This window comes from Cyprinus carpio, chromosome B1 (genome assembly GCF_018340385.1).
Source record: "Cyprinus carpio isolate SPL01 chromosome B1, ASM1834038v1, whole genome shotgun sequence".
Taxonomy (NCBI): Eukaryota; Metazoa; Chordata; class Actinopteri; order Cypriniformes; family Cyprinidae; genus Cyprinus; species Cyprinus carpio.
In genome coordinates, this window is record NC_056597.1 from 19,721,374 (window position 1) to 19,782,321 (window position 60,948).

The 60,948-nt window shown below is 36.6% G+C and overlaps 3 protein-coding genes and 1 pseudogene across 3 annotated transcripts; all 4 read left to right on the forward strand.

Moving 5' to 3' along the window:
- The first annotated feature begins 6,613 nt into the window (after positions 1-6,613).
- On the forward strand, positions 6,614-9,717 carry LOC109102297 (interferon-induced protein 44-like). Its single transcript, XM_019115640.2, has 7 exons — positions 6,614-6,764; positions 6,889-6,922; positions 7,586-7,799; positions 7,944-8,090; positions 8,180-8,351; positions 8,704-8,804; positions 8,930-9,717. The coding sequence occupies exons 1-7, from the start codon at positions 6,704-6,706 to the stop codon at positions 9,098-9,100; spliced, it is 900 nt and encodes a 299-aa protein (XP_018971185.2). The 5' UTR covers positions 6,614-6,703; the 3' UTR covers positions 9,101-9,717.
- An 18,145-nt stretch (positions 9,718-27,862) lies between these two features.
- On the forward strand, positions 27,863-30,350 carry LOC109082183 (annotated as a pseudogene).
- A 7,949-nt stretch (positions 30,351-38,299) lies between these two features.
- LOC109082175 (interferon-induced protein 44-like) lies at positions 38,300-41,319 on the forward strand. The gene is made up of 7 exons (XM_019097093.2): positions 38,300-38,460; positions 38,850-38,883; positions 39,782-39,986; positions 40,092-40,238; positions 40,333-40,504; positions 40,802-40,902; positions 41,008-41,319. The coding sequence occupies exons 1-7, from the start codon at positions 38,397-38,399 to the stop codon at positions 41,176-41,178; spliced, it is 894 nt and encodes a 297-aa protein (XP_018952638.1). The 5' UTR covers positions 38,300-38,396; the 3' UTR covers positions 41,179-41,319.
- Positions 41,320-48,212: 6,893 nt separating this feature from the next.
- Positions 48,213-58,105, forward strand: LOC122135892. The gene is made up of 3 exons (XM_042716957.1): positions 48,213-48,357; positions 48,463-50,561; positions 54,421-58,105. Exons 2-3 carry the CDS (start codon positions 49,938-49,940, stop codon positions 55,318-55,320), a joined length of 1,524 nt encoding a protein of 507 aa, XP_042572891.1. The 5' UTR covers positions 48,213-48,357; positions 48,463-49,937; the 3' UTR covers positions 55,321-58,105.
- Positions 58,106-60,948: the final 2,843 nt, after the last annotated feature.

Here is a 60,948-nt window from a genome sequence, read left to right on the forward strand (position 1 = left end):
CAACACTTCGCTGTGCAACCGGCTGTTGGACTTTCTGACTGGAAGACCTCAGGGAGCACAGGTCGGTAACAACACATCCAGCAGCATCACTCTGAACACTGGGGCCCCCCAAGGATATGTGCTGAGCCCCCTCCTCTTCACTCTGCTGACCCACGACCGTGCACACCGTCACACAACTCCCAACCTCTTCATTAAGTTTGTGGATGACACGACTGTAGTGGGTCTCATTAGCAACAGAGATGAGACAAACTACAGGAGCGAGGTGAGCCGCCGCTGGCCGGTGTGGTGCAGTGACAACAATCTCTCTCTGAACGTGGAGAAGAAGACAAAGGAGATTGTTGTTGACTTCAGGAGAGCGCACACTCAGGCATGTTCCTCTGACCATCAACGGTGCGACTGTGGAGAGAGTGAGCAGCACCAAGTTTCTGGGTGTGCACATCACAGAGGACCTCTCCTGGACCGACAACACCGCAGCACTGGCCAAGAAATCACAGCAGCGTCTCTACTTCCTCCGCAAACTGAGGCGAGCCAGAGCCCCACCCCCCATCATGTACACCTTCTACAGAGGCACAATCGAGAGCATTCTGACTAGCTGCATCACTGTGTGGTATAGCGCCTGCAACGCGTCCTGCCGGAAGACTCTGCAACGCATAGTGAGAGCAGCTGAGAAGATCATGGGTGTCTCTCTCCCCTCCCTCCAGGACATTTATGGAACCCGTCTCACTCGCAAAGCCCTCTGCATTGCAGGTGATCCCACTCACCCGTCACACAACTTCTTCAGTCTGCTGCCATCAGGGAGGAGACTGCGGAGTCTCCAGGCCAGGACCAGCAGACTGAAGGACAGCTTCATCCATCAGGCTGTCAGGAAGCTGAACTCGCTCCCGAAATTGCCCCCCGTCCCTCTTCTGCCCAGGCACCACTGAACTATGAACACCCCCCCCCCAGGTCCTTCCACTAACATACGATGTCATGCACCAGTCACTTTGTGCAGCATTGGTCTGCTCACCACCTCATTCACCATGGAACTGACGTCATTCTACCTCCTCATCAGTCAGTTTAAATAAAATAACTGCTCTTGAGCCCTTTGTCAATTTAATCAGACTGAATAAGCTGCATTTTGATGCACTAAAAATCTTTTTATCTGCACTGTTTGTTCACTGGTTTGCACTCTGCCATGTGCCTGCGCTGCTTTTATTTAACCATATTTTTATTTAATTTTTTTCTATTATGTCTTTTTTTTACATTCCCTTATTGTATAGTTTTAGCTTATATTTATATTTGATCTAGATTTTAAGCTCTACTGTTAGTGTTATCTGTATGCACAGGGGGTCTGAGAGTAACGCAATTTCGATTCTCTGTATGTATGTACTGTACATGTGGAAGAATTGACAATAAAGCAGACTTGACTTGACTGGAATAAAAACATGGACGTAGTGTCCGTGACGTCACACCCGTAGACTCCTGAAGAGCGTTTTTTGAAGCTCAAAATGTGCAGAGCGGGCCATCGCCATCTTGGCAGCACGTCACCGCGTGACTCTCCCGGAAAATCGAAAATGGGCAAAAAGGCGGGAGCTGGTTGCTGAAGCCACGCCCACCTAGCTCGACAGCGGTGACATCAGCGGCAATCCACCTGTCACTCAAGTGACCACGCCCTTAATTATGTAGAAATTTAAGGCTTAATATAATTTAAATGGATGAGTTATAAAAAATTCACCCCCCTCACAGTTGTCATGAAGGGAAAATTAACTATATAGACCACAATCATTTTTTGCACCAGGCTGCAAACATGTTTTTTTTTTTGTTTGTTTTATTTTTCTGCTGTAAAGTTGGGCATTTTAACATGGGGAGTCTATGGGACTGACTCCCTTCTGCAGCCAGGCTCAAGCGGCCAGTCGATGAATTGCAGTTTCAGTCACTTCCTTGTTGGCTTCACGAGAGAGAGCGGGAGGTTGCCGCTCGATTAATACCCGCCAGCAAACGTCAGAATGATTGATGAATTTGACCTTTGACTTAATTATTATGTCCATATGTGACCTTTGACATTATAATAATTTCCATACACGAACCCCGGTGCGCGTGAAACTGATCCGTCATCCTTGGAGCTCCAGGGGCTGAAATGTGTTGCTTGTTCAGTGCCCAAGTGATGAATGAGATCCCTGAAGAATGTGTTTGTAGATTTTATGGAATGGTCCCATATCCGGACTCATCTGCGGACGCGTCTGTGTGGACCGCGGTATCAGGTTGCATTCTTTGATTCTCTCTCTCTCTCTCTATGGGAGCTGTGATAAAAACAAGGACATGTTGATGAAGAATAAATAGAATAAACAATTTTAACAGATCGTGTATGGAAGCAGATTAGTCTCAAATATAATTCACGCAAAAAACACGATTCACACATGCATGAAACCTAATTCACGTACACACAAAAAAAATTCACGTGCGTGAAAAAAAAATATATTCACAAAAAGCAATTCACATGCGCAAAATAAAATTATATATTCATAAAATACATTTCACAAATGCAAAACTATTCGTAGATATACAACTGTGCTTAAAAACCTTTGAATGTTTAAAATATGTACGAGTGTCTGAATGTACAAATCGTCATTTACTACGAATCCACTCGGATTTGTGTGTGTGTGTTTTTGAGACTTTCCTGGCAGAGCTCTCTTCCCACGTGGGTCTGTCGTACTCTTTAGCCAATCAGATGCGAGCTTACACTTGGACAGCTACTGTATATGATGTTGAATATAGATAGCAACTCCTCCTCCATCTGTATTCCTATCATTCCTAAAAATGCTATATCCATCAATCATTAAAGTTGCATCATCGAGTGTAGAGTCTACATGAGTTTCAGATACTGGCAATATGTGCAAATTGTTTGGTTGCAGTATTTCTGTTAAATCACTCACTTTATTTCTAAGACTGCATATATTAATTAGGGCTGTCAAATGATTAATCACGATTAATCACATCCAAAAGTTTTGTTTACATAATATATTTATTATGTATATATAAATACACACACATGCATGTATATATTTAAGAAGAATATGTTATGTTTATATATTAAATATATTTATATATAATATAAAATATAAGAATATAAATATAGAAATTTATATACATGTAAATATTTTCTAAATATATAATTTATGTGTGTCTATTTATATATACATAATAAATATACCCTGTACACATACATATATTATGTAAACAAAACTTTTATTTTGGATGTGATTAATCGTGATTAATCATTTGACAGCCCTAATATTAATATGGGCAACTTTGATACCTTTCTTTGGTAGTTTATGTAACATGTTAGAAATCATATTTCTTTGGCTTCATACTATTAGATTCTATATTGGAGCAAAACAACCCACCTATATACAATAACCCACATATACACATTCATACACATAAATTCAGACAAACAATTTTGCATTGCCACCAGTTGTCAAGGTTGCAATAAGTGAGCTGAACTCCACTTGACTTCCATAACATAATTCTAAGCTTAATTAATACATACTATGTATAATTTCTTACTATGAATTGTAGAATGTTTTATCTGACACTTAATACTAACAAATTAGGCAAAACATTAACATTCTTTAATAAAAATGCACAGCTGTATTTTAGTTCCACTGTCTTTATATTTAAATCAATTGGTTTCCTCGAATTCCTGAATTTAACCTTTCATTATAGATACATCAATAAAATATGTAATGCAATGGAATCAGTAATTATATCCTCAAGTTTGTGTCCATAAATAAATTCCCAGCTCCTCAAGTTGTATATATATACCACATCAGGCAGTTCACAATTCAGTTCGATTCATCATACCTGCATCTGATGCACTCGTTTCTGGTGCGAAGTTCAATCATTAGTCTACTTAGCTTCCAGACAGTTTCGGTCCAATCATTCGATTGTAGTAGATTTCTCCCGACTTCTGATCTTGGAAATATTTTAGGTCTCCATTAAATGTTATAATCAGTGTCGCCGGATAAATCAAACCATGTTTTACTCCTGCTTGATGTAGTTTCATTCTCAGATCTTTAAACTGCGCTCTTGGACACTTCTGCTGTTAAATCCGGAAAGATTTTAACCTTCATCCCTTTGAAATGTAGAACTTTTTCTTGCTTTGCTATTTGTAAAATAGCCTCTTTCGCCGCATACCTCTGCATCCTGACGATCATCGGTCTCGAACCATGTTTTGTAACTGGCCCCACTCTGTGCGCAATTTCCACTTCAAGTTTATAAGACAATTTATCTTTAAAATATCTCATTGAAGAGGGACTCCATAAATTCGGTGGGTTTTCCTTTTTCCATATCCTTGTCGAGGCCGAATACTCGTAGGTTAAATCTTCGGCTATATAACTCTCCAGCTTTTCATTTTTGTCTCTCGGTTCTTTGTTTTCTTTCTGGAGAGCTTTACAAACACGCTCCGCTTCATCCATTCTGTCGTGCATACCGGACAAGCCCGACTCCACGTCAACGAGTTTTTCATTACAATCCTTCAGTTTTAGTACATCAAACTGAGGTTGTAGTTTATTCATTACTTCATTTATTTCTTCTTTTATTATTGCACGGATCAAGACAGCTAATTCAGCTTTATTCACCCGCGCAGCGTCGCTTTCCATTTCACTCCCAGCTGGAACAGTTAAGGTAACCTGAGGGTCGGAGATAACCTCCTGTGCTTTTTTCCTCGGCATCCAGTAATCCTTTTCCTCGTCTTTACTTGACTGAATTTCCTTTATATCAATAGTTTTTAATCACGAGGAATTTTAATCGTTTTAGGAGTTCAGCGCCCTTGGTGTGTACACGCGCTCACTCTCTGCAACCGGACATGACGAGAGTCGGTGGGAACGGCGAGATGAGTCCAGATATGGGACCGTTCCATAAAATCTACAAACACATTCTTCAGGGATCTCATTCATTACTTGGGCACTGAACAAACAACACATTTCAGCCCTTTATAAATAATGGCACTGCTTAAGAAATTGCCTTTTACTAACAACCCCAGCATACCAGTCAACTCAGTTATACACAGAACATCAGTGGAACACTGGACACAGAAATTTGAACATTGGCTGAAGGAAACAGTGCGGACTGCTTCATTTATCCCTTATCAACACTAGTTGTTGGGCTGAGTGAGCATTGACATGTCATTGGGGTTATGAAGTTGCGTCCTCTTTCAAAGGTTCCGTTGTATAAACAGTTAGTTTATATGGGTATGTCAGTGCTAATTTATTTATAGTGTGCCACAAATATATTTAGTTATACGAAAGTACATATGTATAATTGTACTCAAGTATAAAGGTCAATATGTTATTTTTTAATTTTGTGAGCCCATCTGGATTTTAATGAACTGCATGGGACAGGAATGTGTTAGTCAAGACAAATTTTGGCTTTCCATCAAAATCCCTTTCAGTTTCTATTTACAGTAAATGCAGCCTCATCTTGTAAACTTATGAACAGCTTCTGTTTACAGAAAATGTACTCTGATCTTCTAAATTTGATAAGCAGTTTGTGTTTCTGATTCAGCTAAATGCAGCTTTTGTGGTTCACCTACATAATTCTAGAGTGTAATTTTTTTTAGGGTAAATGTATATTGGTAAATATTGGTAAAAGTTTTCAAACCTTCACATTTTTTCACATTTTGTTAGGTTACAACCTTTATGCTAAATAAAACAAAAAACAAAAACAAAACAAACAAACAAAAACAGATTTAACTTTACAAATTTATTAAAATTGAACTAAAAAAGAAATTACAAAGAAACAGTAGGTAACATAATGAATATTACTTACTGGATTTTCTGCTGTTATTGTATAGGTCTAACAGCAGAAAATCACACAATTAATTTTAGTACGATGTGTTAATGTTTAATATTTATGTTCAATTGCAGTTAATGTGTGTGTGTGTGTGTGTGTGTGTGTGTGTGTGTGTGTGTGTGTGTGTGTGTGTGTGTGTAGTACAAAACTAAAATGTAAAGTTCTATTAACTTAAAGGGACTGTACATCCAAAAAACTCAATCTCAATTGCTCCAAAGCTGTATGAATTTCTTATGTCATGCTGTGGGGGTGTTTTTAAAGCAGGGACTGAACACAACAAAATACAGACATATCCTGTTCAGGGAATGTAGGACTTCAAACTGGGATTAAGGTTTACTTTAAGTGAACAGACCCACAGCAAACAGACAATGAGTAGCTTTTGGAAGACTCTATTTGCTTTGGTTTTAACTTTGTTATTATAAGATATAGAGCATATAATCAAGAGGCAAAAAAAAAATTAGATCAAAAAACAAAAAAAAAAAAACATACACTGAATGAAAAAAAAAAAAAAAAAAAAGGGCACTGTATGTCATTTAAAACAAATTTTCGCACCTAATGGAGACATCAAAGCAATGGGGGAAAAAAATGTCTGCACCAATGTGCATTTGGGAGTGTATACTATGCATGCCAATATGTAACCTACATAAGGCTGGACTTGAATTAACCAGAAAATGTTACATAAGGCTTAAAAGGTGATTTTTAATTATGCATGCAAACGTTACATAAGGCTTGCAAAAATGAAAGTGAAATTGAAACAGATGCATATATATATAACGGTTCTGCTGTGGGTCTGATTTTAGTAGCTTCAGCTGAGACAAATCAGCTGTGTTCCAGGATAGAGCTGATATAGATATACTGAAGAGAAAAAAAAATGGGATCATCAGAGTCAACACCGGTGCAATGGCTATCATCACCACCACCACCAAATCCAGGTGAGAATATCTTTCTACCATGTTTTTTTTTTTAAATATCTATACACACATATATATTCAGAGAGACATGCTATTCTATAACTGTTGTAAACTGCTATATATGACCTACATATTTTTTCCAAAGAACTGGTTAAACCATGGAGGACATTTGACTGGGGGTAAGTTACATATACTGTATAAGAATAATAATTATAAAGAAAATAGACAATAAAATAAAATAAAAAATACCACATGGTAATGAAAATATAGAAGAAAAAAATCCAATAATGAACGTGCAAGAATTATTAATTATTATAAGAATTATGAATGTGCAAACAAGCTATTTACAGATGTACAATCCTGAGATGTGTTATGTATTGTTCAGGTGCATAGCCTGAGGGGGAAAATAATTGTTCTCATGTGGATTATTTAGATATAAGTTAGGTATGTGCAGGATGATGATGCATCAGCCAATGTGTTATTAGGAAATAAACAGAAATATTTACCGATTTAGCTGTTATCACAAAATATAAAATATTAAAGAAGAGGTAAGTTTTTTTTTTTTTCCAAGTGTAGATTTTTACTGTAGTGAAGTTCCAAAATTTGTGTATGCCTACACGATGCATATAACAATTGTGGAATATGAACATTTAAACAAATAAAATCTAAATATGGTCTTATGACCTAAAAAGAAGTCCAGAATTGTATTGTTACTTCTTATGGGAAATTAGTGTTATATAAGTTCATTAAAGTAAGCAAAGTATGGTGATATTCTATTCCAGACATAGCCAATATGACTCAATTGTGCCACATAACAAAACACCTGTGTTTTCTTTTAACAGACAGAAAGAAGACCTAAAAAAAAAGCTGGAAAACTTCTGTCCGAGTCATCCAGATGTAAACCATGTCAAGATCCTGGTAGCTGGAGAAATTGGAGCAGGAAAGTCCAGCTTTATTAATTCAGTTGATAGTGCCTTTCTGGGACGGATCTCCTCTAGAGCACTAGTTAATACAGCTGATGGTGACATAGTTTCTAGTCGTAGTTTCACTAAAAATGTATGTATTTGCCACCTATAGCTGCATGTCTTTTACAAAAGACCCAGAAATGTTGACCCACACTTGGGCGTTGTAAGCGTTTTGGCTAATCGTATGAGGATTTCTTCAAAACTGTTCACAAAAATGTTTGGTCATGATTTGCAGCTCAAAGGATTCTCCATCAGAAGTGAAAAAAAAAAAATGCCCTTCATTTTCAAGGACATCATGGGCTTGGAACCTGAAGTATTGAAGGGGTCGCAAATAGAAGACATCATCAATGCTGTGTATGGCCACGTGAAGGACGGCTATAAAGTAATAAACCTATTCATTAATTGATCAAATAACAGATTTGTATGTGTGTAATATGTTTTTAACACATTTTGCTGAATTTCCAAACTTAGTTCAACGAAGAGCAGGCACTCACTTATAAGGATCAGCAATACAACTGTGATCCCAACCTCTCCGACCAGTCTTTCTGCCTGGTTTACGTTATAGCTGCGGATACAGTCCAATACACAGATGATCGTCTTTTTGACAAGCTGAAGATCATCCGCCAGAGAATCAGTGAAAAGGGTAAAACTGCCCCCCTAAATGATTTTCACTCACAAACTCACATACATTACATTACATTAGAGAGAGGAGTCAGTATAATGATAGTGGGTTGGGTTTGTGTGACATGTTTTGTCATTGTGTAAGTGGACAACATCACATACAAGTTGCAAGAAAAGAACAAGTTGCATTTTAATGGCAAGTACAAACAGGACATGATGTAACTCTCAAGCTTGATTATTTACATTGCCCATGGCCCAGTATGTGGATCATTTATGTAGCCTAGACATATACACCTTTCAACAAATGCTGCCACACATTTGCTCAATTTTGAGAAAAATATTTAACTTTTACATTGCCTCTACATTTCCTGTAGGGATTCCTCAAGTGATTGTCATGACTAAAGTGGATGAAGCATGTCCGCTGGTCCAAAATGATCTGAGGAAGATGTACACTAGCAAGAAAATCAAGAAGAAGGTGTGTTATATCATTCAAAGACATACATGTGACACTTGCTGTGACTTTTTAATAATAGCCCATTAATGATCTGATTAATAGCCATGTCTATTTTTCTGATTTTCTAACATTCTGTTTCTGTCCAGATGGATTTGTGCAGTGCTAAATTGGGTGTGCCACTGACAAACATACTCCCTGTGAAGAACTACCACAATGAGATCAACACAGATGATGACATTGACGTTCTGTTACTAAAGGCACTTGAACAGATTGTTCAGCTTGCTGATGATCGGTTGGAGGATACTGATAGCTACTGACAAAAATAAAGTAATTTCTGCATTTCCCAGTGTAGCTTTCTAATAAACCTTTGCTCACCATGAATATTGTAGGCTGTGTGACAAATTGCTTATGTTTCTCTAATGTAAGATGCTTTGGATAAAAGCACCTGTTAAATGCATAAATGTAAACTTAAATTCCAGATTCAGTATTTTGCTGTTAGTATCGTAGTCTTTGGCTTTGACCAGCATGTGCATCTTATTTCAGCAGATAAACTTTACTGTTACAAAATTAGTCTTTGAATGAACCTCTATTCCAGTGGCTACTGTGATTTCCCAGGTATATATGGCACAGACTAGTAGCCTACACTGTAAAAAATTTACCGTAAAATTTTAGAGTAACTTACTGGCAACAATTAGGCAGTAAGTTACTGTGAATACTTTTTACAGTAAGGGTACTGTACTTCCATTTACAGTATTTTATGTATACACTGTGAAATAAAAAACAATTAAATACTGTGATTTTAGTTGTATTTACAGTTACTTACTGGCTAATTGTTGTCAGTAAGTTACTGACTACGTTTTACAGTAAGGGTACTGTACTTCCATTTACAGTATTTTGTGTATTCACTGTAAAATAAAAAACAATTAAACACTGATTTTAGTTGTATTTACAGTATTGATTGTTTTACTGAAGAAGAAAAAAAATAAATGCTGTGATTTCAATTGCATTTATATACAAAAAGCAGTTAAGCACTGTTTTTTTTAATGTATTGTATGCAATACAGTACTATAAACAGTAGATAACAGTTGTAAGGTCCAGGCACTCGGTCCAAGGAAGGTATCCGGTGCTGGCTGAAGGTTGCCTGCGTGTTCGGTCTTTTCAGCGCGCAAAGTTATTCAATTTAAATCCAATTCTAATCTGACTCCATTTTAATATTTAATCTGACTCCATTTTAATATTTAATCTGACTCCATTTTAGTATGACCTCGAATTTAGGTTGAAAGGCAAATTGGTTGATTGTCTGTCTCTAATTATTATTATTATTATTCTGACATTGGATTATTCTAGTTAACTCCCTACTTTATATTTACTCGTTCATTAGGAATCTATGTTGCTCAGGGTGCCCCATGACGGCCGTTCTTCTACGTGTGCCCCACAATCACAAACTCGCCAGTCTAAACAGTAGTCAGAGGTTATGACTAATACTATTTAATAGGTTACCCATACTTACCATATTTGAAATAGTATTTTCATTTAGTCCCCCTCAGTTACCCATGTACAATTTAGTTAAAGCTCACCACAATAATCAGAGGTTATGCTAGCACTATCTGTCTAGCCCCCCCCGACAGTCATATAACTACGTACAACTTAATTAAAGCTGAGACAATAATCAGCGGTTATGCTAGTACTCTTTGTCTAGCCCTGATAGTTAAAATTAACTATGTACAACCTAAATAAAGCTCAAACAATAATCAGCGGTTACTGCAACTGAGTACAACTTAACTAAAGTCAAGCGGTTAGTCAGAAATCTAAAACCTCACCTGATGTGCCCTATGCTCCATCTAGCCTGAGTTTTAGTATGCACTTAACCCTGGATGCAGATTTGCGGAAATATAGCCTTTACTTAATCTACTTGAGGAAACAATTTCAGAGTAACTCAAGTAAATCAAATGTAACAATTTATTATCAGTCAGGTAAGTATTATGCCAATTGCCAATTCAGAGATATCAAATCAATACATCAAATTCTCAAAGGTGAATCTAAGAGTAAAAGATGCATACCCGACTTTTAGAAAAATACATAAGTATGAAGTGTGTGGACACACTTCATGCTAAGGGCTCATTCTGGCTACAGAAGGCCCTGATCCTTTTGCTGCAATCGTTTAAAATACCTCAGACCAAGACAAACATCCCCCGAGATGGAGACAGGATCTAACAATTGAAATTTGCATTAACTCAGGTCCCAAGCCTGGGTGGTTTTACAACTCAATGGGAACAGGAGGTAATTTACATGGAGGACCCTGTGAAGGGGCACTCCCATTACAGTAGGCAAAATATCTATCTCTTAACTCTTAGGATCTGTATTATCTTTTAATCTACTTTTGTAAGATTGAGACCATTGTACCAGTTGCACTAAGACATTTCAAATAATACCAGACATGACTGTTAGTTCACTTGCATTGATATTTTCATGTAATCATTTTGAGCAGATTGAGTAGAAGGAAGCATGGGTGAAGGGATTTAAAATGAAACAAATGGCCAGAAGGGAAGGAGGACTCCTGCACCTCCACTCTGTGGGGTGTCTCGAAGATGCCCGTGTATGTTTGTATTGTCTGTTTCTCAGGAGATCAAAGTATCTCAGGTTCTTTCATCCTTACACAGTTAATCACTATAAATTCAGTTTCTCACAGTACAATTTAAATACGGTATCACTGTGATTTAATATTAGTCCTCATTAAAGGAATTGCCCATATTCTAAAACATTGCAATCAACTGCAGACAATAAGAAAATTGTTAACAGTTATTTATTTAAAAATATTTGGTGAACAGGAATGACAAAACAGGTACAACATAAAGGGATAATGGACATTGGACAACATGCCATTATACCATCCAAAGTTAACGCACATTCTATGTTTGTAATTTCTAATGGCGTGAAGTCTATTATTTGCTTATTCTACTGTTGCTAAATTTAATTTAGGACTGAAGAAAACTTTACAAAACGAGGCTATTTCATTACAAGTTTTGTAAAGTTACAGAGCAAACTGTTACTAGTTCATTCACTAGTTCCGCATGACTGGTTGCTATGACTGAACAATAATGCAAATTGATACAATACAGTCAAAAAAAATTAACTACTTTGAAGCTGTGCAAATAACTGATTATTACCACATTCTAAAGAGCAATAAATAACACTATGGCAATATTGAAATAAAATAAAACACTGAACATTAAAAAAGAAAATATTTAACATTTGCATGAACATTTAAAACAGAAAGGAAAATAAACTTCCCCTGCCACTTGACAAAGGTCTATGGCCTCTTGCATGCCCTGACCTAGAATCCTAGTTGGAGCCCTGAAATTAAAGAAGAAAACACATTAGATCGGCTGAATGGTTTCGAAAACGGTAAAACTAAACTGTTTAAGTCTGGGGGAGTTGTAAAATGAGCCTATTTCCAAAAAAAGTGGAGTGTTCTTTTAACAAATACAACTTATGTAAATAATGTAGGCTACTAGTAAATGGTGAAATTAACATTTAGAAAGATTAATAAATGCTGTAGAAGTGCAGTTTATTAATAGTTAATGTTAACTAATGTAGTTATCTAGAGTTTAATAAATGGAACCATATTGTAAAGTGTTACCAATTTGTTATACACCGATTCAGACGACTCGTGAGTTCAGTGTTGGACAGATCAGTTGTTTTTCCCATTCATTAAATGTGAGTCATTAGTTCGAGAATCGGACTGTCATTAGTGGACTATGGCACGCATATTATTATCTATTATTATATTTTTATGAATGAAGGCTTGTATCACTGATATTAGTAATATAGCTACTGATGTCTTAATGAAAATGTTTTAGAATCAATATCAGTTTTGTAAAAATGAGAATCGACCCTAATAAATAAGGTAACAGTTTATGTTTTACTTATATGATTTAGTCAAGTGCAATCAACAAGTCTCTCTCTCTCTCGTCAGTTAACGTTGATAAGCTACATTGTCTTGTTTGACTTTCTTTGCCATTTACATCTGACTGAACTACAAACTTTCCAATGACGTCTGGTTAAACGGATGTGCTTGACCAGCTTACACTCTGTCCCGCTGCATGCTCAATTCACGGCACGTTTTTCTCTTATCAGCTCGAGCACCAAAGCAATGGTGTGTTACTATATTTCGTTTAATATTCCACTAGTAACATAGATTTACTTCATAGACTGCCTTTTTTATCCCCATTATACCCTCTGTTGTCAGTGTTTCTTTTTCTAAACACAAACACTGTTTACAAGCCTGGTATCAGAGTAAAAAAAATCTTTTTTACGAGTACGAGTACATTGAGCTCAGTATCGGCCCGATATCGATACCAGTATCGATGCATCCCTAATAATTATTATTATTATCAAATTATGATAAATTATATTATACCCACATATACCTATATTATTAATTATATTATAATTATTATTAAAGCTATTATCAGAACCTCACCTGTATCTAGTCAGTTAGCAAATAGATCTCTGTGAAGTCCCTGATGAAGGAGATTACATGGGGGTTCATGTATGAAGTCTTCCGCTTCACCACTCTCCCAGTCGTCTTGCTCATCTGCTCCTTGGCAGTGCACTTGTTGGAGTCAGGCAGGGGCGGACTGGCCATCGGGAGCACCGGGACATTTCCCGGTGGCCTGATGGTCATTCTGGCCTGCCGGCTGCCGCTGTGCAGTCGATCAGGCTGACGTGCAATAGGCTGGTATGCAACTGCGAATTAATTGACAGACTTATGAATCTACGAATCATCAAGCGATCGCTGAGTGAAAATGTCACCACCACATGACCCAACATCAGCGAAGCACTAATTGGCTATATCCAGAGGCAGGCTTCATCTTAGAAAACCATGCAAAAAATGGAGCGTAAAAGCAAAGGAGGAGCAAAGAGGGAACGTATAAAAAGGAGAAAAGCCCTGGCCACAGACGCAGCAAGTTGATGCAAAATCCCAGCCATGTTCGCCAGTAAGGGAGCAGGTCAGTCAGCATTACATTTACATTATATTTACTAGGGGTAGGACGGTTCACTGAAAAAATCGAACTGTTCGGTTCTCCACACACGGTTCGGAACGCGCTGGGACCACTGTTCAACTTAAATCTGACAAAGCATCTGTAATATGGTTTACTATAAATAACACGTAAAACAAACAGGGTTCAGTTAATATATGTTTCTGTTGATGGATGAACATTCTGGCTTCTCAGACATTACAACAACAGCGATTGTTCAATACGAATATGAACACTGGATCAGTGCATTCTTTTAAAGTGACAGTCTTTATATTAATCAAACAGCAACAACAAAGAAATCACTCACTGCTCTTGATTGAAAAGCTTTTGTAACTTTAATAAAGCATAATCTTTAATTTATAGTCCAAAATGCAATGCTGTTTTACATTTGATTACTTTATTCAATTTCTGTGTCTAAAAACTATGCTATACCTACCTATGAAAGTCAGTTTATTTAAATATCTTTACTCTATTGTATTTATCTGTGCTGTTGCTTGTAGTTAGAATATTCTTAATAATATGATAAAATATATATTTTTATATAGTATTTCCATAAACATAGCACTTACAACGGTACCGAAACAGTGGCTCTAAAATCGTGAAACAAACCGAACCGTGAAAAAGTTGAACAGTTCCACCCCTTATATTTATGTAATCATTTGGCAGATGGACGCTTTCATCCAAAGTGACTTACAATCGATTAAAACTATTCTAAAAAATATTACAAATATATATAATGATAGAAGTTTTAAAAGAGCATCTTAATGACAAACTAGCACACTGTTTTACATATGGGGATACAGTATTTTTTTTTGTGCCAAATTTTACCAGAAATTTAGATTTTTCCATTTCTAGCCTACAATATGTAGCCTATGGTAGTCTACAATGTTTATTTATTTATTTTGAAGGTGTCAAAGGAAGCAACAGCGCTCCTGCTGTTGAACAAGAGGGTGGACAGTTCAGCTTTTGAGTCAGAGCAGGAACCTTCTGGTAAAGTTTAAGCTATAAGCAAAACTAAACATGCTGACTATACTCTTAGAACAATATGTGCTTTTATGATTTATAAGATCATCAGTAGGAGGACTGTAATCATGGGGACATACAATTGATGGCTGCACAATTAATATAGATTATTGAAAGTGCTTATTTCATATTGCAGAGAAACTAGATGTGCAGAGTAAGAGAGAGAGAGAGGGATTCAGGGAAAGATGATATAGATGGTGTATTCCTAGTGAGTTTTTGAGGGTTTATTTATTTATCCATTCATATTATTTATGGTAGTCTACCTGTTACATCAACTAACAGGGTTAGCCTACAAGTTTAGCAGTCTGGTGGACACATGAATTGGGTGGTGGTGACTGCAGCAACAGAGGTGGCCTGGGCTGGAGTCAAATTCCCGGCCTGATTTACTGTCCCAGTCCGCCACTGGAGTCAGGATTAATCCTGACTAAAAACCTATGAACATGAGTATAGGAGTTAGGGGATGGGACAATATGTACACATTAATGAATAACTGTAAGTCCAGTGAGCAATGTAGAATCATACATAAAGGCCAGCTGACAGAGGAATTTCACATCTCAACAGGAGTAAGTCAAGGTTGTCTACTTTCTCGATTACCATTCCTCTTCGAAGGTCGACTAGATCACGAAGGTCGACTAGATCACGTCTTCATTGCAAGCCACTGACAACAGGCACAATGGGATCCAATGGACCCCATTTACACAACTGGACGACCTAGACTTTGCAGATTATATCACATTACTGTCCCAAAAACACCAACAAATGCAAGAGAAATTGAGAGAGGTAGAACAGAAGTCAGCTGAGACAGGTCTCCACATTAGCACAATGACCAAAGTGCAAACAGAAAGACACTGGCCAGCTTGATGGTTAACCACAAGAAAAGGCAAGGTAAGAGCTGCATTTGGCATGATGGGGCCCAAATGAAGAGCACGTAACATCACACTCAAGACCAAACTACGACTATTCGACTCGAGCATTAATACTATACTCCTTTAAAAATCTGAGATGTAGAAAACAACAAAGAACCTCCTGAACAAGCTACAATTCTTCAACCACTGCCTAAGACATATTCTTAACATCAGATGGCATGAAAAAATGACGAATTAAGAGCTTATTTTCTCCCAAAAGGTTTTATGTAAAAAGGAATATAGTGTGCACATGCCCAACAGTCCTCCTAAAGCATTCAAGTTGTGTATTTAGATACTCAGATACTTTACATAATAGGGCTGGGCGATAAAACATTAACAATATGTATCGCCATAGACGTAATCAATATCAATAAAAAATGCATTCGATAAAACGTTCGATATTTTATTTTTTTCCTTCATAGGAAGTAGACATGTGCCGATATCGCGGTAATGAATATGGGCGATATTGTTATCGTGGGCACTTCTAAATACCGAGAATAATTATATATTACAAATTATTCAGAATTTGGAATGCATTTTAAGAATACTTTTCTCATCAACTGGTCAAAATGCACAACACCACTGTATGCTGCTTTAAAGACGAGTGAGCCGCTCTGATGTAAACAAGCACGCATGAGAAGTACATGGGGGAGCACGAGACACGCTGAATGAAAGCACATTCACTCTCTGACAGTAGATGGCGCTAAACTGCAGAAAATGCAGCCCTTACTCTGGAAACCCCATAAATAAAGCAGCTGCTACTTTCTAAACATTTAAATAATATAAAATAATATTTATATATTTCCATAATTTTTTTCCATTTTAATCTGGACTACAACATGCCCTAGATTTTGTTTGAAAGTGTTTTGATTCTTTATTGTTCATTAACACTTTACATTAGGGCTTCTTTAGTTAACAAACTGCCAATGAAAAATTCTTCTGAACATTTATTAATCTTAGTTATTCCAATATTTAATAACACATTAAAATCAAAAGTTGCAACTTTGTTATTTAATGAGCTAACATGAGCTAAGAGTTCTATTTTTTAACAAAGATTAGTAATTTCTTTAGTAAATGTAGCTATTGCTTATTGTGAATGTTAATGCATTAACTAAGGTTAACTAATGAGGTCTTATTGTAAAGTGATACCTATGGGTCTTTAAAGTTCTTTTGCACTTTAATTGGTGTAAAACTTTTAACTTTAAATATATTTTTGTATTGCTTTATTATATTTAAATGTTCATTTATTTTTGTTATAAGAAAAAAGTTATTTAACCTGTTATACTGTATTATGACCACTTTTTTGAAACTTAATTTAAATACCGTAATAATACCGCATACCGTGACAAAACATTATCAATTAATCGCAACAGGAAAATTCGATACCGGCATATCCCTAATTGGAAGAAACCAGAGGTTGCAAAGCAAGTATGGTTGCATGAACAAAGGCACTCACTCTCTGGTATCCTAGCAACATAGGGAGTAACATGCTACCAGCCAATCATGTAACAGTTTAGTTGCACCATATCGTTGTCTCGTGATGGATTCTTCAGTAACAGAACCGGCGTGGAGTGATAAGTGGAAAGCCTTATTTGTTCGATGAGTGATGTAGAGTAGATGACTGACTGCTGCGCAAATAGGGGTGTCAAAATTTATCGTTTCTACGATGCATAGGACGAGGACGATTCGGTATCGGTTCAGTAATAGACCATAACCGATTATAATGTACTGACACTTTTCTGACGTCACTTGTTGCATAGTGCTTTGTCTCTGTAGCATACAATGGCAGAGGGAGGCGAGACGCGAGTGCGAGTAATTAAAGATGCTCCAACTACTTTTAAAGCCTACATCTGGGCACATTTCGGCTTTTATGAACAACCTGGTAAGCACAACCTGCAGAAGACGCACTGTGTGTGCTCGTCACGCACAAATAGAATATGCAGGACTCAGCAGGAGGTAATACCACTAACTTGATAAACCACGGTAGCTGTTTTCACCCCGAGCAGTTAACGCCTGGCAGAGTCTGACTGCTTTTAGAGATGCGCGGATGAGCTCCAATGCCGAATCCACAGCCAAAACTAAATCATCCACCCGCCCCAATAATTTTCTCTGACTTAAGTGTCCGCACCCGATGGTCAAATTACAATTATTCTGTGTTGTTATGCGTGATTATAAATGGATGATCATAACCTTCAACAGCGGATTTGGCTACGGTTGATGGACGCATCTTTAATGGTAACATAATATACTGATTAATGAGCGCTGCTTTTAAATGAACATTTCTTTAAAACAATTTATATGACAGATTTTCCTTTTCTTAATGGCATAAACAAACTTTACTCCCAACTGGAATGTCACTGTTTGAACAGGCGAGCACACACACGCCAAGCACACATCACTTTTGAAGAAAAATTTAAAATTGAGAATGCGGTGCATTGTGATATCGAATTGAACTGAATCGATGACATGGTAATCGTAATCGAACCGAACCGTGAGACCAGTGTCAGTTCACACCCCTAATTTTAAAGGGAGAAGATGATTTTGAACAGCTTTTCAATTGTCAATTTGCTTTTACACCGCAATCAAACTATATAAGATAAAAAATACCTCTGAACAAACTCCAGTGCTGGCTTCCACCTGATACTCTAGGTTGAATACATAGTAACAGGCGAAGAGAGCGGCCAAGGCAGTGGTGAAGTCCGCCATGTGAGCACCAGGTGGGATTACGACCCTCACCCAGGGGGCAGGGTTTCATATTTTATTGAAGCATCCCTGGGAGCCGCCATTGGCTAGCGGACCCCCCCCCCCGCTATTAGCATTCCATTGACTCCCATTCATTTTGGCATCACTTTGACAGCAAATAACTTTATATCTGAGGTGTTTAAAGACTCCATTTATCCATTCATTATTTCTAAAGAAACACGAAAAAGGATAAAAGGCCCCATTACCTTGTATCTTACGTTATGGCCCCGTAGAAGCAGTTTTTGTAAAAAATAGGCTAACGATTGCGTCATAACCTGCGACTCTCTGTCGCACAGTAGAGAAATTACCGTATGGACAGGAGGAGAAGCTCGCAGGCAATCTTTTACTGTCTATGAGGCTATCGGGGGGACGTGGAGTTATGAGGTCAAGGGAGAAGCCCATAGAGAGTCCATAAAAGCAACCGGACAAAATTATTCAACAACGTCTGCAAGATTTGGTGGGTGATTCAGATTTCTCTTGGCACAGCGATTAGAAGACTTACAATTGTCAGACAGGTTGCTCACGTGACATTTATGTCATCATGGTGAGTTTGAGTCTGCGCAGTACGCTGGACCCCCAGGAAGTGCATGCTTCTAATTGACTTCACTTGTCTCCGTTGAAGCCAACGGGGTCGCTGTGTCCATTTCTTTTACTGTCTATGCCCTCCCCTCGATCGACAGCATCCATTTTTTTGCAGTCAGGATTGTCTCTCCTTAGTAAAGACAAGAGTCATCACAAAAATTATATTTCATAGCAATACATTCTATAAAACATTTTCTCCACATAAATTATTGTAAAAACAGGGCAGGGAGCATACATATCTTCGAAGCAGTGCAGTAAAGGATTAGTTCACCTCATAATGAACATTTTCCACAGCCTGACAAGGGTGTGGCACTGAACTTATTTTTTTTTTTTTTTGCTCCTAGTAGTGATGGTAAAGTTACTTACTGATTTTCTGGAAGTCCCGATAAGCAGTTGGTGAAGGATCCGCGATTCCATGATGGAAACTCCAGCAGAGGCCACGGGTGGGAAAAATACATTAACGTTAAAGGCTGTGAAAACGTCTCCTTCGGAGCTCTCACAGAAACGTTTTCGCTGAATTCCTCGCAGACAAAAAGTGAAATATCAACACAAAGACGAAAACAAATAACTTTACAACCACAAGACAAAGCCGTGTATAAAATAACGTAAATTTGAGTAATAGTCTGTTATTAATGGAGCTTAATGTTAAAGGCTGTGAAAACGTCTCCGTCGGAGCTCTCACAGAAACGTTTTAGCTGAATTCCTCTCAGGCAAAAAGTTAAAGAAATCAACACAAAGACGAAAACAAAATAAATACAACCACAAGACAAAGCCGTGTGTAAAGAAATGTAAATTTGAGAATTAACGGAGCTTGTCTGTCACTGACGACGAGTCAGAAATTCAAGTGCTGCTTCTTTCACGCTTTTTTCCCACAGATTCTAGATCTTTCTAGACTGGGTAAACCCCGCACACTCTGCCGGCGCTTCGATTTCGCCCTGCAGCTCAGAAACAGCTCTGGAAACTTGCACGTTTATCTCTTCTGCTTCCGAAGAAAAAATATATAAGATGTTTGTAAAATAAAAATCACATGGTACGTATTTATGAGTTAACCACCAGACAGCCTAGTAATGCACATGACATAGCCTACCCAAAATAAAAAGGTAGCTGCTCAAGTTTTTCTGAAAAGACACATAACCAACATATATTTAGAAAGCTTGAGAGTTTTGGCTCAAGTTCAAAACTCAAAATTAATCAGATATTATTAATATTGAGATATATAAGCTCAAAAATAAAAACAACAAATATTAAGAATATATTTATTAAATGTATAAAAACATTAATATTTTAATATTAATATACATATTATGTGAATATACTATTGCAACTTATAACCAATGGTCATGCTTCATTTCAAATCTGAGGATGATATCTCAAAAAATTATGCGATTATGAAGCCTATATTGTTAGACCATGTCAGGGGGGACTTTGGGGAAGTTTAAGATAAGGCTTATCAAATATTTTATTGCCATGTTAAGACCCATTTACACCCAAACACCCATTTACAGTCACAAAACAAACAAACAAAAAATATTCTTGGAATCTTATGTGAATTCTTTAAAAAAATATATTGTATGGAATAGAAAGCTCCTGCAGCAGGTGCATCAGAGTACAAGTTACATGACACATTTTAATTTATTAATATAACACTTTTACTTAAAGCTCACCATTGAGTATTTATATCATATTCCGGTAATGAATTCTGAAAAACAATGATCTGGGGCCCTCCATGTGAAAGGGGTACAAAGAAAGATATGATAAAAAAAGGAAAATTACAGTAGTTTACTTTACTATTTACAGTACTATAGTGGCTAAATTGTGATTTTTTTTTTTTTACACGTGCCCCCTCAGATTTTTGAGCCAAGTGGATTTTGAATGCAGCTTCTAAAAGACAAAGACATATTTTCTATATTTGATACAATCACACCGGCGTGTGCGTTCGCTGGCTGGTGCTGGCTGGAGCCAGAGACAGATGCATTTTTACAGCACTGCGCATTATAACCAATAACACAAGGTTCTGTTGAGCTTATGAATGCAATGGCCAATCAAAGGTGTTCCGATGAGTCATTGCTAAAATCCCGGTGCTTCCTTCACTCACTCGCTGACTGAATACCTCTTTCTGGTGAATTCTCTCGTCAGAAACAACAAAGTGCAGATGTGTGTACGAATCTGTAAATAAGATATTGATTTCACAGTGTTAACAGTTTCAGTGATTTTAATGGGAGTTTTTGAGAGTGATTGAACTCTAAACTGTCAGTGAAAATGTTCTTTGATAATGTAAATGTTATTTGCTCTCTTTCTGTACAATGAAATATTAGTAGCCTAATTTACAACGTTTTTATATCACATTAACTTTCAATGTTATATTCACATGTAATATAAAGATATGAAATAAAAAAAATATGTTATGGCATGACACCCATATCATGTTTACTTAAGTAAACAGACAGGTTTTTATGCATGGTTAATAGATTACATTATTAGGCTATTTTGACCATCGCATATTATCAAACATAATCTATGAAGGTGAGAATCGAGATATTTCATGATATAGTTCATGCGTCTGGGAATGTTTCTAATAAAAATGAAAAAAAAAAAAATAATAATAATAATAATAATGCTTAATTATAATTTGACAATATGCTGTTGTAGCTCCTGTGTGTCACATGACGACCCCCCACCACTAATGCCCCCTCAAAAATAATGAGTGCATGACTCCCCTGTAAGTGAGTATAGCAAAATAAAGTCAACTGTGACATATTATACCCTCAAATTCCTCATACAGTGGACTACCAGTAAAATTAATAAAAAAATTTAAACCAAAAAAAAAACATACAAACAGACCTGACCAAGTTTTGCTTAAGTGTTTTTTTTTTTTTCTTTAATTGCTAATGCGACCTTTTTACACCACAAACTGAACAAAATTAAACATTGCTTGGTAATTGGTCAACAAAGTATTGATAGTTGTGTTAATATTGTCATACTAACAGTTGTCTAATTTATTGTAATACATTAAACAACTACATACCAAACTAACAAAACAATATCAAAATAAAAATATTAAAACATTCCAACACTTAAACCCTGTAATACTTTATCACCATTATCACCAAATTTTTTTAAACTATGACAAATAAACTGTGATAATGTGAGAAATGTTGAAGTTGTCTGAATAAATTTTGGTTTGACTATATTTAATTTTTTACAGTGAAGACTATGCAGTGCTATTTCACATTATTCGGTTTCTGTACCTGGAAACCTATAAACTTGAGAAAAAAAAAAACTTAAACATTGTGTAAATAGTACAAATAAATTAATAGAACGAACATAAAAATTAAACAATTTCAAACAGGGCCCACTGGAACAACCTGCAACCTGGGGCAGCTGTGGCCTAATGGTTAGAGATTTGGACTTGTAACCAGAAGGTCGCAGGTTCGAGTCTCGGTGCTGGCAGGAGTTGTAGGTGGGAGGGAGTGAATGAACAGTGCTCTCTTCTACCCTCAATACCCATGGCTGAAGTGCCCTTGAGCAAGGCACTGAACCCCCAGTTGCTCCCCGGGCGCTGGATATATAGCTGCCCACTGCTCCGTGTGTGTGTTCACTTCTCACTGCTGTGTGTGTGCGCACTTGGATGGGTTAAATGCAGAGCACCAATTTCGAGTATGGGTCACCATACTTGACAAATGTCACGACTTTCACTTTCACTAGGGCCCTGGGTACGCCAATATTATAAATTATTATTTATTGGGAAAAAAAGCCTTTATAAACTGTATTTATTATATATTATTTAAAGTTCTAAACTGGATGCCATATACCTGTAATTTGTGCTGAAAAAAAAAAATCCTTTAAATATTAGCATTATTTTTCATGCAAACAAGTAATAAGATTGCAATATGATTATTATAACTGCAATAAAACAATTTGTTACTTGTTGAAATTAAATTTTTTACATTTTAAAAATGAAATGCAGCTTTTTTCCTGTTAAAATATCTATGCACTGAAATGTCTAGGATTTAAGTGCTTATTCAAATGTGCCAGTCATTGCATAATTTTCATATTGTATTTTATTTGAAACCATTTTGTTTTATTTATATATATTAATGCACTTGTCTTGTTAGATTTTTTTTTTTGTGAACTATCCATATCATATTACTTTTTATATTTTGTGAATAAACACGATTAGAGAAATAATGAAATTATTATAGGCATACATATGTTAAAATGGACAACAACCAGAGGTCAGCAGTGCTACAAGTAAGGTGAAATGTAAAATATATGAAATGTATGCGCTGAATTCAAGGAGTTGAAAAGACAGTACTTGAAAACTCAAACTGTATTAAATAGATAATCAACTCCCTCGAATTCCACGGTGAACAGGTGAAGCAAAACTGAAGAACTGGAAAAGAAAATTTGTAAGATCGAAGGAAGTCAACGTCGAACTTTGTGACAGGTGTAATGATCTGGATGCTTACAAGAGAAAATGGAATCTTCGCATTGCTGGTATTCTGGAGAAAGCAAGAGAGAATGTAAAGCAGATCAACATCGACCTCTTCAGCCAGGTTTCCCCGAGCATTACTGCAGATTTGCCTCGTGGAGTTGATATCGCTCATAGGCTGGGACCTCTTTCTGCTGCGGAAAGATCTTATTCTTCTTCTTCTGGCTTTTTATAGTGGTTGGCAAACAAACAAAAAGGTTCATTCCCGCCACCTACTGGGCTGGACTGTGGTTCATTGATGTAACAGGAAGAAAGACTAAGATGAGAGAGAAGAAGAAAAAATGGACCACTAATAATAAATTGGTTTCTAAATCCTCTTAAAAATATGCACCTTTCTTAAATATTTAATTAACACTTTATATACTCTAGAACTTTCCAAGACATCATTATTGAGCAGTTTTTTTTTTGTGTGTGTAATATTTCCTATCCCCATTTCTTTTAACTCTTCCACCAGAATTATCCTTTCATTTTGATAAGCAATGCAATATATTAATACATGCTCTACAGTTTCCGCTAATCCACATATCAATTCCCAGACTCATGTTTGTTCATTTTATACAGGGAATAATTAAGAGCTGTATGCCCAAGGCGAAGTCTGGTAATGATTGTCTCTTCTCTTTTACTGCCACGACTTTCTCTTTCACCACCAATTTTATTTTGATTCTGATAAAGATGTATTCCTCTTTTCTCCTCATTCCATTGTACTTGCCATTTGCCTTTTATAGCCATTCTACAAACCCGATTCCAAAAAAGTTGGGACACTGTACAATTTGTGAATAAAAACAGAATGCGATGATGGAAGTTTCAAATTTCAATATTTTATTCAGAATACAACATAGATGACATATCAAATGTTTAAACTGAGAAAATGTATAATTTTAAGGGAAAAATAAGTTGATTTTAAATTTCATGGCATCAACACATCTCAAAAAATTTGGGACAAGGCCATGTTTACCAGTGTGTGGCATCCCCTCTTCTTTTTATAACATTCTGCAAACGTCTGGGGACTGAGGAGACAAGTTGCTCAAGTTTAGGAATAGTAATGTTGTCCCATTCTTGTCTAATACAGGCTTCTAGTTGCTCAACTGTCTTAGGTCTTCTTTGTCGCATCTTCCTCTTTAAGATGAGCCAAATGTTTTCTATGGGTGAAAGATCCGGACTGCAGCAGTGCAGTGGATGCACAGGCTAATAAAATGCGAACTAGCAATCTGAAACAATGGCCTCAGCACCCGAAGAGGTAGGGATAAGGTAACCTGACGTCCCGTTTTTCCTGGGAGTCACAATTCGTTGTCGATTAACTTTAAAGTTGGTGAAGGCGGGATAGGTGGAATCATGCTGATAGAAGTGTTCTCTCTCGCGCGTGCGTGCACACTCTACTTCCTCAGTTCTCATATACAACGCGCGATCAGTTCTCAGCACTCAAATATACACACAGCAGTCCATATATATATTATATATAATATATATATATATATATATATATATATATTATTTTTATAAGTTGCTCCTTTTTCACTACTGTTAAAGGGATAGTTCACCCAAAAATGAGAATTGTCATAATTTATTCAAGTTTTTCCAAATTCAGTCCTTGATTCAAATTTCTCATAAGCTTAATTGATTTGGTCGAAAGAGAGAAGAATTAATGATTATTGTCGTTTAAAGACTACATATAAAATAAATTTTGGTAACTACAGTTACTACAGTGGCTAAAATTATTGACTCAAAGACTAAAATGTGACTAAGGCCACGTCCACACGGAGACGGAGCTTACCCCAATCCGATCTTTTTTTTCCTCGTCTCAAGAAATATCCGCGTCCACACGAAACCGCTAAATGATGTAGTATACATGCCAGACCAGTATGTGGCGCTGTAATTCTGCCACAGAGATACACTAAAAACGGAGAAGAAGACTTTTGGACTATGCTCATAAACCTTGCACGTGGTACACAAACGAACATGGAACAATACATTTATTAATCTGTGTTAATGTTAGTTAATAAAAAGACAATCGTTCAGTGTTTGTTCATGTTTTTGTTGCTGTTACGTGACGTAGAGGTGTCTGACTGGGGGGAGACGTGGGCTGATGACGTCATCGTTTCAGAAAATATACGGATTAGCCGTCCAGACGAAAACGCTAAGGCGGCGTTTTCAGATTTATCCACTTTGGGACCCGGTTTCACCTTATGAAAACGCCGGATCCGTGTGGACGAAACGCCTATCCGATAAAAAATTTGTGCGTATTCACAGAAACGCGTCTCCGTGTGGACGGGGCCTAAGACTATTAAGCATTTTCATCTCAAAATAAAGAGTAAGACTAAATCAGAAATGCCTGCCAAAATTAACACTGATCTGACCCAGTGGTAAAATATAAAAAATAGCAAAGGCCCAAGAACGGAATCCTGGGGGATGCCTTGTTTCAGGGGGGCAGTAGGGGATCTAAAATCCCGAGCAGAGATGTAAAACTGTCTATCACATAGGTATGAGGAGAGCCAGGAAAGAGCAGTACCAGATATACCCACAGCTGAAAGACAAGAGATAAGCAAATCATGAGAGATGGTATCGAAGGCAGAGCTGAGATCAAGTAGCAGAAGAAAAGACAGAGAGCCAGTGTCGCAAGAGAGTAATAAATCATTCACTACCTTTACAAGGGCAGTTTCAGTACTATGTTGCGGACAAAAGCCAGACTGGAATGGGTCAAAGAGATTATTTGCCACTAGGAAAGACTGAAGCTGGGAAGCTACGTTACTCTCCAATAATAAGTTCTATCATGACAACCATGCAACATGAGCCAATCAGCTTGTGGCAAGTAGATTAACCCTGTGAATAATATCAGTTTGTGTTAGAGATCATATCAATATCAGTTTGCGTTAGAGATCCATTAGCCTTTGCCACTCTACAGTTTCACAACAGAACTTGGTATTTATTATTAAAGCAAATCAAATAAATGGAAAGTGAAAAGAGCATTGAGATGTATGTGCTGTCATAATGTTTCTGAGGTCATTGATACAACCCAGGCTCTCATCAATGAATGGAAATAAAAAAGTAAACAGCAGAAGTCATTATTTTAAGGAAATGCAAAGTAAAAGCTATATTGGTGCAAATATATTATTTAATACAACTTTAGTTGAACTTCAGCACTGCTTTTGCACAACTAAAATGCATTTTAAGTATACCAATTTATAGTGTGCCACAAATATATTTAGTTATACTAAAGTGCATACGATTAATTGTACTTAAGTATACTAGTTTTTTCACTAAGGTCAATATGTTATTTTTTATTTTGTGAGCCCATCTGGATTTGTTGATGATTTAATGAGCTGCATGGGAAGTCAAGACAAATTTAGGCTTTACATCCAAATCCCTTTCAGTTTCTATTTACAGTAAATGCAGCCTCATCTTGTAAACTTGTTATGAACAGCTTCTGTTTACAGGAAATGTACTCTGATCATGTAAATGTAAGAAGTTTGTGTTTCTGATTCTGCTAAATGCAGCTTTTATGGTTCACCTATAATTCTACAGTGTGAAAACAAAACAAACAAAAACAGATTTAACTTTACAAATTTATGAAAATTGAAATAAAAAAAAATTACAAAGAAACAGTAAGTAACAATGAATATATATATATATATATATATATATATATATATATATATATATATATATATATATATATATATATATATATATATATATATATACTGTATATACATTGTATAGGTCTAACAGCAGAAAATCACATAATATTAGTACGATGTGTTAATATTTAATATTTATGTTAGTCAGTATTTTGATTAAACTGCAGTTAAAATGTTTGTAGTACAAAACCAAAATGTAAAGTTCTACTAACTTAAAGAGACTGTAGATCCAAAAATCTCAATCTCAAGTTGCCCCAAACCTGTATGAATTTCTTGTGTCATGCTGTGGGGGCGTTTTTTATTTTTTTATTTTTTGAACAGCAGGGACTGAACACAACAAAATACAGACATATCCTGTTCAGGGAATGTAGGACTTCAAACTGGGCATAAGGTTTACTTTAAGTAAATAGACCCAAAGCAAACAGGCTTATGGATGACTATATGCTTTGGTTTTAACTTTATTATGGGGTATGGAGTGTAGACTGAAGAGGGAAAAAATAATGTAAAGCATGTTAGCATAAGGCTGCAACACACACAAAACAAGTGCACTGTATGTCATTTAAAACAAATTTTTGTGCCTAATGGAGACATCAAAGCATGCAAACTTTACATAAGGCTTGCAAAAATGAAAGTAAAATTGAAACTGATACAAATATACAACGGTTCTGGTGTGGGTCTGATTTTAGTAGCTTCAGCTGAGACAAATCAGCTGTGTTCCAGGATAGAGCTGATATAAATATATTGAAGAGAAAAAAAATGGGATCATCAGAGTCAACACCGGTGCAATGGCTATCATCACCACCACCACCAAATCCAGGTTAGAGGATCTTTCTACCACATGTTTTATTTTTAAATATCTATACACACATATATATTCAGACAGACATGCTATTCTATAAATGTTGTTAACTGCTATATATGACCTACATATATTTCCAAAGAACTTGATCAACCATGGAGGACATTTGACTGGGGGTAAGTTACATATACTGTATAAGAATAATAATAATAAAGAAAATACACAATAAAATAAAATAAAAAAATAACATGGTGATAAAAAATCCAATAATGAACGTGCAAGAATTATTCATTATTATAAGAATTATGAATGTGCAAACAATCTATTTAGAGATGAAGAATGTATTGTTCAGGTGCATAGCTTGAGGGGGAAAATAATTGTTTTCATGTGGATCATTTAGATATAAGTTAGGTATGTGCAGGATGATGATTCTCTGTATTGTTACTTCTAGTGGGAAATAAGTGGTACATAATTTCAATAAACTAAGCAAAGTATGGTGATATTCTATTCCAGACATAGCCAATATGACTCAATTGTGCCACATAACAAAACATCTGTGTTCTATTTTAACAGACAGAAGAAATACCTAAAAGAAAAGCTGGAAAACTTCTCTCCGAGTCATCCAGATGTAAAGGACATCAAGATTCTGGTAGCTGGACCAATTGGAGGAGGAAAGTCCAGCTTTATTAATTCAGTTGATAGCGCCTTTCAAGGACGGATCTCCTCTAGAGCACTAGTTTATTCTTATGCTAGTGGTCAGATTTTATCTCAAAACGTAGGTATTTGCCACCTATAGCTGCATGTCTTTTACAAAAGACCCAGAAATGTCCAGTTGACCCACACTTGGGCGTTGTAAGCATTTTGGCTAATTGTATGAGGATTTCTTCAAAACGGTTCACAAACATGTTTGGTCATGATTTACAGCTCAAAGGATTCTCCATCAGAAGTGGGGGAAAAACATTGCCCTTCATCTTCAAGGACACCATGGGCTTGGAATCTCCTGTATCGGCAGGGCCGCAAACAGAAGACATCATCAATGCTGTGTTTGGCCACGTGAAGGATGGCTATAAAGTAACAAACCTATACATTAATTGAAATAACAGATTTGTATGTGTGTAATATATCTGCTGTTTAAAACATTTTGCTGAATTTCCAAACTTAGTTCAATGAAGGGCAGGCACTCACTTATAAGGATCAGCATTTCAACTGACCCCAACCTCTCCGACCAGTCTTTCTGCCTGGTTTACGTTATAGCTGCGGATACAGTCCAATACACAGATGATTGTCTTCTTGACAAGCTGAAGATCATCCGCCAGAGAATCAGTGAAAAGGGTAAAATTGCCCCCCTAAATGATTTTCACTCATGAACTCACATACATTACATTACATTACATTGGAGAGAGGAGTCCGTATAATGATAGTGGGTTGGGTTTGTGTGACATGTTTTGTCATTGTGTAAGTGGACAACATCACATACAATGTTGCAAGAAAAGAGCAAGTTGCATTTTAATGGCAAGTACAAAAAGGGCATGATGTAACTCTCAAGCTTGATTATTTACATTGCCCATGGCCCAGTATCTGGATCATTTATGTAGCCTAGATCTATACACCTTTCAACAAATGCTGCCACACATTTGCTCAATTTTGAGAAAAATATTTAACTTTTACACTGCCTTTACATTTCCTGTAGGGATTCCTCAAGTGATTGTCATGACTAAAGTGGATGAAGTATGTCCGCTGGTCAAAAAAGATCTGAGGAAGATGTTCACTAGCAAGAAAATCAAGGAGAAGGTGTGTTATATCATTCAAAGACATACATGTGACACTTGCTGTGACTTTTTAATAATAGCCCATTGATGATCTGATTAATAGCCATGTCTATTTTTCTGATTTTCTTATTTTCTCACATTCTGTTTCTGTCCAGATGGAGTTGTGCAGTGCTAAAGTAGGTGTGCCACTGACAAACATATTCCCTGTGAAGAACTACCACAATGAGATCAACACAGATGATGACATTGACGTCCTGTTACTAAAGGCTCTTGAACAGATTGTTCAGCTTGCTAATGATAGATTGGAGGATACTGACAGCTACTGACAAAAATAATTTCTGCATTTCCCAGTATAGCTTTCTAATAAACCTGTCTTTGCTCACCATGAATATTGTAGGCTGTGTGACAAATTGCTTATGTTTCTCTAAGGTAAGATGCTTTGGATAAAAGCACCTGTTAAATGCATAAATATAATCTTAAATTCAGGATTCAGAATCTAGCTGTGAGTATCATAGTCTTTGGCTTTGACCAGCATGTGCATCTTATTTCAGCAGATAAACTTCAGTGTTGCAAAATGAGTCTTTGAATGAACCTCTATTCCAGTGGCTACTGTGATTTCCCAGGTATATATGGCACAGACTAGTAGCCCACAGTAATAGTCAAACAGCAGCATATGGGTCAACTGCAAATTAGGATGTCTGAGATAAAGAAAAAGAAAAAGTTGCATTGAAAATGTATTTGTGTTCACTGTATTAATTTACAGGTGCATCTCGATAAATTAGAATGTCATGGAAAAGTTAATTTATTCCAGTAATTCAACTCAAATTGTGAAACTTGTGTATTAAATAAATTCAATGCACACAGACTGAAGTCTTTGGTTCTTTTAATTGTGATGATTTGGGCTCACATTTAACAAAAACCAACCAATTCACTATCTCAACAAATTAGAATACTTCATAAGACCAATAAAAAAAAAAAAAAAAAAACATTTTTAGTGAATTGTTGGCCCACTGGAGAGTATGTTCATTTACTGTACATGTACTCAATACTTGGTGTGGGCAGGTGCCAAATCCTGGTGGAAAATGAAATCAGCATCTTTAGAAAGCTGGTCAGCAAAAGGAAGCATGAAGTGCTCCAAAAAATTTTGGTAAACGGATGCAGTGACTTTGGTTTTCAAAAAACACAATGGACCAACACCAGCAGATGACATTGCACCCCAAATCATTACAGACTGTGGAAACGTAATACTGGACTTCAAGCAACTTGGGCTATGAGCTTCTCCACCCTTCCTCCAGACTCTAGGAACTTGGTTTCCAAATGAAATACAAAACTTTCGCGCATCTGAAAAGAGGACTTTGGACCACTGGGCAACAGTCCAGTTCTTCTTCTCCTTAGCCCAGGTAAGACACCTCAGGAGTGGCTTAACAAGAGGAATATGACAACTGTAGCCAAATTCCTTGACACGTCGTTGTGGTTGTGGTTCTTGATGCCTTGACCCCAGCCTCAGTCCATTCCTTGTGAAGTTCACTCAAATTCTTGAATTGATTTTGCTTGACAATCCTCGTAAGGCTTCAGTTCTCTCAGTTGGTTGTGCATCTTTTTCTTCCACACTTTTTCCTTCCACTCAACTTCCTGTTAACATGCTTGGATACAGCACTCTGTGATCAGCCAGCTTCTTTGGCAATGAATGTTTGTGGCTTACCCTCCTTGTGAAGGTTGTCAATGATTGTCTTCTGGACAACTGTCAGATCAGCAGTCTTCCCCATGATTGTGTAGCCTAGTGAACCAAACTGAGAGACTGTTTTGAAGGCTCAGGAAACTTTTGCAGGTGTTTTGAGTTGATTAACTACTTCAGTCTGTGTGCACTGAATTTATTTAATACACGAGTTTCACAATTTGAGTTGAATTACTGAAATAAATTAACTTTTCCACAACATTCTAATTTATTGAGAAGCACCTGTATGTGGGTCAGTTATACATACTTTTCAACAAACACTGCCACAAATTAGCTCAATTTTCTTTAGGAAAAAAATAAATAAATAATAAATTCTTATAGGACCTTTACAGTTTCTCTGCATTTGCTGTAGGGATTCCTTAAGTGGTTGTCATGACTCCACATGGATAAAGCATGTGGACTCATCAAAAATGATCTAAGGAAGATCTACAGTAGCAAGAAGATCAAGGAGAATGTACTGTACAGTATATGATTCATCTACAAACATACATGTGACACTTAACCTACTGTAATATATTACCCATGTTGATCTGATTTTGTGTAATAGCCATGTCTAATTTCCCAGCCTGCTCTCATTTATATCAGCTTCTGATCTAACATTCTGTTTCTGTCCAGATGCAGTGCCAAAGTGGATGTGCCACTGACAAACATCTTCCTAGTGAAGAACTACCATGATGAGATTGACACGGAGGATGACATTGATGTTCTGATACTAAAGGCACTTGAACAGATTGTTCAACTTGCTGATGATAGATTGAAGGATAGTGAAAGTTACTGACAAAAATGTCCAAAATTTGATTTAAACCTGGAAATTAACAGAAAGATTCAGAAAAAAAATAAGAAAAGCAAAGTTGTAAAATCAAGAAAAAACAAATTCTGCACAATTCTGCACAATTTTAGCTCACTAAATATGAGCATCTTCCCCTCATTAATAACATTAAAACTATTAAATTACTATATAAATATGGGAATAATGCAGTGACTGACTAAATCCTATTTAATTGTTTGTTGCATAGAGGTGGAGTTCAGCCAGGGTATCTGGAGCAATGTGAACAATCTGAATCTGAATTAAAATGTAATTCACCAAATATCTTGAAACTCATGTTGAAACTTTTCAATTTTCTTCTTCTTTGCATTTCACCTCTGCTGTAGCTTGTTTCCCAGTCTTTTATTTTAATAAATCTGACTTACTTCACTATGAATATGATTTTTATTTTTATTTTTTTAATGTAAGACACGTTGAAAAAAGTGCTTGCTAAATTTATTGATGTAACATGCAATTTTCTGATGATGTTGTCATTGTAAAGAAACACAATGAAATTTTAAATGTAATGCGTTTCATTTAATGATGCGACTTTCCACCAGCCTTCTCTTTCAACATAACACAATCTCCTTTTCCTGCTACACATTCCAGACAATTTTCTATATTAGTATTTTCATTGTTTTAAGTAATTTTAAGTGTTGTCCCCAATCAACAGAAATTATTAAATTTAGCTCATCAAATCAAGTTTACGCTGGAGTTTGAAGAACCACAGTATTAAGAGTTAAGTGCATCAACTGATGTGTTGAAATACACTGACGTATTAATGCTTTTTCTCTCTCAAGAGTAAGGATCCAGCTTTAATAAAATATTTAATAAATGATAAACATGTAGTCCAAAAATATACACTGAACTAGGACACTAATACAAACTGGCACTGTTAATCTTATGTTCTGTTACACTGTAAACCTGCTAACTTTGAACATTAATTTTTAGGAATATTTTAGAGGAACTCATCTTATTGTATATCAACAAATCTAACAATTTTCTGCCAAAATGTAATTTTATGCATATCAAATTTTGCATGGCATAAATGTTTGATTTCCTGTGTATTAAAATTACTCAGATATAAATGTTTAAACAATCATCAATGTCAGCTTCACAAATACACTGGTTTACTCCCCATTTGTGGTTGAACATCTGCAAATTATTTACCAACTTGTAACAACTATGCTTAATGCAAGATTTTATTAACCCCTTTAAAATTTAAATAACATCAATTGAGCCCCTATCATTCAATTTACTTTTTCTTGACAATCATATAGCCATCTTAGCTTGCCCAAATAGATAATTTAATAAAACATTACTTTCCCTTCTACTTCTACTGTACTTGGGCCATAAATAAACATTGCAGGTGTAAAAACCTCCCCAAGTGTTTCACACCACTCCTCCAATTTATAAAATAATGGCTGTAACCAGGGCTGGACTGGGAAAAAAAAAAAAAAAATCGGCCCTGGCATTTTTTGATCCGGGCCGCCCACCACCACTTTGATATATATATATATATATATATATATATATATATATATATATATATATATATATATATATATATATATATATATATATATATATATACATATACACATACACTCACCAGTCAAAAGTTTGCTCACCAAGCCTGCATTTATTTAATCCAAAATACAGCAAAAGCAGTAATATTGTAAAATATTTTTACTATGATAAATACATGATTCAAACCTGAATACATCATAAAATTTAAATAAATACTGCGATGATCCTTCAGAAATCATTCAAATATTCTGATTTGCTTCTCAAAAAACATTTATTATTATTATTATTATTATTATTATTATTATTATTATTATTATTATTATTATTATTATTATTATTATTATTGTGTTAAAACAGCTGATTAGAATTTTTTCAGGTTTCTTTGTTGAATAGAAAGTTCAGAAGAATAGCATTTAACTGAAATATATTTCTATCTATATTGACTCCAGTCTTTTATATGTATAATGTTACAAATGCTATATATTTCAGAAAATGCTGATCTTTAGATCTTTCTATTGGATCTTTCTTACTGTTTAAATAATATTGACTGGTAGTGTAAGTATGTAGCCTATGTATCACACTCATATCACATCTTGTTTTGGATAAGAATAAAACATCTGGTCCGACAATATAGATTTTTTTTTTAATCTAGCTTTATTCGCATTGGCCCATGGAAACCTCTGTGAATACACTGTCTGTACTTGGCCAAAAAATCGTGGGGGAAAAATGTACATTTTAAAATACGTTTGAAAAAGTGTTTCCGTATTCTACATTCATGGTGCACACACACATTAGGATAGGTTAGATGCCTGCCTCCACTGAGAGTCCTTATCAAGCACTTTACAGATTCAACCACTCTCTTCTTCTCCTTCTGCCTGGCACTTTGGCTTGCATCACTCACCGCAGAGCAAGCCTGTTCTTGATAAAGCTGCTGTGAAAACATGGGAAAAGCCAACGAGGAAGAAGTTGGGGTGAAGGATCTTTATATATGCGGAGCAAAATACTTAATCGCTCCGTCTAGAGCATTGTGATTGGATGTTTACACTGTCAATACAGGAGACAAACCAATGGGCCACTGGCTGCTCACTGTCCCTACGTGATGTTCCTCTGCAAAAAAATAAATAAAAAACCTTCTGTTGGCCTCTTAGGTGCATCGGCCCACCGGGAGAATGCTTGGTATGCCCGATTACCAATCCAGCCCTGGCTGTAACCTCACACAGTTAAAAAAAAACAAAAAAAAACAAAACAAAGCCCAACCCTCCCCTGCCTGTGGGTCAGGATGTTTTCTGTGACTGTTTGTGGCTATTATGCACAATCCTCCACTGCAAATCCACAGTTCTTTTCTCAATAGGAGGTTTGTTCAGGGTCCTCCAGCAGCCTTTGGGGGAGGTACTTAACCCAAAGATCTCTTGCCATTGATCTTTCGTCTATCGGCAAAACGCTATCTAAAATCAAATTTAAAGTTGAAATAAAAGTATAAAATAAAGTATGGCAAAAGAGTAGTAGGACTATATCTGAATTCATAGTATTTGAAAAACAGTAGGCGAAAAGTAACTGCACCACAACCATTTGTACTATATATAAATTTACTTCCTGTTTTGCACACTATTTTTGTCACATACTTTCAGGCACAAGGAAACCCCATCCAGAAACACGAGCTCCTTATAACAAATCAATGTACTCGGGCAGCATTTCCCGGAAAAAGAAACTGAAAGTCAGTTGGATGTGAAGGCTAAATTTAACTTGACTTTAAACATTCATTCCCCCTTTAAGAAAAGATTATCTGAACATCTATATCCTGAAAGACTTGTATATACCTAAACTGAAATACTTATAAACCCTGAGTTTACACGTAGTTTTCATATTACACGCTATAGGATATATCACATAATAAATTAAGGATACAAAGAGAAGATCAATCAATCAATCAAAAAGAAAAAAGAATTTGGCATATAGTCCACAACTACACATCCACTAGCCTGTTTTTTGAGGTTGGATTGCACCACCGAGTTTGAGACACAGACAAACATAAGTGCTAATAAACAAAATGTTACTACTGTTTCTCTTCTATTGATTAGTAGTTTTTAAAAAGAGGAATTTCTAATATATTTGGATCCGATGTGTCTCGCGAGATCTGACTGTCTAGCGAGAACGTGACAATATTCTTGCCCAGACCATTTAAATATATTTGCATTACACTGGATCTTTCACCAGTGGTGGTATGTAAGATAATTCATGTTCACATCAGGCAAGTGGACGCATGATAAGTAGTAAAATTACACAGTGTAGTCTTTATCCAGTCACAGAATTCACAGTTTAACGTGGAATGTCACGGAATTTGTCAAACATTGAATTAATTAATCAGTTAATCAATCAAAAGTAGTTTATTACACTTAAATCAAATCACGATATGTATCTGTAAATATAAAGCCGCAAAAGTTTACATATGAATCCTGCAAGTTCTGTGTGTCTCTATTAATGAATGGCGCAGATGGGCGGTTTCATTTACTACACACAGAAGCGTGCCTGACTCTCGCGGTGATTTCAGCGTCTGTCGTCTCAATAAATTAGGACAGAAACACATGAACAACATCTCCAAAACTTATGAAATGAGCTTTTTACCATTTGGTTTGAGTAAAACTAGCGTCATATCACATACACAGAACTGTAAAGGTATTCGCGGCAACCCATCAAAATAAAAGTCCGGTAATATTTTTCAGTAGAATAGACATAGCCTACTAGCTACTTCTACTACAACTAAAATGAAACAAACTTTATTTTTTAAAGATTAATCACACATTACATTTCTTCCATGTTTTTAATTTAAATAGGAAATCCCCTTTGTTTGCCAAAAAATTAAGTTTGCTTAATTTTTAGTAATTAAAAGATAAATTATATATTAAATGAATGTTTCATGCCTTCATTTGATAACCAGAACAATGTAAATAAACAACACAGAATTTCTGAGGGGGGAAAAAATTCATAAAGCTACTTTAAGAAAAAAAATAATAAATAAATTAAGATGTTTATACATTCAAATAATTAGACATGCTAAAACACAGAATTTGGTAACAATAAAAAAAAAATAAACATATAGTGAGAAAAAAATAAAACATTTCATATTTCCCTAAGCGTATTTTTTGTTAAACTTTTAATTAATTGATGTGAAAATGTATACGTTTCATGATTTTAATTAATTAGACATGTTTTTTAATGAATACAATTTAATTTAACCATAAAAAAGGAGAATTCTAAAAAATTTAATGAAAAAAAAAAACATTACAGAACAATTAAAATGGTAAAAAAAAAAAAAGAATTTGGAAAAAAATAAAACAAAACTTAGGAAAAAATAAAATGGATTTCATAGGGCCCTAACTATACTGCACCCCCCAGTATGGGAAACACTGCTTTATTCTTTTAAATAGATACATTAATAGTGTTTATTATATATATATATATATATATATATATATATATATATATATATATATATATATATATATATATATATAAATTTAAATATATGGAACATTATTAAAAAAATTAACATAATTATTATTATTATTATTATTATTATTAAAGTGGAAATCAGTTTACTAAATAATAAACTTGACTGATTGCTTCACTTCCACTTTAAAGGGATATTTGTGTACTTTATTATTTATTTTTATTTATACTGTTTATAATTTTTGTGCAATTACTTGCCTGTCAGCTGAGTTTGTGGCAAAACCTGTAGTGTTTACATGTTGTTTATCACTTCAAAAAACACATTAAAAAATATTCTAAAATCCATAAAGTACTAGTTGATTTAAAAATGCACCTACATTTTTATGCATTTTGTGTTTTTCAGTTGAATAAAAGACTATTTTTCCCTATATATTTCATCATTGAGGATTTCTTTACAAAAGTCTGAAAATCTAGTCTCGTCTCATTCTCATGAACCCAGTCTCGAGTCTCATCTCTTCTCGTGGGATAAGTGTCTCGTCACACCAATAATAATGAGACATGAAAAGTCCCAAAGCAAGGTATTTGTATCATTTATTAGAGGATTTCTGTTATGGGCCTATATTGTAAAAGCCTACTTTTGCTTTTTCTTTGTTTGTTTGTTTTCTGTTTATATCCCTATATATCATGTGATATGCTGCATAGAGAGTGTGAAATTAAATTGAGTTTAATCTCAGTCTTTCTATGTAAGTCTTTGTGTTATGAAAGGCTTTTTGTTGTTGTTCAAAAAGCATTTGAATAAAAAAAAGTAATAATAATTTTTTAAAAATGATTTAAAAAAAATAAATAAAAAAAAATAGCCTTTACATCCAACTGACTTTCAGTTTCTTTTTCCGGGAAATGCAGCCCAAGTTTATGGACTTGTTATGAAGAGCTCCTGTTTCTGGATCGGGGTTTCATTGTGTGTGTATGTTTGTGACAAATATAGCATGCAAAACTGAAAGTAAATTAATATATAAAACAGCTGTGGCGCAGACTTGATTGCTTTGAGTTAGATACAAGTCAACTGTGTTCCAGAAAAGAGCTGATATAAACATAAGAAAAAACGACATGGGATTGTTTTTCACAAAACCAGATGAAAAACTAATGCAGCAGTGGCAGCAACAACCAAAAGGTGAGTGATTCCTTCTTCCATATGATTTTATTATTATTTGTTTGTTTGTTTATTTTTGGTAACACTTTTTTTAAAGTCCAATTCTCACTATTAACTATAGTTGCTTATTAGCATGCATACTACAAGCATATTGGTAGTTTATTATTAGCCTATTTATTAGGTGAATGTTAATTCCTTATTCTGTATGACAATAGTACAGATCCCTTAATCCCCCCAATTCCTAAACTTAACAACTACCTTACTAACTGTTAATAAGCAGCAAATTAGTTCAAAGTGAATATGTGTTCCCTATGCTAAAGGTTTTTTTTTTTTTTTTTTTTTTTTTACTATTTATAAACAAATCATACATGCACACACCAAACGTAATTTACCCATATGTTTTTTCACAGAACTGGATAAACCATGGAGGGATTTTTCCTGGGGGTAAGTTACATGTACATAAACGATGGATCAGTTCAGAATATTGATCTCTGCAGAATATTGATCTGTGCAAATATAAACTAAGAATTGTATTTCCTTATAAAATACACATCTCTCTATGCAATATCTCATATATCTAGCTAATTTATCAACTAATTATTTGTTTCTTAATAAGGACCACAATTTGTTATATAATAGCTGGATGCTGTCTAAATATTGATAAATGTAGAGTTTATTTGCAAAAACAGATAACTCTGTTTTTTTTTTTTTGTTTATTTTTTTTTTTTTTTTCAAAAATCATGTTTTTATTATGTTATCATGTTTTCATTGTGCTTTATTGTGTTAGTTAGCTGTTTTTTTTTTAGCTTAATTAAAATAACCCGACTGCAATTTGATTGAAATTAATTGGAATGCACAATGAAAAAGCATTATTCCTGAGAACTGTTAAAAATGGAGTTATCTGTTTTTGCAAATGAACACTTTAAATATTTAAAAGTATATCGTCTAGTGAAGAATAAAGAATGCTTATACAGCAGGTACTTCAGCCATCTATGGCCATTATTGTCATAACATAATTTTGACCTGACATTGTTATTTTTCCTTTTTCACCAAATATAACAGTCTGGCCCAAATACATGACAGATTCTCATATTTTCTTTATTTCAACTTATAGAAGTGTAGATATTTACTGTGGTCAAATTCCAAAAAGTGCATATTTGCTTATATAAACAATGGTGAAATAAAGAAATGTACACAATTCAGGGCTAAATTATCTAAAACCTCAGTGCACAAAAGTGTATTGTAGTTATAAGCTATTCCAAATAAGACTCCATTGTGCCACATACTGTACTGTGTAATAAATCAGCTTTCACTGATGTTATATAGTTCACTGTTTTGACAGACAAAAAGAAGCCTTAAAAGAAAACCTGAAAAACTTCTCTATGAGTCATCCAGATGTAAACCATGTCAAGATTCTGGTAGCTGGACAAATTGGAGCAGGAAAGTCCAGCTTTATTAACTCAGTCGATAGTGCCTTTCAAGGACGGATCACCTCTAGAGCACTAGTTAATGCATCTGATGGTTACAGTCATAGTTTCACACAAATAGTAAGTCTGCAATCCTTCACACTCTTGTGCCCTGAAAGCATTTTAGCTAATCGTATGAGGATTTCTTCAAAACTGTTAACAAATATATTTGGTCTTGATTTGTAGCTCAAAGGATTCTCCATCAGAAGTGGGGGAAAAAAATTGCCCTTTGTCTTCAAGGACATCATGGGCTTGGAACCTGATGTATTGGCTGGGTCGCAAACAGAAGATATCATTAATGCTTTGTATGGACATGTCAAGGATGGCTATAAAGTAATAAAGCACTACATTAATTGTGAAAATGACATTTAAATATATGTGTGTTCTATGTGACATTAAACATATTTTGCTGAATTTCCAATCTTAGTTCAACCAGGAGCAGGCACTCAGGTATAATGATCAACAATACAACTGTGAGCCCAACCTCTCGGACCAGTGTTTCTGCCTGGTTTACGTTATAGCTGCGGATACAGTCCAATTCACAGATGATCGTCTTATTGACAAGTTGAGGATCATCCGCCAGAGAATCAGTGAAAAGGGTAAAACTGACATTACATATAAGAGTGGGTGTTTAGTGAGATTGGTTTGTGTGATACTTTTTTTTCCCTCCAGTGCATAAGTGGACAACAGATTGCATTTTAATGCCAAGTGCATTAAGGCGCAAGTCTCAGCATTTCCAATTGATTGTTTACAGTATATTAAGATCTAGAAAATGTATGTGGTTCAATTATGTGGATATAAACATGCCTTTCAACAAACGCTTCCGTAGATTTGAGAGAGAGAGAAAAAAAAAAACTTGTTATAGAACCTCCACTCTGTCTGTGCATTTGCTGTAGGGATTCCTCAAGTGATTGTCATGACTAAAGTGGATGAAGCATGTCCTCAGGTCAAAAATGATCTTAGGAAGATCTACAAAAGCAAAAAGATCAAAGAGAAGGTATGTGATATAATAAATATATACTTTTGCATATTCCACACGTTGATCAGGTTTTGTCTAATAGCTATGCACAATTTTCTGACCTAACATTCTGTTCCTGTCCAGATGGAGTTGTGCAGTGCCAAAGTAGGTGTGCCAATGAGTCAGATCTTCCCAGTGAAGAACTACCATAATGAGATTGACACAAACGATGACACTGATGTTCTGATACTAAAAGCAGTTGAACAGATTGTTCAGATTGCCAATGATAGATTGGAAGACAGTGAAATCTACTGACAATAAATAAATAAATAAATAATATAAAAATTATCATAAAATAATTAATGCATTTAGAGTGGGTCTTTGAAGGTCATTCAGAAATTTAAACATGGAAATGAATAGCAAGATTCAGGAAAAAATAGAAAGTTATGTAAAATCTAAAAAAAAAAAAAAAAAAGATTCTGCAGTATTTTTGCACACATTAAGATACTAATAAAATATAAGCATTTTTTACGAACATTTAACAGCATTAAAACTATTCAATAACTGCCTGTAAATTACTGTAGTGTAGTAACTGAATACATCCTATGCAATGCTGAATTGTTTGTCTGTCTCATTCAGAGGTTGAAAGAGTACAAAAATATTCTACTCAAGTAAAAGTACCATTACATTAATGAAATTTTACTTAAGTACAAGTAAAATTACCAGTCTAAAAATCTACTCAAGTAAAATTAAAAAGTAGCTCATTTAAAATTTACTCAGAGTAAAAATTACTTAGTTACATTTTAACAGTGGGAGGGAGGCAAAAATGGGACCAAGTGTGTCAAACTCAGTTCCTGGAGGCCCACAGTCCTGCACAGTTTAGATATAACCCTAATTAAACACACCTGATCCAGCTAATCTAATCATTTGGGCTTATTTGAAAACTACATGATATGTGTGCTGGAGCAGGGTTAGAACTAAACTCTGCAGGCTACGGCCCTCCAGTAACTGAGTTTGACACCTCTGGGATAGGCCTGTTAATCTCAAACTAGTTGTTTTTAATTAAAGGAATCAGTAATTTAGAATAATAAGACATTTGGGCTGTAACCAGGCAAATCTGTATCAACAAACTCATCTTTTCAATGCAGAGGAAATGCAGAAGCTTAATCGGATGTGGCATTTAGACCGTTTAGTGCAGGACAAGAATGCATTTAACCTGCAGTTACAAATGCATGAATAATGTTTTGATATACAAGACATAAAATGTTGAATTCTCATTTGAAATTATAAGAAATTAATTATTAAAAAAAAAAAAAAAAAAAAAAAAAAAAAAAAAAAAATCAAAAGATACTTTAAATGTGAAATTAAAATGGGCAGTATGTGTCAGCAAGTCACTGTTAATAAGTGAGTCATTGTGGTTGATCGAGTTCATTATTGAAGATGAATCGCCTTTGATAATGAACTCGATATAGCGTAGCTTCTCAGTGAACTACGGCTCTGTGTATTAACTGCAGCTCCATTTGAAAGCAGGTGATGGGGATTTACCGCTAATCATGGAACCGGCTTTACTGACGAGATGCGCATGATCATATCGTTCGATATATTGTCCAGCCCTAGTACATGGTGGTCATAAAGGGATGGACATGGTCAGAAACAATGCTCAGGTAGGCCGTGGCATTTAAACGATGCCCAATTGGCACTAAGGGGCCTAAAGTGTGCCAAGAAAACATCCCCCACACCATTACACCACCACCAGCCTGCACAGTGGTAACAAGGCATGATGGCTCCATGTTCTCATCCTGTTTACACCAAATTCTGACTCTACCATCTGAATGTCTCAACAGAAATCGAGACTCATCAGACCAGGCAACATTTTTCCAGTCTTCAACTGTCCAATTTTGGTGAGCTCGTGCAAATTGTAGCCTCTTTTTCCTATTTGTAATGGAGATGAGTGGTACCCGGTGGGGTCTTCTGCTGTTGTAGCCCATCCGCCTCAAGGTTGTGCATGTGGTGGCTTCACAAATGCTTTGCTGCATACCTCGGTTGTAAAGAGTGGTTATTTCAGTCAAAGTTGGTCTTCTATCAGCTTGAATCAGTCGGCCCATTCTCCTCTGACCTCTAGCATCAACAAGGCATTTTCGCCCCCACAGGACTGCCGCATACTGGATGTTTTTCCCTTTTCACACCATTCTTTGTAAACCCTAGAAATGGTTGTGTGTGTAAATCCCAGTAACTGAGCAGATTGTGAAATACTCAGACCGGCCAGTCTGGCACCAACAACCATGCCACGCTCAAAATTGCTTAAATCACCTTTCTTTCCCATTCTGACATTCAGTTTGGAGTTCAGGAGATTGTCTTGACCAGGACCACACCCCTAAATGCATTGAAGCAACTGCCATGTGATTGGTTGATTAGATAATTGCATTAATGAGAAATTGAACAGGTGTTCCTAATAATCCTTTAGGTGAGTGTATATCACACACTCCGCACCACTGGCTATTTTAGCTAATTTGTGCAATACCTCTTGCTAAAATGTCAAAGCTTCATTTTAACCACCAATGCAACGATGCAGTTATTTAGTTTACCTCTACATGCTTGCGAAGGGTTGATATCTTGTCGAGATTTTATAACCTGCTAGTTTGGTCTCCCTAGGTAAGCACAGCTTACACTGCATAATAAAGCATAAATATGGCCAGGGGTTCAATTCATTTCCTTCGAGTTCAGCTTCAGAATATGAAGGGGTTTAGTTTTCAGCGTTGTCTGCACCACTAACACCTGTTTTGTCCGTCTGCATCTTTCTTGTGATTTTAGCGCCAGTTTGCTCTGCTGCCCATTATTTACTGCAGGAGTTTCCAGGGAGCTAATTTTTATTTATTTATTTATTTATTTTACTCAGTAATTAATGTGTTTTTAAATGTAGCGAAGTACAATACTTCAAACAAAATATACTTAAGTAAAAGTAAAATTACAGATTTTAAAAATTACTTTAAAAAGTAGAAGTACACAAAAAAGCTTCTCAATTACAGTAACGCGAGTAAATGTAATTCATTACTTTCCACCTATATTACTTTCCACCATATATGGTCTCATTAATACATGTGTTTATCCTGTCCCCAGTACAAAGGATTAGGATATGTGAAGCAATTCAAAAAAGTGTATTTCACCAACTTGATTCTCTTCTTTGCATTTCACCTCTGCTGTAGCTTATTTACCTGTCTAGTATTTTAATTTAGCTTTCTTCACTATGAGTATGTCACGCACTGCTACTGTGAGGGAGCGCGGAGCGAGGAATGAGGAGATGTTGAATACTTCAACAAGGAGACTTTAAGCAAGTTTTTCCTTCTTCCGTTTTTAAAAAAAATCTCCATCCACATGAAAACGCAAACACATGCTATGATGCACTGTCAAGATCATGCCAAGCCAACAGGTGGTGATATAATCTCAACCATAAAGCCATGTTGGCCAATCAGAAGCCTGAAAAAGTTTCTAGTAGGTGGAGATAACCGCGCTGGCTCCGACATCACAAGCCAAAAACGCCGGTTTCGCTGTCTATACCAGTGGTTCCCTATCCTGGTCCTGGAGAACCCCCAATACTGCACACTTTTGGTGTCTCTCTTATCTGACACACACATTTGAGGTCTTGGAGCAGTGGTCTCCAACCCTGCTCCTGGAGAGCTACCGTCCTACAGATTGCAGCTCCAACCCTAATCAAACACACCTGAACAAGCTATTCAAGGTGTTCAGGGCTACTTCATAGTTACAGACAGGTGTGTTTGGAGCAGGGTTGGAACTGAAGTCTGCAGGTCGGTAGCTCTCCAGGAGCAGGGTTGGAGAACCCTGTCTTGGAGTCTTCACTAATGAGCTGATGAGTTGAATCAGGTGTGTTTGAATAGGGAGACATCTAAAATGTGCAGTGTTGGGGGTTCTCCAGGACCAGGATTGGGAACCACTGGTCTACACGATAACACTGCAACTGGAGTTTTTGAAAATCTTCACCCTGGCAGGCGTTTTCAAAAATATTCAGTTTCAGTGACCTGGAACTGCATTTGCATGTGGACGAACAGCCAAACCATGTAGAAAAAGCTGCGGTTTTAAAAATAACCATGTTCATGTGGACAGGGCCTAATTTACATCCAAAGAAAACCAGGAACACACACGTAGTAATAAAGATGACATTCAAAACCGGACAGAGAACTCAAAACAGGAAAGACTTTAAATACACATGGACTAGAGGAGGGACACAATGAGGAACACCTGAAACCAATGAACATAATCAAACACGAGGGAAAACTGGGTCATGGAGCATGTGGGGGAGAAGAACACAACACAAGACAGGAACAGAGTCTGATGCTATGCTAGGATCTTGATTGATTTTGTGGCTTATACGTCATTATTATTAACATTTCACCAAAATCATGCTCATGTGGAGTTACAAGGTTTGTGGCTATTTAGTAATGATTTATGCAAATAATAATAATAATAATAATATAAAAAAAAAGTGTGCTTGTGACCATGATTCATATACACAGTTGATTCAGTGTGCTCAATTTTACTGAAGTGTAGTAAAATAAAATGGAAATATTTAGATTTCTTTGGGAAGAACCAATAAATAATGTGATATGCAAATAGCACTATAGTATGGTAGACACTAGCTGGCAGGTGCTGGATGCTATGAAAGAGATGTGATGTTGATGGTGGGCAATACAGGTGCTGTAACACCGCAGGATGGGCTCTTTCAGACCCCAAAATGGCATTATTTCAAAGCAGCACAAGGCAAGCAATGGAGTTCAGGTAAATATAGACTCAGAGAAGAGCTGCCATCACAGAACACAAACACATTGTAAAACACATGATCCAATGAATTAAACAGATCTGCAAGGAGGTGAATGTGTAACTCCAAAACACTATATTCCAAGTCTTCTATTTCCAAAAAGTAGTTTTATGCTGAGAACATTTTGACCTCCACCCATTATGATCATGACAGATGACCTCTGAAACAATTGGAGAGCTCATACATTTTCTTTTACTTTCCAATCTATTATTTAAAGTGAGACTGAATGTTAGACCTGCTTGTATAAATACAGCCTCTGATGAGAGCTACCATCACGTCTATACATCCCAAGAGAACAAGTCAGTAGTAGCTCTGTGATTCTTCTTATTACATTGTTCAATTTAAAAAGCTTTGTGTCTTTCTGCAGTGTGGTGCAAGGTCATTTTTCAGAAACTAAAACTAAAACTAAGACAAAAACGATTGTTAAAAAAAACTACGGAAGAGGATTAGGGCCTAGCATTAATAAAAAAATAAAACCATCTCGAGATTAAAGTCGTTAAATTTCAAGAAAAAAGTCGATATAAAATGTTGAGATTAAACTCATTAAATTTCGATTGCTTAATGAGTGATTAATAATAATGTATTAATTAGGGGTAGGCAGGTTATAGGGAGGGCTTTGTTGTCCAAATAAGTCAGCGTCTATTTAAAAATTTCAATAAATAAAATCATTGTTATTAAAATCAGTTATTAAGATTCAAGATTCAAAGATTTTTATTTGTCACACACATGGTTATATGGAGAGCATATGACCAGCAGTGAAATGTAAGTCAGGTCCGCTCCATGGAAAGTGCAATTATTAAAGAATACAAACACAGGAAAATTATATAAAAAATATGGTATGGAAAAAGTAAGATAAAAAATAAGAATAAAATAAAATGTGCAGGACAGTTTACTGTAGACTTAATAAATGTTAAGATGAACAGGAATGTACAAGAGGAGAATGTGCAAACAGGTTGTACAGGGTAATAACATAGCAGCAATAGAGGTAAAAAAGTAAATAAATAAAAATACAAATTATAGAAATTGTTGTGTGCAAGTGTCAGTGTCAGTATATTACAGTAAGTATCTTACTGATAATTCAGTGAAGTCATGTAGAAGTTAAGAGACTGTGTTTGAGTTTAGGAGCCTGGTGGCCTGGGGGAAGAAGCTTCTCCTAAGTCTCTTAGTTTACCAGGGTGATTTGTGTCCTTAATGATTTTAACAGCTCTGCTTTTGCAGCGTTTGAGGTAGATGTCCTGCAGAGAGGGGAGGGCAGACCCTGAGATGTGCTCAGCTAAGCGCACAACTCTCTGCAGGGCTTTTGACTGGAGCTGTTTCCATACCACACTGAGATACACTGAGTCAATCTATTTCTATGGCCCCTGAATAGAATGTTTTCAGGATTGCTGGTGAGAGCCTGAATTTTCTCAGCTGTCACAGATGGTACAGTCTGGCTTTCTTAACCTGAGTTTGAATGTGGGTAGTCCAGGTCAGGTCCTCGGAGATGTTTACACCAAGGTACTTGAAGCTGCTCATCCTCTCCACAGGGGTCCCACTGATCTTAAGAGGAGTATAGGGCTGCTGCTGTCTCTTACTGAAGTCCACAATCAGTTCTTTAGTTTTACTCACATTCATAGAGAGACAATTGTCCTGGCACCATGATGTGAGTTTCTCTACCTCATCCAAGTATGCGGCTTCATTATTGTTGGAAATGAGGCCCAGAACCACAGTATCATCAGCAAATTTGATAATTGATGTGGAGCTGTGGGAAGACACGCAGTCGTGTGTGTAGAGTGTATTATTGCATCTTGTTAATGTACAACAATACTGAGGTGCAAATAGTATCTGCCACTATTTATAAGTAAAAAGCATCTAATTAGCTACCATTTACACTTATTGCAAAGATCTGATACTTTTACATAACTGGTTACTGGTCGGATTGCACCACTGAGTTTGAGACACAGACAAACATAAGTGCTAATAAATAATTTTTTACTACTGTTTCTCTTCTATTGATTAGTAGTTTTTAAAAAGGAATTTCTAATGTATTTGGAGACATAATGAGACATGAAAAGTCCCAAAGCAAGGTATTTGTATCAATTATTAGAGGATTTCTGTTATAGGCCTATATTGTAAAAGCCAATTTTTCCTTATTTGTATTTATTGATTTATGGATTTTGGATTATTTGTTATCTGTTTCTTTTTCTGGGAAATGCAGCCTAAGTTTATGGACTTGTTATGAAGAGCTTATGTTTCTGGATGGGGGTTTCCTTGTGTGTGTATGTATTTGACAAATATAGCGTACAAAATCAAAAGTAAACTTGTCGCAAGTCTCAGCTTTTCCACTTGATTGTTTACAGTATATTAAGATCTAGAAAATGTATGTGGTTCAATTATGTGGATCTATACATGCCTTTCAACAAATGCTTCCACAGATTTGCTCAATTTTTTTTGAAAGAGAGAGAGAGAGAGAGAGAGAGAGAGAGAGAGAGAGAGAGAGAGAGAGAGAGAGAGAGAGAGAGAGAGAGAGAGAGAGAGAGAACTTGTTATAGAACCTCCACACTGTCTCTGCATTTACTGTAGGGATTCCTCAAGTGATTGTCATGACTAAAGTGGATGAAGCATGTCCTCCGGTCAAAAATGATCTTAGGAAGATCTACAAATGCAAGAAGAATAAAGAGAAAGTATGTGATATATTAAAAATATACTTTTACATATTCCACATGTTGATCACATTTTGTCTAATAGCCATGCAGAATTTTCTGACCTAACATTCTGTTCCTGTCCAGATGGAGTTGTGCAGTCCCAAAGTAGGTGTGCCAATGAGCCACATCTTCCCAGTGAAGAACTACCATAATGAGATTGACACAAACGATGAGACTAATGTTCTGATACCTAAGGCACTTGATCAGATTGTTTAGATTGCCAGTGATAGATTGGAGGATAGTGAAATCTATACTGACAAGTAAATAAATAAAAATTATATAAATATTATTATAAAATAATTAATGCATTTAGAGTGTGTGGTAGAAACATTCATTTCTATTGTTTTTTGCATGATCTTATATGCTTATGGAACATTATATACTGCATGTGTTTTCTTAGAACTGCTGTGTAGTCACAGTGAGAAATTGGTTTGGGGCCTAAGCATAAGATGTATGGGTGACAAGAGATCCACAGGGCCATGTTGGGCTGAGAGGGGGAACAACTGGGAGACCCACAGACGTCTGTCCATGACATAGGAGGTCATCTAGGCCTTAAATATAGGGGGAACCAATCTTTAGAAGAATGATATAGTAGTGTGTTTTTGACTTTCAATGTGTGGAAAAATACAGCTGCTGAGAGTTTGTAACCTTGACTTGGAAAAGAGATATAAGGCGGAGGATCGCCCTCCCTTCTTTGTCACACTCTGCAGCGACTGTGTTTCCTGCGTGATGTCTGACCTTCTTTGCAAAGAATAAACTTTTTGAAAATACTGAGAGCGAGTTTGTCTCTTATGCTGATGAGAGTTGATTTAATTTTGCCACAACAATCTGGTGTCAGAAAAGTGGGATTCCTTGGATGTGTCTTCTGGACCTGTGAGCGGAACGGTGACCGTACATCCTGGACGACAGAAGTTCAGCCCTAACCCCGACTAGATTAAAGGGTGAGAGGGACCGACCGCCGAGGCCCGGAGGGGACACCACTGGAATCAGAAAACGAACCTGGGTGGCAACAGGACTCTCGGGTAAGAGACAAATCATAATCTTCTAAAGAATTTGGGTTTTTGAAATTAGAATTGGAATTAAGATAAAGGGAATAAACCATAGTGGTGGGTCTGACTCTGTGGAAACGCAATCAAGAAGGAGAAACTGAGATCACGTGGGCGGATGCAGCACAGTTAAAATATTTCTAGAGAGAAATTGAAACTGTGGGTAGCAGAGCGGCGTGATTGAGACGTTTCTGGGGGAGAATGCGATTGTGAGAATACAGCACAGTTAATACATTTCTAAGGGGGAAATTGAAACTGCTGCAACTGGTGTGATTGGAAATTGAGTAAGAAATTGAGATCAAGAACGATCCAGAGATTTCGGTCCAGAGATTGAGATCACGTGCAAGCAGTTAACATATTTCTAAGAGGGGAATTGAAACTGTGTGGGTATTAATCGAAGCTGCAGGGAGCCCTCCGCCTGTCCGGCTTTGGGATAAAGGTTGGATCTGTTAGAGACGTCTGACAGATTATTTAGGCGCCAAAGGGAAATCCACAGAGAAAGAACCAGCCAATATGGGGAAGTCCCAGAGCAAGCTTACTAAATATGATACACCGGTATTTTGTCAAATGAAAAAAGTATATGGCCAGAAATGCATGCAAGATATGGGGAAATTAATTAAGTATCATGATTTTCCAAAAGAGGGAACACTGAGTGTCAAAAGATTGAATGCTGTAAAGGAATCAGTTGAAGAGGGTAGCGAGAAACTAAAAGGGTGTTGTGTGAAACATATGTGTGAAAAATGTAAACAAACTGTGAATTACTGGATAGAGGAAGCAGATAAGAGAGAAAGAAAAGCAATGCAAAAAGAATTAGCAGGTAGAAAAGAGGAAAAGAAAATTGAAAAATGTCAAGGAAAACTTACTAACCGCTCTGATGTTTCTGTCTCTAAACATGCACCACCTCCCTATCCTCACTATCCCGTGGCGGAGCTGCAAGCCGTGAAAATGGACCCTGACCTCGACTGCTCTCCACCAAGACCAACAGCACCACAGGCAGAAGCAGAACGCAGACAAGAAATAGAGGAAGACCCAGAAATGATTCCTGAAAACCCCAATGAAGAAGTTGAAGAGGAAATAGCACGCAGAGCACCCCCGACAAGGAAAAGAAAAACAAGACAAACAGTAAAAGAAGAAAATGTGAGTATAAGAGCTCCAATGATAGAAGTATCAGGTCCTGACGGCCCTATTACCCTTACGAAACAAAAATATATGTGAATATATTGGAAGATATAATGTGATATATGAAATAAGATATTTTGATATATGGGACTCTAGTTCTTATATTTTTCAATATTCTGCAATATATGCATTAACCATGTTTAGCCATATATTGATACATAGAAAATATATATTTAGCAATAAGCCAGAAACAATACAGTAGACTACTACATAGCTTTATTGAAACACTCATTCATTTTTATTAACACATGGGTTTACATACAAAATTAAATGTCTCAAAAAATGTATATATATATATATATATATATATATATACACACACACACACACACACACACACACATACATATAAATATATATATATATATATATATATATATATATATATATATATAGTACAAATGTATTTTCACATACATTTGGTAGATATGAACTATATTATATTTACTATATATTAATATGTACATACACACATGTATAGTCATACATTATGGTACATATACATACATATATGGATATATATATTACAAAATATATTTGTCAGATTTGGATACATATATATGTAACATACTGTACATGTTCCCATATAAATGTTAATATACACAAGTGGTCAGAATTGTTGGTATCCTTGGTAAATATGATCAAAGGCTGTGGAAATAAATCTGCATTGTTAGTCCTTTTGATCTATTATTTAAAAAAATCACAAAAATCTAACTTTTCATTGGAGAATAAGAATTCAAAATGGGGGGAAATATCATTAGGAAATAAATGTTTTTCTCTAATACACATTGGACACAATTAACGGTCCCTTTTATTTAATGCTTTTTGAAACCTCCATTTGCCAAAATAGTATAGGAGGTTTCTCCTAAAATGCCTGATGAGGTTAGAGAGCATCTGACAAGAGATCAGAGACCGTTCCTTCATCCAGAATCTCTCCAGATCCTTCAGATTAATAGCTGCCAGCTCCATGACGGTGCTTCTCCTCTTCAATTCACCACACTCATTTTCTACAGGGTGCAGGTCAGGGAACTATGTAGGTAGAATACTAAGGACTATACACTTACTACCCATATAGCTACTGGTGTACCTGTGCAATACCCTGTTCTTATATTTATAAATGTATTCTTAATTCTCCTGTATTTATTATTATTTCACTCACTACTGTATATCTGCTACATTTGCACTATACCTATTTTGCGCATTTGGTATATATAACTGTTTACATTTGCACTGTCTGCACATCTGTTTACATTGCACTGTTTACTTTGTCTGTGTCATTGTTTGCATTTTGTTAATTGTACATTCTGTGTATGTGTGCACTTCAGTGTGAGAGCAAAAAAAAAAAAAAAAAAAAAAAAAAAATGTGTTGTAAAGCTATACAATGACAATAAAAAAACTATTCTATTCTATTCTAATTGTGTCCATGTATTTGAGACAGAGAAAAAAACATTTCATAATGATATAAAAAAAAAATTTAATTTTTATTATCCAATGAAAGGTTGGATTTTTGTGATTTCTTTAAAATAAAAGATCAAAAGGATTAACATTAATTTATTTTCACAGCCATTTATTTTCACAGCCTTCTTTGCTCATATTTACAAAGGGTACCAACAATTCTGACCACGTGTGTATAGTAGGGGCGGGAGATATAGCCTCAAAATTATATCACGATATTTCAAGAATATTTGCGATAATGATATTTATGACGATATACAAAAAAATATGTTACAACATTTTATTGGTGATTGCAGCTGGCAGGCAGCAGCATTTATTAGTGCAAACACAATGAAGGGCATTTTCCATCCTTTACATTAATGACAGACTCCCTAATTTGTGTGTAAATCATAAGATGTTTTAAGATACAAGTTATGCTTGTACTTTCTGTACTGGAAGCTCCTGATACCAAGACGAATTCCTTCTGCGTGTAAACACACTTGGCAATAAAGCTCTTTCTGATTCTGATGAAAATTCAATCTCTGACAGCAGGTGGCGCTTATAGAACACTAGCGTTTCCTCAGTTATTGCTGCACGCAGCGCTGAGCTAATTAACACTCCTTTAATGTGTATTTAACGACGGTAAGAGGAAAAAGAAAATGCTATCGAAACTTTTCGGAAGACAGTCAGTTATCCTCAGAAATACATCCATATTCACCCCACCCTAATTCCATAATTATGGTTTTCTTTAAGTATTTCAATGAATTTGTACAGTATTTTCTCTGCTTGCGTGACTATTCTCTCCTCTTTGTCCATCTTCAGTGCATCTGTCTTAAAGATAATATATCATGATGATCACTACTTTTGTGTTACCAAATTGCATCCTGTCAGGAATAACCTGCCCGCGCTGTTTTAAACCTGGTCGTTTTTGATTACTGTCAGTTATGCTGGCATTGCCAGATATTTGAAAAAAAAAAAAAAAAAAACAATCTAAAAATAAATAAACCGCAATGAGTCCAAATCTTGAGTTATGGAAAAATATAAAGATATCGCTGTCCCTAAAACTGCAACCTCCCACTTTATTCACTTCCTAAATTAAGTAAAAAAAAAAAAAACCTTAGACGCTTATAATACGTGTATCTGGCAACACGACTGAGGCTGAGGCCGCGTCCTCAACTCGCTCAAGGGACGAGGCCATGTTACCTTTTTCACAATGATAATATTTTTTTTTTATTTTTTTTTAAACCCAGATAGCTTGCTGAAATACTTCTGCAGCCGCCTCATCTACCTCAGCCATCATGCTGATCAAGACCTGTCCCGGTGAAACTGATCGCGCCTAACCTGCCTTCCGTTTCCACTATACACCCCTTCCGTATTCACACATGCATACATTCTTCTCTTACATACACATATTCTCTTCAGACATACATACATACATTCTATATATATATATATATATATATGTATATATATATATATATATATATATATATATCAATGAAAGGAGAATGTATGTGTGTGTGAGAGAGTAGAAATGTATGTGAATGGAGAATGTATGTGTGTGAAAGCAAAAATATATGTATGTGAAAGGAGAAGTTAAGTGTGAGAGAGAGTAGAAATGTATGCATGTGTAAGGAGAATGTAAGTGAGTGAAAGCAAGAATATATGTATGTGAAAGGAGAATGTATGTGTGTGAGAGTAGAAATATATGTATGTGAATGGAGAATGTAAGTGTGTGAGAGTGCCAGAATGAATTATGGCTTGTACGGCCCCTCATACAAATTTGCTCATATTTGGATACATATATTTTGCATATGTGTTAGATTATATGTGTAGCCAATATTTATATATTTACAAATATATAATTCCATATATGAAAATATATTAAAATAAATATTAACCTTGAATTTTGTTCATATACTGCTATAATATATTTCCATATAAATGTGACTATATGAGCGCCATGTATGTTGACATATCGTCCCCTTGGAATTATAAGGTTCTATCTGCATTCCGAGTAGTTTTGTGATATTGAGTTTCAAATTTTTTGTGTTCCATTCTACTGTGTAGATAGAACCTTATTGTTTTTTAAATAAAAAGCCAAATAAACTACACAAAATAAAAAAACATAACACAAAAAGCTGTCACAGAATAAGAATATGTGAATAAATAAATTGACAAAAATGTCAGATAATTCCAAGGGGACGATATCCAAGGGGACGATATATTCCCTAATATATGGAAAGCGGCAATTCCTTATGTATTATTCAGTATAGTGTAATATATTACCACAATGTATTATTCTGTATAATTACCAATATACTGAAAATTATTTAATATATTGAATGTTCATATATAATAAAATATATTTTCTTTCCGTAAGGGTTTGGTCTTTAGACCCTGGGATGTGACTGATACGAAAGAAGCGATGGCTCATTTGCCGAGCCCTGACGAAGCAGGTAACAAATTTTCCACAGAGTTAGTCACCTTCTGCCAAGAATTCAGCCCCACCGTGCATGAACTGAGAAGGCTGCTGGCAGTGAAACTGGGGGCTACGAGCTGGCATAAAGTGAGCGGAAAGCTGCAGAAAGAAGACTGTCGGAGAGAACACTGTGAATGGGAACACCGAGCTAACGTAGACTACCGCACAGCTGTTGAAGAGCTGGCTGAAGCCATAAAAGTAGCATTCCCAGTGCGTGTGGACACAGCAAAGATTGGCAACTGCTGCCAGAGCAGAGAGGAGTCTGTTCAAGACTATTACAACCGTCTATATCTGATTTTTAATAAACACAGCGGATTAGAGGAGCCAGAGGGACGAGGGAATCAACCTGGCACATGGGAATGTCATCTGCGGAGCTGGTTTCTGAATGGACTGAGACCTGAGATTGCGCAAGCAGTCAAAACCAGCTACATTGAATGGAAAAGTGGACGACTATCTGCTGTTTTAGCACATGCTTTGCACGCAGAGGAGCTGCAAACAGCCAAGAAGGAAAGGGCTAAAGCCAAGACCGACAAAGAATGGCAGCAGGCCTTAGTGCAAGCCGTATCGAAGCCTTGGGGCTTTTCTGTGCAGCGAAATCAGCAAGCAAGAGGGGGGAAAGGAAAAAGACAAGAAGGAAGATACTCAAATGTGACTGAAAGAAATTCTGAGAAATGGGGTTGTTGGATCTGCGAAACCAATGAACATGTACTCAACAAGTGTACCAAATGCAGACTGTGCAAGAAGGATGGTCATTGGGCCAGGAATTGCCCAGAAGACCAGCAAAATCAAGAAGCAGACTGAAGCAAGGGACGGAGAGCAGGGAGGAGGGGTCCAGGGTGAGCAACCAACAGCCACAAGTCAGGGAAGTGAAAATTTTCTAACCACACACACACACACATACACATACACGGATTTACATTCTGCTCTCTGCAATGAAGAAAAAGCTTGCATTTCTTTGTGTATTTCTGATTTGAGTAATGAAAATTCTGATAAATGTGCGATGATGTACAAAAGTGAAGCTTTTATGAAAATGCCTAAATATCCCATGCTAGTGGAGGGAATATTAATTGAGTTTTTATCTGATTCTGGGGTTTCAAGGTCATCTATACGACCATGTGACTTGCCATGTCAACCGTTATTAACAGGCGAAACATGCAGTTTGTGAAAGATTCATAGTGCCCTTAAATTGTGAAACAGAGCGGGGAGAGGTGCTGAAACGTGCTTTCATTTATACTCCAGCATGTCCAGTACCCCTCCTGGGAAGAGATCTATTGTGTAAGCTAAATTTGACACTGGTTGCAGACTCTTGGGGTGTCCGATTGGCAGAGAGAGAGCAATTGTGCTGCCTGCAAGCAGAGCCAAAATGGGCATATGAATGGCACATCATAAATCATGATTGGGCTGAAATGATGTGTGAACTGACTAAAAGTCAAACCAAGCCAATTAACAGAGAAGTTATGTTGCCTAACAATTTGCATTGCACGTCACATGTCATAGTGAAAAAGACTGGAAAAAGGTTTAAGGGAGAAAAAAGGGAAACTTTGAGTTTTGAAAAATTATTTTGGACAGAAAATGTGTGTGCAGTTTCAGTTTGTCTGACAGGGAAACAGCTTCAATTTTATTTAATGGCAGGAGATTCTGTGCCTCACTTATCACTATCCAAGGCCAAAGAACAGACATGGTCTGGGTTAGGGCTGTTTGTGAAAAACTGTGTTTATGTTACAGACTGGAGTGAGATAAGCGCTGGTGTGAAACACAGCGAGAGTCTAGAAGCATATATGTCAGAGTGTAAGCACGAAATTGGGGTAGAGAGAGTTGTGGTACCCATTGACAAAAACGCAAAGGAAAATCACTGCATGACAAATATTTGTGCTTCAGACATACATCCGGCTTTGGGAGAAGTGCCATCGGAGCTGTGGGCGGGGCACAAATATGATGTGGGATTGATTAAAGGATGTGAACCGGTTGTAATCACCCCTAAATCTGATTACAGGCCGTGTCAGCATCAGTATCCTCTAAAACCAGAGGCAATTCTTGGTATAAAACCAGTGTTTGAGTCCCTATTAAAAGAGGGAATAATAGTGCCATGCAGTGATTCTCCAGTGCGCACTCCGATTTTTCCTGTGAAAAAGATAAGAGGCAAAGGTCAACCCACAAGATTTACAGGCAGTAAATGCAGCGGTCAGACAAAGGGCTCCATCAGTGCCAAATCCATATACGATCTTGTCACAAATACCACAAGATGGCAACATTCTTTTCAGTGGTAGATTTGGCTAATGCATTTTTTAGCGTGCCAGTGGATAAAGACAACCAATTTTGGTTTGCATTTGAATTGGATGGCAGATGCTATAAATTCACGCTATGGGGAATCGCGATTCGGTACAATGAAGCCTTTGGAACCTTTGACCCTGACAGCTGGAACCGCTTTGTTACAATACGTGGATGACCTTTGCTTGTGTGCTCGAGATGATTCTACGTGTGTAACTGATACTATGACTCTCCTGAAGCATCTGGCTAAGGAGGGCCATAAAGTCAGCATGATGAAGCTACAATTTGTGAAGCAGCAGGTTACATTTCTGGGGCATGTAATAACATCCAATAGCAAATCACTGTCAACAATGTATGGCTTGAATGGATTATCGTTGTTATTGTGCCTACCTTGTATTTTTCAGTTTGTATCCAGCTCAGTACAGAGACTGATGAAGTCTAGTATGTCACATCAAAGGGTTTTTAGACATGGGTGAAGAGAGAATGGATGATGGAGAAACTAACAGTAGTGGAAGTTACAGTGAAATGTGCTAAACAAATTAAGAAGACAATACTTTGTATATGAAACAAGGGGCATTTGGCCAGTGTTTAGCCCAGCTATACGTATACTGTTTCTTGCTAAAATTAGGGACTGTCCCCACATAAAAAGCCTTAGCATGTTTTTCTGAGGAATTTAAGAGAGTGATCATTTATATGAAAATCTGAGATGAAGAGTATAAATGTGATGTAATATCTTAAATTTGCTTTATTATCATTTTGAGTTTATTACATTTAATCTTGGTAAAGTAGTAAGAGTTTTAAACATTGTAATGAATTTTTGTTTTAATTAGTGATCAATGAATGATAAAATGGGGAAATTGTGGTAGAAAAATTAATTTCTATTGTTTTTTGCATGATCTTATATGCTTATGGAACATTATATACTGCATGTGTTTTCTTAGAACTGCTGTGTAGTCACAGTGAGAAATGGGTTTGGGGCCTAAGCATAAGATGTATGGGTGACACGAGATCCACAGGGCCATATTGGGCTGATAGGGGGAACAACTGGGAGACCCACAGGCGTCTGTCCATGACCTAGGAGGTCATCTAGGCCTTAAATATAGGGGGAACCAATCTTTAGAGAAATTATATAGTAGTGTGTTTTTGACTTTCTTTCTATGTGTGGAAAAGTACAGCTGCTGAGAGTTTGTAACCTTGACTTGGAAAAGAGATATAAGGCTGAGGACCGCCCTCCCTTCTTTGTCACACTCTGCTGCAACTGTGTTTCCTGTGTGATGTCTGACCTTCTTTGCAAAGAATAAACCTTTTGAAAATACTGAGAGCGAGTTTGTCTCTTATGCTGATGAGAGTCGATTTAATTTTGCCACAAGTGGATCTTTGAAGGTCATTCAGAAATGTACACATGTAAAATAGCAAGATAAAAAAAAAAAAAAAAAAAAAATCAAGAAAAATAAACTTAAGCATTTTTAACAGCATTAAATCTATTAAATTACTGCCTGTAAATTACTGTAATGTAGTTACTGAATAAATCCTATACAATATTGAATTGTCTTAATACATGTAAAAAAAAACAAGTTAAATTTGGATGTAAAATGATTAAATGCATGCATAAATTATAATGTCACAAAGTGCAGGTGATCAGTACTCCGGCGATTGGGATCGGGTGACAGAGGTGGCTGTGAAGGAGATGATTCCCTGACACTACCCCCTCCTCCAGGGGCGGCTCCTGATGCAACGACGAGGGCGACCTCGGCCTCTGGGTGCGGGACGACTTGGATGGACTCGATGGAACTCCTCCAGCAGCATAGGATCCAGGATGTCATCCCAGGCCACCCAGGAATATTCTTCTGGTCCGTACCCTTCCCAGTCGACCAGGTATTCGAGCCGGCCACCCCGTCGCCGCGAGTCCAGGATTTCCTTGACCTGATATTCGGAGGGCTGGTCTAGTATCTCCGGAGGAGGGGTTTCTTCAGGTTCCTGGGTGTCTGAAGTGGAGGGAGAGAAGGGTTTTAGGAGTGACATGGAATGAAGGGTGAATTCGGTACCTGGGTGGTAGTTGTAACTTATAGGTGACCTTGTTGATCTGCCTCTCAACCACGAATGCACCAATGTAGCGGGGACTCAGCTTCCTGCTTGGCAGACGGAGACGCAGATCCCAGGTGGACAGCCATACCTTGTCCCCAGGATGGTAAATGGGAGTGATACGGAATGATACTCACCGCAAGATGTGGGGGTTTTACGGGGCAGGCTCTGATGTGATGATCAGGTGCGGCACAATAGAGGCAGAGTCCAGCCGCAAGCCTGCGATTGCATTTCTCCAGGGATACCCGTGTTAAATCCACTTGCTTTGGCTCTGGTACTGGAGGGCCACTGGCAGGAGAGACAGACTGGTGGGCGGCTTCATCAGTGTGGCAGGCAGCTAGGTGTTGGGAAATGCATTTGGCTTTCAACATGAAGCTCTCCAATCCTACAGAATCCTCATAGATAGCCATTTGATCACAGATACAGAGATTTAATCCTTGACGATAGGCGCTAAGGAGAGCTACCTCATTCCATCCGCTAGCCGCCGCAGTCCAGAATTGCACAGTGTATTCACTGGTTGAAGTGGCTCCTTGATACAACCACAGCAGTTGATCTGAAACAAATCTCACCAGTAGCAGAGCCAAGTACCTCTTTGAAGTGGTTAGTGAAAGCTTTGTAAGAGTTATTTATAACACTATTGGCATTCCATATGGCCTTTGCCTATGACAAAGCACGGCCAGACAGTAGTGAAATCAGGAATGCTACCTTGGAGCGCTCAGTAGAGAAATTCTGCAGTTGCATCTCAATGTATATGCTACTTGTAAAAGAAAGCCACCACATCCAGCTGGTTCCCCCACATAGGAAGCAGGCATAGCCACACTGTTAAAAATGATTTGGGCTTTTAGTCAGAGGGACTATTGTTGTCAAGCTGAGAGAACTCATTGCCCATTACAACAAAGCAAGAAGAGTTACAACAAAAAAGCGCGGAAACTCATTAAAAACTCATAATAATCCGTTCAGTTCACTTCAGAAAATAGGTCAAGGTGGACATTTCAACCAACACGCATGTGTCCGCAGTGACGTCACGCGCCATGTTCAACTCTGGAGGGAAAATCCAAGCTGACCGCCATCTTTTTTTCCTCGGAGCCGAGCCTCCAAGTAAGTACATTTAAAATTGTTTTAACTTAGTTCATCTGTTGGTAATGTGCATTCGTCGTCTAATGTCTCTCAGTCTCAAATGATCCGTAAACATAACCTGTGATGAATATTTCATGTTCGTTCGTTTTTTGGAAATACGTTAGCATGTTAGCACCGGAGTGTCACAGCAAGTATTTCATGTAGGGTTGAGCCTCATATTCGACATTAACAAGTATTCGGCACCGATAATATACTCTTATACAAGTGAAACGGTGCGAGACCCGTCCTCATTATTATGGAAAAATGTGTGAACAGTGGGAACATTATACCCGTACATGTTTTCATGTGTAGTGATATGTGTGCCGTTACACTCTGTATCCATGGCAATGCGCAGCAGTGGGGGTGAACGGTCGCGCAGACCGCCAGTTGGAGATCAGACGTGGGTTTTTTGCAAGGGGGAAAGTAAAGTATGAAGAGTTACAACAACTTCAACTTGAAAAAAAGCGCAGAAACTCATTAAAAACTCACAATAATCCGTCCAGTTCAGCCGTCCAAGTAAATACATTTAAAATTGCCTCTCTCCACAACTCGTACCTCCTATGGCGCCATTTTGATGCTACCTGGCACTCACCCGCCGTTAGCATTCCATTGACTGCCATTCATTTTGACGTCACTTTGCGAATAACTTTACATCTGAAGCGTTTAAAGACTTTATTTGTCCATTGTTTATTTCTAAAGAAACATCACGATGTATAAAAGGCTCCGTTACCTTGTATCTCACGTTATGGCTCCGTAGCAGACGTTTTTGTAAAAAATTGTAAAAAGACTTCACTGGTCTCTGTTTAAATCTACAGCGTCACTCTGTCCATTTCTTTTACTGTGTATGTTTTTTTTGGGCCAGTGGAAAAGGAGCCCTATGCAGTTTAAAATCGGGTCGACCCGCTTTAAAAAAGAAAAAGTATTTCATACTACATGAAAAATAATCAACCCAATTTTGCTGAT

What these genes read in the sequence shown, in the direction of transcription:
- LOC109102297 (XM_019115640.2), top strand. Translation starts at nt 6,704, where the DNA reads ATGGGATCATCAGAGTCAACACCGGTGCAATGGCTATCATCACCACCA. An exon ending in CCAGAGAATCAGTGAAAAGG is followed by an intron (nt 8,352 to 8,703) that starts GTAAAACTGCCC and finishes CATTTCCTGTAG; the next exon opens with GGATTCCTCAAGTGATTGTC. An exon ending in GCAAGAAAATCAAGAAGAAG is followed by an intron (nt 8,805 to 8,929) that starts GTGTGTTATATC and finishes GTTTCTGTCCAG; the next exon opens with ATGGATTTGTGCAGTGCTAA.
- LOC109082175 (XM_019097093.2), top strand. Translation starts at nt 38,397, where the DNA reads ATGGGATTGTTTTTCACAAAACCAGATGAAAAACTAATGCAGCAGTGG. An exon ending in GTCATAGTTTCACACAAATA is followed by an intron (nt 39,987 to 40,091) that starts GTAAGTCTGCAA and finishes CTTGATTTGTAG; the next exon opens with CTCAAAGGATTCTCCATCAG. An exon ending in CCAGAGAATCAGTGAAAAGG is followed by an intron (nt 40,505 to 40,801) that starts GTAAAACTGACA and finishes CATTTGCTGTAG; the next exon opens with GGATTCCTCAAGTGATTGTC.
- LOC122135892 (XM_042716957.1), top strand. Translation starts at nt 49,938, where the DNA reads ATGGGGAAGTCCCAGAGCAAGCTTACTAAATATGATACACCGGTATTT. An exon ending in AAACAGTAAAAGAAGAAAAT is followed by an intron (nt 50,562 to 54,420) that starts GTGAGTATAAGA and finishes TCTTTCCGTAAG; the next exon opens with GGTTTGGTCTTTAGACCCTG.